At 43.0% G+C, this 71932-nt stretch overlaps 1 protein-coding gene across 4 annotated transcripts; it reads right to left on the bottom strand.

Annotated features, from left to right (window-relative positions):
* Nucleotides 1–205: 205 nt before the first annotated feature.
* On the bottom strand, nt 206–37762 carry GNE (glucosamine (UDP-N-acetyl)-2-epimerase/N-acetylmannosamine kinase). 4 transcript variants are annotated; one of them, XM_032097441.1, is made up of 12 exons: nt 37663–37762; nt 24475–24683; nt 20444–20895; nt 19302–19454; nt 18644–18856; nt 18316–18403; nt 9611–9821; nt 7105–7234; nt 5066–5287; nt 3961–4143; nt 3267–3383; nt 206–2564 (listed from the first exon to the last, which is right to left on the bottom strand). In XM_032097441.1, exons 1-12 carry the CDS (start codon nt 37711–37713, stop codon nt 2329–2331), a joined length of 2265 nt encoding a protein of 754 aa, XP_031953332.1. In that variant the 5' UTR covers nt 37714–37762; the 3' UTR covers nt 206–2328. The 4 variants fall into 4 exon arrangements, with proteins under 4 accessions (XP_031953332.1, XP_031953334.1, XP_031953336.1 ...); XM_032097443.1 differs by lacking the exon at nt 37663–37762 and adding an exon at nt 28680–28779 and having other exon boundaries at nt 2329–2564; XM_032097445.1 differs by lacking the exon at nt 37663–37762 and adding an exon at nt 28427–28556 and having other exon boundaries at nt 2329–2564.
* Nucleotides 37763–71932: the final 34170 nt, after the last annotated feature.

The following is a 71932-nucleotide window of genomic DNA, read 5'->3' on the forward strand; positions in this document are numbered from 1 at the left end:
TGGACTGCTCTAAAGGACATTGGGCCAGCATCAAGTAAGCACATTACTGCAGATACTCTGTGAACATCTGGTATTTGCTCCTTCTGGGGCTGGATACAATTGGGTGCTAATGTCCATAAAATCTCTGGTCCACATTTAAGTACCTGAAGTTCAAAGGACACTTCTGAACAGGGAAATAAGGAGAGACAAACAAAATGACTATTACGCTATTAAATATGATTTTTTATTCTTTCTGATTTTATAAACCACTTGTACATATGCAGCAGGTTCTTGGCCAGTTGACAGAAAAAAGCATTTTCAAAAGCATTTAAAGAATCATTTTCATAACATGACTAGACGTTAAAGGTGTAAAACTTTTCAAATGTGTTTCAGTCTGTCATGTTTTTTCTGTGCCTGCACCCTTCCTTCAGCTGCTAGGGAAAAACATTTGGAATCTGAGATACCAAAAATACAGAGCTTCAGAGGGTCTGGAAAGCAAAAGCCTGGTCCCACTTTTAGCCAGGCATGCCAGCCAGGCATTCGTTGTGATGCTAGAGGATGGAAAGATCAAATGACAGGCCTCGTCACTGTCGGAACCTTAATGCTCCTGATCTGAGCTACTATCACTGTAGAGAAATGCCAGTTTCTCCTTGACCTGCTTGCTCATAGAGCTAATGCTCTGGTATTGAAGGTAATGGCAATCATCCAGTAAACCAAGACATGTAGGAAAAGGAACTAAAACTCCTAGATTACATAAAGCCTAGTACAACTTGGCAAACAATTAAGAACCAGATTTGCCAAGTCTGAGAAACTATGGTATAGAGGCTGCATGATTTTTCCTGGAGACAGCAGGAAGGAGATTTGGTGTTGGTTCTGAAATCTGCTCTGAAGATGTGAGTTATCAGTTAACATTCCTTGTGGAAGAGAGGGTGAAGTAAAGGACAATCTGTATAGATTATATATGGATTTTACAGAATTACTGAGTGTACTAAGAGCTATTCAGAAGTTCATTGTATAGCAGAGGGCAGTGATTACAGAAGATTGTTTCATTTTGATTGGAGCAGAGTGGAAATAGCCCTTTTATTCCCCTGTACTAACACATTACTGGACTTCTGAGAATATCAGGGTTGAGTTAAATGTCAAAATAGGTCACTAAATTCAGGACAGGATAGTCTTGTGACTGTTCCTCCAGAGCTATCTTTCTGGATTAGCTGATAGATGGGTTGGTTTTTCAATTTTTCCAGCATCTTGAAAGTATGCTAAAAAAGCAGCTGGATAAAGACAGGACTATATATCAAGGACTCATTTAAGAAATACAAACCACAGCTTCCCTAGGCAAGCCTTCACTGGTATTTGACATACCTTCCCCTTCTAGGCCGCGGAATGCCCTGAAGGTGAGGGGATAAGGGTCAGATGAAAAGCTGATGGTGAAAGCAGGACAAGAACAGTGCACATGCAGCCACCCGAATGGCTGAGGGGGTGCACCGTGTCACCCTGCAGTGAAAGGTAGATTCTTTATGATCAGATGTGCCACATGGCTGAATTTCAGCTAACTGGCTACCAAAGAATAAGCAGTTCCCCCTCCCCTAGAGTAGTAGGTTAAGTCCCTTGAGAAATCCCCCAAGACTAAAATGCAAACATGTTACTATTGGCCATGGCCAGAAGACAAAGATGCTCATTGCTGTACTTATCATCTTGTTTGGACTTCTCTGCAGGTTGTAAGCTCACTAGACTGTAGATTTTTTCCTTCATATGCAAAAGCTTCTAAAATGGGACTCTGCCCTTTAGAGATAATATAATAAATAAACTTGGTTGCCTATACCAAGTCCTTCATGAAAAGGAATTTCTAGGTGTAGCCTTTTTTTATTGTAGAGGCCCTTGTTTCCACCCACTGGAATTACTACCTGCTACTGGTGATTACATCATATTTACTTTGTGGGTGGAATCCTGGAACTGAAAAGCTGGTAAACGTCTCATTTCACACAGGTGGGAAATGAGATATGGATCCCCAAGTGCTAGTTATAATTTTATACACCATACACATTATCCCCATTCATCAAGAGATGCTCATAAATAATTCAGTTACACTCAAAAAGTAAGGTATAGGTTTACCAACAGAGGTGCTTAAAAAACCAGAATTGCACATTACTTCCAATGAAGTCAGCTGAAATTTAGGAAAAATACAAAAAGATAATACCTCAATTAGGAAATGCTGAAGTAGTCACTAATTACTCAGAACACTACTCTGATTCCTTAGCTGCTCTCATCAAAGAAAAAGCTGGGGCAAAGTATTCCCTCCACCCATTAGGAATTTGAATAGTCCAATCCTCTAACTCTTCTATAATTCTTCTAGTATATTCTACGTGTAGTATAATCCAGTACCAGGCTAGCAGCTCCAAGGAGAGCAGGATCTGCTAGATTTGACACCACCACATCCACAGTTTTAACAGAGGACAGAGCCTGTCGATTTATCACATCTTTGACAGCATTAACATAGTGGTTAGCTAGAACTCCAGAAAGGATCACAAGAGAGGGGTTCACGGTGTGTAGAATGTTCACAACGCCAAGGCCTAATGCAGTCCCAGCTGAAAAGATGAAGTAAAAAGAAATTGAGTAGAATACTCAAAGCAGTTCTGGCATCAGTAGTTGAAACAGTTCTGTTAGCAGCAAATAACACTGGAAAGTCAGTGAAGTATTTTGTTCCAGAGTTTTATGTTTTCAGGTAATATGTGTCTGCTATTAACTTTTCTTTCAAAAGTTTAAAAAAAAAAAAAAAAGGCAATTTTTTTTGCACAATAATGCATTATTCATGTTATGGAAGTGAAAAGACAAAACAACGCATGAATCATGCTTGTAAGCAAAGAGAAAATAGGAAAGCATTACTCTACCATTTTAATGTTAACAACTGTGTATAAGGGAGGACTGTGCTTAAGCTAGTAAACCAGTAAAATATCCTGTGTAAAGTAACACATAAATTGCCTTTGCTACCTCAGACTAGCCATTCACTTGCATCCCCACATATGGGAATGTTGAGAATTTACTTCTTTTTTATAAATTCATCTTTGCAGAACCTTTTAATCTTCTTTTTTTTTACTGGAACAGACACTTTTAACACTTCTGATATTTTCTCCAACATTTATATTTAAAAATCTCATTACCATCAGTAATTTCTATATTGAGAGGTTCTCAACATGTTCAGGATGTTTGTAGTGTTACAGTGCACTACCATTTCTGCATCCCAAAAATATAATCATGGATGTGTTCCACACTCTGGGCTATGTTCTTACCTGTTCTGAGAATGCTCTCTGCTTTTGTATTGCCAAGTTTAGCTGCCTGAATAAGGTGTGCAGCACTAACAATCTCCTCCTCCTTCATTGACATTCCTTCTACTAAAAGCAGATCATCTGAAAAGGAAAGCCAAGAGTAAAACACGGTAATGTGGCAAGTCAGGGGTGAAAAAAAAAAAAGAAGCAATTAAAATCTTTTCATCTCTTTTACTTGTATGCTGAATCCTGAACAATATGTACAACCCTGAGTTTAGCCGAAGTAATTATATCCATATTATTCAGGAAACTAGTTGCAGAAGCAGGGAATCAAACAATTAGGGTGTGGTAATTCACTAGTCTTGTCGGACCCAAAAATAAATAAACTATAAATACTCTCAAACATTTAAGACTGAGAAGCTTTTGCTGAAAGACAATCACTGTGAAACCAAACGTCACAGGGTGCCTATCAGATTACTTTACATCATATTTAAAAAGAAGAGACAAGCTCTACTGTGTACTTCTGGTAATTCTGAGACCTGTGGTTCCAAATGCTCCTTGCCACTGAAAAAGATCTGTACTATGCAGGCTGCCTGTACATCCATTCTTGTTTCCTCCTAGAAGAAGGCGGCAGATCTATTTTTTCTTAATACCTTCTTTGAAAATTTCTTCTATATTGCAAAGTAACTGTGTTTTGAAAACCAGAGTAAATAGATACCATCATGCAGCTTCTTAGCTTCTCTCTGTAATGCTATTCCTGAGGCATATGCTTCTATACATCCTTGGCTGCCACACAGGCACTCTGGTCCATCTAAGGATACGACAATGTGTCCAAGCTCAGCAGCACAGAAAGAACTGCCATGGATCAATTCATGTTGATGAACGATTCCACCTCCAATTCCTGCAAAGACATTAAGACTTCTATGGTTTGAAAAAAAAACCAGACACCCCCTGCTCCCCAACAGTTTTTAAAGGCCCCGGTTACGCGAGACACTGACATTTGTTTATTCACAAGATAAAATAATTTGCATCAGTGATGATCTACACTAGAAACCAAGAATTACTAGTTGTTGAAGAACTCTTCTCTATTTGGCACACCTAATATGCAAGCTCATAGCTCCCTCCTATTCATGTATGGCTCAAAATGGCATACAATGCTTCTATTTTTTAAAAGCCTATGGATGGTACTGAACTATGACAGATCTTTTAAGCTTGTGAGTCATGCTCTTTATGCAAAAAACTATCCAAGTAGCCTTAAAATTTTGCACTTCAGAGAAATTCTAATGCTGTATTTAGACAGTTAAACCTGTGTGTTAAAGGGCCAGGACACTTAAATGTGCAAGCCTCTGCTGCCCCTTCCCAAACTGGGTGTAAATTCATCAGCTAGTTATTACTACCACCATCTAAAGGACTATATACTTTACAAATGAGAAAAGTTACGCCACATTTGCATTTCAGATTTAATAAACATACTTTCTTATATTCAGTTGTTTATCTTCTAGATACATATTCTGATCTGACTTGTATTTCTAAAGTTTAAAGAGAATTTAGATATAAAGCTAAAAAAATGCAAAATTATTCCAACTAAGGTTGCTCATATTTTCCTTTCTTGCTGGCATAGCTGTACCAGCAGAACTTCTTTCATCAAGAAGTTTAAACTATGGAAGTGGTTTTATTTGCCTGAATATTAAAAAGCACCCTAAACCAAACATATAGTGTAGCAAAAGTATTTTTGGTTTTCCAGGCATAGTGGTAATGTTTATAGCTGAGCCTCTAAGTGATGGTGCTGGATTTTGGGTTTCATTGAACTACAACATACTCACCTGTACCAGTAATCAGTGTTACAAAATTTTCTATTCCTTTTCCATGACCAAATTTCCTCTCTGCTAGAGCAGCACAGTTTCCATCATTGTCGACCCAGACTGGCAGGTGCAAAGCATCAGATATAGGGGTCCTGAGATCCACAGAGCTCCACTCCTGAATGAGTTTTGTAGAGTGAAGCACAATTCCTTCTCGAGGGTTTACCCGTCCACCTGTGGAAATACCTAAGTCCCAGAAATACAGGACAGAAAAATGAAAACTAAATCTGTGTAATAGACTTTAAGTAAAAATCCATTTTTCTTTTTCTAATGACAAGATTTCTTCCCGCCCCCCCAATACTAGGCTTTGAAGAAGAGCATGAAAGTAAAAATTTCTTAAGTATTTCTTAAGTATTACTGGCAGTGCAACTTTTGACATGTAGAGAACACAGAATCATGGAATAGTTTGGGTTTAAAGGGACCTCTGGAGATCATCTAGTCCAATCCCTCTGCCAAAGCAGGTTCACCTACAGCAAGTGGCACAGGATTCTGTCCATGTGGGCTTTGAGTATCTCCAGAGAAGGCGACTCCACAACCTCTCCAGGCAGTGTGTTTCAGTGCTCAGTCACCCTCAAAGTAAAGAAGATAATTCATAGAATGCCATGGCTCTAATCACAATGTGCTGAGTATCTTAAGACTAACCAGATGGTTAGTAACCAGAGAGTTAATGTTCCTACTTCAGGCAAGATTGCAGCAAATCACTTAATAGTTGTGTTTCTTGTTAGTGATGTGCAAAAGACGTAACAGCAAAAATACATGATTCAAACCCTGGAACACTATTAGTGTCTGGAAGCCTGCTGTAACTCTCAAGATTTAGAATGACTAAAAATAATCACTAGACCTAGAGTAGTGATTTTTACTTAAAAACACACTGTTTTGTGAAAGATCAAAACTGTATTCAGAGATTTGTCTATTGAACAGAGTAGGCCAGTAGCAGGCTCTATTAGGCAAACCAGTTTGCTTAGCTGGAGAGGCTTCCAGAGTTGGTGGAGTCTCTCAGGACCACTGAAGAGTAGGTCACGATTATGGAGGTATTTAGCTCTAGACAATAAAATGTGAACATTTTATTGTACAGAGCTAATGTAGTTGAGTCACATATAAAGATGGTTCCAGGGTTAATGTTGTAATGGAAAGCAGCCATAAAAGCTCTAAGACAAGCAGCTGAATTGAACATTAAATCTGTAAGATCTGATTTGAAGCACTTACATTTCTCTGTATGGCTTTGTGTCCTTAATGTTGTTTTTAAAGAATACAGCATGTTCAAGTTAGTTTTTCTTTGTACTGTGCAATTCAGAAAAGTTTTAATCTGGAACAAACTACTTTTCTTTAGGAACATTTCTCAGCTAAAATGAAGATTCTACGTCCTTGTTAAAATTCCAGGATACATTAATCAACATCTTAATAAATAACTAATACTTAAGGGCAAATCTCCCAGTCACCATTTAACTGAAGAAGTCCTGTCTGATATAAACACACAATTTAACACAGAATGGTACTGCAAGTGGACTGCAAGTCAGGAAAAAGGCTGCTTTTGTTTCTGTTAGCTACAAATTTAGTCCTAACATTCCAGCCTTTTTAGTCTGCCCTGGTGTATCTGAGAATTCTGCTGCACAGTTGATCATAGCCCTAAAAAAAGGCTTACAGACAGCAGAGAAAACATCACTCAGCTGCAGTTGTTTCAAGAGCTGTTTTGATAAACACTGAGCATCTGAGTCGCAATGCCAAGACAGCAGAGAGCTTCAAAATCCAGAGAACTACATAAACACAGTTTATATATCGTTTACTATAACTTAACAGGTTGTTTTAATGGTTGTTACAAACTTCAGTCTTTATGGTCAGCTTCTCATTTTCAGCCATTTTAAAAAGTTTGTTTGTTCAGAATGTGTAAGAACTTAAAGTACATGAGATCCATTTTAGAAAGGTGTTTTAAATTAATGAGTAGTGATTTGATTTCATGTTGAAAAACACAGATGTAAAAACAAAGTTAGTATTTGTTAACTTACCTACTCCCAAAATTCTGCAGTTTACATTTACTGCCTCTGATGCAGCCTCTACACACATCTTTAGAATTAATGCTAGTCTGTCTTCATAGGTTTTAGGGTTGAGCTGGGTGTACTTCTTAACTATTTCACCCTAGAAATGAAAAACAAAACATGCCCCAGAGAAATGAATGTTATGGTGAAATTTCTCTTCCATTTAAATTACATGTCAATTTGAAAATAGAGCGCTATAACTTGTCTATTTAAAAAAATACAGGTACTATGCTTTAGATCTTGGGCCTACAGGCAAGGTTTGTGACAACCCTTGGGGGACAAGTTTGCAAGATCAGGCATTACATTCTGCTTCTGTAATCAGTCTCCCATCTGAAATTAAATACACATTTTAAGGAACACATGGCTCATATGAGGAAGTATCACCAGAGCTATTGCAACTGTTGTTAGGCATAAACCATGATAGAGCAACGCCCTTAAGCTGAACACTAAAGTGTTAAAAAAAAGAAGAGAGTAACAGTTGCTAAAAAGGACAGAAAAACCACAGTGCTTTAAGAATAAAATCTTTCCAGTTTGACTGCATGAAGGGTTTGTGTGGTGTCACAGACAATGCCATTTCACTAAAAAAAGGAGAGTCAGATAGAGAGAAATGCTAGAAGTTTCAAGGCAAAATTTACTATACTTTCAGAAATATCTTTTCTTCTAAGCAATTACACTTCTGAGTCACTTGCAGTATCTCTGGAGTACCATCTACTGTGATACATAGTTTGGGTTGGAAGGGACCTCAAAGGAAGGAACACCTTCCACTGAACCAGACTGGTCAGAGCCCCATCTAAGCAGGCCTTGGAACACTTCCAAGGATGCGGCATCCTGAACTCCTCTGGACAACCTGTTCCAGTGCCTCCCCACCCTCACACTAAAGAGTTTCTTCCTAGTATCTAATCTAAACCCACCTTCTTTCAGGTTGAAGCCATTCCCCCTTGTCTTGTCGCTACATGCCCTTGTAAATTCTTTTTACAGAATTTTTTTACGGGGTGGGGAGGGGCTGTGAGGATTATTTTCAGCCATAGGACTCATGCAGTGGTAATGAAAATATTCATGATGCATGCTTGGGATCTATGGGTACTGAGGAATTGATCTTAATTCAGTGTTTATACTGCAGGATTAAGCCAGGACACTGCAGAAGGTATCCTGCCTAACAGTGTTACTCTCCCTGTTACATCCCCTGTACAAGGTATCTAAGTGAACTGCACTCAATTAATGCAACCGAGCGAAGAGGACTAACAAAGACAGTCCATAAGCAACAAGGCCGAGTCATTGTTGCCAAAGAACTTGGAAAATTCCAAACTGACAATGATTTTGAGTATTAGGTCCCAGCATCTCGGCATCACATGAGCAGTAAGAGTTTGTGGATTTTGGATGCTTAGTTTCTTTCTTTGCTTTTAGTTTGGAGGGGGGATCAGAGAAGTTGTTTTGGAAGAAGAGGCTGCAGCAAACATTATCAGAAGACGTAACAGCTTCTAAAAGGAGTTTTTGAAAATTCACTTCTTTGTGAAATCAAATCTCATGCCACTGGCTTTTAAATGCTTACATCTGTTGTGTAAATTTTGGTATTAAAGTCTGATTGTTTTCACTCTGATTTGCTAGCATTTCAACTTTCATAAATGCCACCTTGAGCTCTGTAGAGTGGGCAGAATTTTTTTAAATTCATTTTTTTCCAGGCTGTGTTGACACATAGGAAAAAATGTGATGTCAATTTTACTTCTAAAAATACTACACTTTTAAAAGCTGTCTTTAAGACCTTGAAGATCTGTCAGACATCTCCTTTTAAATGAATGTGAAAATTCTGGACTGTATCAGGTCACTTTACATAACCCTTCATGCTTCTGCACTGCTTTCTTACTTTGCTTTCTGGGTAACTATTATTGAACTGATCTGCAAATATGCAGTATAATGGTAGGAGTAATTGTCCAATACTGTTGAGAGTAAAAGCCAAAGACTTCTCATCATGAGTTTTGTTCACATCTTTGAAATGCTGCAGAATTCAGTAAATTGATTTGCTAGATGCTGGTTGCTGCTCATAATGGTCCTGTGTGTGTATTGCATGGCAGTGTAAGGCAGTGGGGAAGTAATAAGTCTACTCTTGGAGCCTTCCGTGTTTTGTTTGACATGTAAGATTTTGCAGGTTGAACTCAGTCACCTTTTAAGGAGAACCAACACATCTGAAAGTTGTTTTATTCTTCAAAGTCTGTAGTCAACCCACAGAGAAGCAGCAGCTACGACCTTGCGCCACCAGCAAATGGTCATTGCTAGTTTAACATCTGTCTTAGACGTGCAATCCAGTAAGCAAGTTATATCATGACTGTATGAGAGATGCATCAAATAAGGGGAAAAATCTTTATCCCTCAACAAAAGTCAATAAACTGCTTTTGTTTTGGAGCTCTTCTGCATCACAAGCCCATATCCACAAAGCCCAATGAAGTTTGCAGATTATCTAGAAGCACAACAGAATATTTACCTTCATACTGACAATTGCTACTCGGAGATTTGTTCCACCTAGATCCACAGCCAGAGCACTCTGTGTCTCTAGAATATGGTCAATATCTTGAGAGATATTATCTTTGACAGGAGGAAAACAGAATTTCTTTTGCAATGGTTCTTTGAGGTCAATAGATTTAAGGAACTTCAAAATCCTTGGAACAGCATTACCATCTCCATATATTTTTGAGCTATAATACAAAAAAGAATTAATGTAAAACAGTGTCATTACAATATTATGATCTGGCCACTGTGCCAATACTGCAGCTCACGCTATGAAAGTCTGTCATGAGATATGGTACATAGTGACGGTAGTTTAGAGAACACACACAGATCTTTCAAGTCTGGCATTAGCTCCATTTTGGAGTACAAAACTGGAATGTAGAAAACTGGAAACTAATGATGCCAAAACCCCTGTAAAATTAAGTTTAATGAAAGGACCCACACCATAAAGCAGAAATAAAAATATGGACAGTTTATGTATGTGCTTCAAATCCAAATAAGATGTACTTATCACACAGATGCCAACTACATAACAATAAACTGTATATTCATGTCCGTTTTCAACATGTCTGTTTCTAAAATATCATACATGGCATCAGATACTTGGTATTAAAGAATTCAGTTTTATTGCTCTATTTAGATTCTTAAGAAATACTGTTTTAATCCTTGTCCTTAGCTGAACAAATATTATCTCTCAAAGTTTTTAAGAACTTACGTGTTAGAGGAATGAGGGTCAATACTCGTTAGGGCTGAGGAATAAGGAAAAGCATCCTGCCAGAATTCTTCCCTGGAACCTTGCACTCCAGACTCTCTACATATCATGAGGTCAAATCAGCTATAAAGTATTGTTGACAGAAGCACAGAACACTTTGAGTTGGAAGTGACCTCCTGAGATCATCTCGGCCAACGCTCCTTCCAAGGCAGGGCCATGCTGAGCAGCTGACACAGGAACTCATTCAGGTGGGATTTTAATGTCTCCAGAGAGGGAGACTCCACAATCTACCTGGCCAGTCTGTGCCTCTGGTCCGCTACCAATGCCATGTTGAGGTGGCACTTGTGTTTTGGTTTATGGCTATTACTGCTTGTCCTGTTGCTGGGCACCACTGAGAAGAGTCTGGCACCATCCTCTGGGCACCTGCCTTGGAGATATTTGTATGTAGTGAAGAGATTCCCTCTCAAGTCGTGTCTTGTCTTGTCTAGACAGGGCTGGCTTCCACATTCTCTCCCTCCCCTCGCAAGACGCACCAGACCCCAAACCACAGAATCACAGAATGAACTAGTTTGGAAAAAACCTTTGAGATCATTGAGTCAAACCTGTGACCTAACATTACCTTATCAGCTAAACCATGGTGCTGAGTGCCTCATAAAGTCTGTTTTTTAAACACCTTCAGGGACAGTGAGTCAACCACCTCCCTGGGCACCCCATTCCAATGCTGAAACACTCTTTCTGTGAAGAATTGTTTTCTAATATCTAGCCTAAACTCCTCCTGGTGCAGCTTGAGACTGTGTCCTCTCATCCTGTCACTGGTCGCCTGGGAGGCCAACCCCCTCCTGGCTACAACCTCAGAGTTGTAGAGAGTGCTAAGGTCACCCCTGAGCCTCCTTTTCCCCAGGCTAAACAACCCCAGCTCCCTCAGCTGCTCTTCATAGGGCTTATGTTCCAGACCCTTCACCAGCCTCGTTGCCCTTCTCTGTGTGCACTCAAGCATCTCAGCATCTTTCCTAAGCTGGGGGGCTCAGAACTGGACATAGCACTCAAGGTGAGGACACAGCACTCACCAGTGCTGAGTACAGGGGAAGAATCACTCCCCTTGTCCTGCTGGCCACACTATTGCTGATACAGGCCAGGATGCCATTGGCCGCCTTGGCCACCTGGGCACACTGCTGGCTCATGTTCAGTCAGCTGCCAACCAGCACCCCAGGTCCCTTTGCCTGGCTGCTGTCCAGCCACTCTGTCCCCAGCCTGTAGCGCTGCAGGGGGTTGTTATGGCCGAAGTCTAGCACCTGGCACTCAGACTTGTGTATCATATTATTGGATTCAGCCCATCTATCCAGCCTGTCCACGTCCTTCTGCAGAGCCCTCCTGCCCTCCAACAGATTGACACTCGCTCCCAGCTTGGTGTCATCTGCAAATTTACTGATGGAGGACTCAATCCCCTCACCCAGATCATCAATAAAGATATTAAATAGGACAGGGCCCAACACTGATCCCTGGGGACAGCTGGTGACTGGCTGCCAACTGGATGCAGTACCATTCACCTCCACTCTCCGGGCCCAGCAACCCAGCCAGTTCTTAACCCAGGGATGGGTGCACCTGTCCAGGCCATGGACTGCCAGCTTTTCCAGGAGAATGCCATGTGAGATGGTGTCAAAGGCCTTGCTGAAGGTCAGGGAGACAATATCCACAGCCTTTCCCTCGTCCACCAGGTGGGTCACCTGGTCATAAAAGGTGACCACGTTGGTCAAGCCTGACCTGCCCCTCCTAAACCCATGCTGGCTGGGTCTGATCCCCCAGCCATGCTGAAGGCCATGCTGTGTGATGGCACTCAGCCTTGCTGGGCACCAAGGTCAGGCTGACAGGCCTGTAGTTTCCTGAGTGCTCCTTATGGCCCTTCTTACAGATGGGTGTCACACTGGCCAGCTTCCAGTCATCTGGGACCTCCCCAGTGAGCCAGGACCGCTGGTAAATGATGGAAAGCGGCTTCACAAGCTCATCTGTCATCTCCCTCATCACCCTAGGATAGATCCCAGCTGGTCCCATACACTTCTGAGCATCTAAGTGGCTCAGCAGGTCTCTAATTGCTTCTTCCTGAATTACAGGGGGGCTACTTTGCTCCCTGATCCCATCCACCAGCTCAGGCAAGTTGTCCTGAGGACTCTTACTGATGAAAATTGAAGCAAAGAAGGTGTTAAGTCCTGCTGCCTTTTCCTCATCTTTAGTTACTAAATTCCACCCCCCATCTAATAATGAAGGAGATCTGCTGGAGGTTATCCTTGCCCCTCCTTTTGCCATTATTGTATTTATAAAAATATTTTTTATTATTCTTCACAGAAGTGGCCAGATTAAGTTCTAACTGGGCTTTTGCCTCCCTATTTTTTTTTTCCTACATAACCTAGCCACATCCTTAAACATTTCCTGAGTTACCTGCCCCTCTTTCCAAAGGTGATACATCCTCTTATTCTCCCTTAGTTCCTTCAGAAGTTCTTTGCCCATCCAGGTCGTCTTCTCTGAAGGCTCATCTTTCAGCACATAGGGACAAGCTGCTCCTGTGCCTTCAAGATTACTTTCTTGAAGTTTGTCCATCCTTCCTGGACCCCTTTGTTTTTAAGGGCTGTTCCCAAACTCAGAACTAACTTTCCAACTCAGCTTCTTGAAAAGGCCGAAGTCTGCCCTCCGGAAGTTTTGTTGGCGCCCCTCCTTACTTCACCAATTATTGAGAATTCTATTATTTCATGATCACTGTATCCCAAATGGCTCCCAACCATCACATCTCCCACCAACCCTTCTCTGTTTGCAAACAGCAGGTCTAGCATAGTAGGCTTGCTCACCAGCTGAGACAAAAAGCTGTCCTCCATACACTCTAAGAACCTCTTAGACTGCCTCTCCACCTCTGTGTTGAGTTCCCAGCAGGTATCTGGCAGGTTAAAGTCTCCCACAAGAACAAGGGCTGGTGATCTTGAAACATTTTCCAGTTTATAGAATAGTTCATCCACCTCTTCATCCTGGTTAGGTGGTCTGTAACGGACTCCCACCAGGATGATGGCCTTGTTGGCTTTCCCCCTCATTCTTTCCCATAGGCACATGACCACATCGTCATTAATCTCAACTTCCGTGGCGTCGAGATCCTCCCTAATACACAGAGCCACCCCTCCACCTCTTCTCCCTCGCCTGTCTCTTCTGAAGAGCCTCTAGCCATCCACTGCAGCGCTCCAGTTATGTGAGTCATCCCACCATGTTTCTGTGACGGCAACAAGGTCATAGCTTTTTTGCTGTACCATGGCTTCCAGCTCCTCTTGTTTGTTGCCCATGCTGTGTGCATTAGTGTACATGCACTTCAGCAGGCCTGCTAATTTCACTCCTGACCCTGGCTTGCCTCCCTTGCTCTCACCTCTGGAGGGACTGGTTTCATCCCCTTCCCCTTTCAAACCTAGTTTAAAGCCCTCTCAATCGGCCCTGCCAACTCATGTGCTAGAATCCTTTTGCCCTTATTAGACTGATGGAGCTCATCTGACTCCAGCAGGCCAGGTGCCGTAAAAGCTGCCCTGTGATCAAAGAACCCAAAACTCTGGTGATGGCACCAGCCCTTAAGCCATTTATTGATGATGCAGCCTCCACTGGACCTTCTCCAGTAGCTCCTTGTCTTTCTTGTACTGTGGAGCCCAGACCTGGACACAGCACTCCAGATGTGGCCTCACTACAGCTGAGTATGGGGGACAATCACCTCCCTTGACCTGCTGGCCACACTCTTCCCGATGCCCCCCAGGATCCCACTGGCCCTCCTGGCTGCGAGGGCACTGCTGGCTCATGGACAGCATGTTGTCCACCAGGACCCCCAGGTCCTTCTCCGCAGCGCTGCTTTCCAGCAGGTCAGTCCCCAGCCTGTGCTGGTGCCTGGGGTTGTTCTCCCCAGGTGCAGGACCCTAAACTTGCCCCTGTTGGACCCCATTAGGTTTCCCTCTGCCCAATTCTCCAGCCTATCAAGGTCCCTCTGAGTGGCAGCAAAGCCTTCAGGTGTGTCAGCCACTCCCCCCAGTTTTGTATCAGCTGCAAACTGGCTTAGGGTTCTTTCTACCCCTTCACCCCAGTTGTTGATAAACAAGCTGAGTAAGACTGGACCCAGTATTGATCCCTGGGGAATGCCACCACTCCAGGCCTCCAACCGGCTCCCACTCTGCTGATCACAACCCTCTGAGCTCTGCCATTCAGCCAGTTCTTGATCCAGCTCACTGTCTGTTCAGCTAACCCACATTTCCTGAGCTACAAGATGTTAAGTCAAAAGCCTTGCTGAAGTCAAGGCAGACAACATCCACTGCTCTCCCTCCCCTTGTCGACCGATCCTGCCATGCCATCATAGAAGGCTATCAGATTGATCAAGCATGATTTCCCCTTGGTGAATCCATGCTGACTACTCCCAATGACCTTCTTTTTTTTCTACATGCTTGGTGATGACTTCCAGAATGATCTGTTCTGTCACCTTTCCAAGGATGGAGGTGAGGCTGACTGGCTGGTAGGTTCCCAGATCCTCCTTCCTGCTCTTTTTGAAGATGGTACTGAGTAACACTGGCTTTCCTCCAGTTATTAGGCATTTCTCCCACTCTGTGATTTTTCAAAGACAATGGAGACTGGCTTAGCAGCACCTGCCAGCTCCCTCAGCACACTTGGGTGCATCCCATCAGGCCTGTAGATTTATGGGTGTTTAGTCTGCCTCACTGATCTCTAACCCAACTCTCTACAAAGAAGTCTTCCATTCTCCAACCTTTTTCTCTTACCTCTGAGGTCTGGGATTCCTGAGGGCTTTTCTCAGCAGTAAAGACCAAGGAGAGAAGGCATTCAGTAATTCCACCTTCTCTGTATCTTCCATCACCAGGACACCTGTATGATTCAGCAGCAGCCCCACATGTATATGTTCCTGTTGCTGCTGCTGAACTTGTAGAAGCCCTTCTTGTCCTTGATATCCCTTGCCAGACTGCATTCCAAGTAGGCTTTGGCCTTCCTTCTCACATCCCTGCATACTCTGACAATGTTCCTAATAGTCCTCCCATGTGGCCTCTCCCTTTTTTCACATCTCATAAATTTCTTTCTTCTGTTTGAGTTTTAGTAGAATCTCATCCATTTCAGTCTCCTGCCCTCTTTGCCTGATTTCTGGATCATAGGGATGCACTGGTCTTGAGGTCAGAGGAATACTGACCAGCTCTTTGGACACCCTCATCTGGAGTCCTAACCCATCAGATTCCTTCATATAGCTCTTTGAAGAGGTCAAAGTTATCTCTTTGCAAGTTTAGCATTCTTGTCCTGCTTGCTGTTTTGCTTCCCCAATGCAAGATTCTGAGTTTCTAATGGTCACTGCAGCCAATGCTGTCCCCAACCTTCATGTCTTCAACCAGTGCCTCCTGGTTTAGTAGTACAAGGTCCAGAATGCACCTTTCCTCAATGGCTCCTCCACCACTGCATCAAAGTTATCTTCACTGAGCTGCAGTTCAGGAACTTCTTGAACTGTGTGTGCCAAGCTCTGCTGCTCCTCTTAACAATATCAGTCTCCCAGGAGAATCAGGGCCTGTAACTGTGAGGCTATTTCCAGTTGCCTACAGAAAACCTCATCAACTTCCTCCTCCTCATCAGGTGGCCTGTAGTAAACACCCAAGACAGTGTCACCCATATTAGCCTGTTCCTTAATTCTCAGCCATAAACTCTCAACTTGTTCATCTGTCCCTGAGTAGAGCTTGATACATTCCAGTTGCTCTCTGACACAAAGAGCAACGCCACCACCGTGCTTCTCTGACCTGTCCCCTCTAAAAAGTATATAGCCATCCATGACAACATTCCAGACATGTCTCCGTAATTCCAATGAGAGCATGGCTCTGCAACTTCACATTGATTTCTAGTTTATTAGATTATCTTGTTTATACCACTTGCTGTGTGCGTTTGTATACAGGCACTTCACAGAGGATCAAGGCTCAACCAGGTTGCTTGAAGGGGTGTGAGAGTCATAAACACCATAGTCATATAAACCCTTGATATATTTTGCCCTATGATCCTGGCCTGGAGTGACCTATGTTATTGTATTCTGTACCTATCTGCACCCAAAAATTGTTAGTGTCTTTTCAAGACCCTGCAGTTGGGGACCTTGTGTGGGTGGGGAGTGGGAAGCAGGGGTGATCACAGGCATTTTTAAAATTGCCCTGCCCAGGCAGTTTCCCGCCTTTTGCCACATGGGGTTTGCTTTGCTGACTGTTTAATCTTTGCTTTGGCAGAGGTTTTTTTTCCCTTCCCTTTTTGGGTTCTCTTTTCATTTTTTTTCCCCCTTGTCTCGGAGGGACTCTAGTTGGTGTTTTTGGGCAGTCTTGGGGCAAAGTCTACAGGTGCCTGCCTGTTGGCGCAGAGTGGGGCAGGCCCCGCCCCAGTTCAAGCTGCTCCAGGAGAGAAGACAGTGGGAGTAGAGCCTCTCCCTTTTGTGGCAGTCTTGGGTTTGCCATTCTAGAAACTGCATTTTGCCGTTAAACTGTTTCTAAGCGAACTTTCCAAGGTCTGCTGGCAGCAAAAAAGCCAGTGAGTTCCTGGGGTCAGACACCCTGTGTCAGTGCCAATGGCGTGGTCCTTCCCCAGCACCCCACCCCACAGCCATGGTGCAGAGCACACCAGCAGCCCTGGCAGAGCCTGCGAATGCAGAAGGAAGTGGCTGCGGCAACGCGGACCCCACATGAACCAGCATCTTTCCATCTGCCTCTAGAACTGCTCTGCAGGCTCCTGCCTTCCCTGTGGGGGATGTCACCATCCTGCCTCTTCCTTCCTGGGAACATGCGGTCACCTGGGAGGTGCCATCTTCGAAGGGAAGGGTGTGATGTCACCTTCCCTTTGACCTTCAGCCATATGGCCACCTCTGGCAGGTGCCACTTCGGGAATGGGTATTTCTGGCATTTCGGGTCTCTTTGTTCCCGTGGGGTTGTGAGATTTAGCAGTTTGGTATCTAGTAGTTATTTACTACCCGCCACCCCCCCCCCCCCCCCCCCGGCATTCTGTTTGTTAATAAACTGTTATTTTTTCACTTACATCTACTTGTATCTTGTTTCTTACTGGTGCAAAGGGATCGGATGGAATCAAGGGGGAGGTTACTCATTTCTAGAGTGCCCACCTCTTTAAATTGTCTCAAACCAAGACAGATCCTCAACTTGAGCTGCAGCCAAGGAACATCTGTCTCTGCACTGGTTGGTACTCCCCTGGAAGCAATGGCACTCATTGCCGTTTGGACCCCACTCCTCAAGTCCTCCAGTTTAAAGTGCATCACACCAAACTGGCTGCCGTGCTGCCAAAGATTCTCCTGCCCTTTTTAGCCAGGGGGATCCCATTCCCTCATAATAAAGGCTACAATCATAAAAACACAACCCACTGTTATAAAATCCAAAACCTTCTCAACAGCACCAGCCACAAACCCAGATACTGATCTGCACAATGTGTCTGCCTCTGGCTGTCCCAATTTCTCTCACTGGTAGGATACAGGAGGAGATGACTTGGGCAGTGATGTTTTTCACATGCCTCACCAGGGCTTTATAGTCTTCCTTGATCCTGTCCATTTTTCGGCTCTTGGTGTCATTTGTACCCACATGAAAAAGTGTCCTTCAGGCACAAGTCAGAGTAGGCAGACAGGATGTTCTCCCCCACGCTGCTCCTATAGAACAAGCTCTCTTAATCACACTGATCGAAGTTAACATGAATTTTGTCCTCTTTACCTTCTGTTGGATGTTAAATGACTACTTGTATTGAAACATTACTAGTAACATTTTGCTCCATAAATACTACTGCGTACCAGACACTGCATTATGGTTCTGAAATAAAAAATCATTTGCAACCTCAGATCAGTGCATTAAAAACACTCCAATCAAGTATGAGGAAACACCTTAGGACTAAATGCCTTTTACTCTACTGCTTTAACATGCCCTCCAATGAATTAAGATGAATATACTCACCATGGATATTGCTTCCCAAACTGCAGCTGGAGAGCGTGAAGAATCTTATCCTGTGTATCAGCATCACGAACATGAAGAACATTTTCACCTAGACAACCAAAATTAACAAAAGAGGACAGATCAGTTCCTCAAATTGCATTAGAGTATGAGCTGCTTTAGAAATGAAAAAAAAAAATTGTTTTTATTTCCTCTGTGAGGGAAAGATGTCCACTAGATTGACATTGCTCTTCACTAGTTACGTGCCTCCCCTTGCTCCCACTAAAGCAGTGGTGACACCTCTGATACACTGTCCTGCATTACAAAACACTAGAGAGTCAAGCAAATGTACCCGTTTCTCTTCCCGTCTGACGTGTCCCCAGGTTGATGACAGGTGTACCAAACGCTCCCACCTCTCTGACACCACAGCTGCTGTTACCAATCATACAACCAGCATGAGCAACTAGCTGAATGAACTGGTCAAATGGCACATGCTTTACTGCCCGAAAATTGGGATGATGTTCAATGCCCTTCTTCCTCATCACACGAACCATCTCTTTGCTTCCTACAGAAAAACAAAGTAAATAAATGATTTAACTTCTACTTTTAAAATCAAAGTCCAGACACACAAAGGATCTAGCAGCCAGCCGTTCACTGAATTGCCAGCTCTGAACAGGTTTTGTTTCTCTTTTTATCCTTACAGTGTAAATTGCATAGCTCGGTAGGTAAGCCAAAGTTTGATCCCAGAATTCACTGCAAAAGGCTCTTTGTAGTTTTAAGTTAAGAGGCACTAATATTGCTCCGACATGTCACGTGGTTTCTCTTCATTTTCCTTCCCACACTGAAAAGCTGAAATATCCTCCAGCAATGTGAACATGGAGCTGCAGCAGATGCACCCATGAGGCTGACACCATCCAGCTATTTCCATCTGGCTGGAGGACCTGGGATAAAAGCACTCTTTTAAAGACAATCTGTTATGTGTCACTCTGTCATGAAGGTATTCTACTCACCTGCATCCACATTAGGGAATAGAACAAGTGTTCTCTTGTTGAAGGAGATGAGTGCATCTAGTGTCAGCTCAAACATCTTTATGGAATGTTTAATATCTGTGGTTACAGGATGTTGCAGAGCAACTATGTAATCTCTGGTTTTGACATCTTCACCTGTCCAAATGGAGGGCAAGAAAAGTTTTTTCATTGGCGTAGAATAGCAAGAGGAAGGCAGGACATACTTTTGAAACTACAGATGTGAAAGCCTGAAAAGTCAAGGCACTGAATGGGATATATCTAACAGATAGGTATCAATGCTAGAATAAAAATCAAGGGAGTCACAGGGTAACCTAGCTTGTTATTTGCCTCTCTAAGTACATCTCATAACTTTAGAGACCACTACCTAAATGTCAACAAACTGTTAACTTTCAAGACTACTTCTAAAGTTTTCCAAGACCAGGATCGAGAGACTGTTCTCACACCACAGTAAATCTGGAAAAACTCCTGAAGCTGCTCAGATTTTCTGGCAGTTGTCCATTCTCAAGTAAAGACTTCATTTCTTCTGCTTTAAAATAGTCAGTCATACTTGTCTTATTACACTTGATAAACATTTGTCTGCAAGGCATACTGATTGAAAAAGATTCCAGCTTCCAGGTACACATGGTAGCCATACAGGTGACTGCTTTGTCAAAGATAAAAAGCAAACATAAAACACCACTGTTTACAGGAATTATTTGTAAGTCAATGAGTATGAAACACCAAAAGCCTTTGGTACATGTTGTCCTGTCGCAGTGCATTCCTCAAAAAAAGGTTCATAATACAAATTCTGTTTGATTTTTTTGTATTAGGCCTGAAGAGCTTTGATTCTATTTAAACACATCCTTTACACCAAAATAACTGTTCATATATGACTGTTCTGCTTTTAAATTGTTCAGCTCAGAGAAATTACCCATTTAAGGAGTTATTTTTTGACTTGGCAGAAGGACCAGAAGTGTTCCATAGAACAGATTTGTAGCTTTTCAGCTGTACCTAGCAGAATACAGAATGAAAGCAAACGTAGAAAGAAATAAATGCCAGGTACTATTAACAAATGTATTACTTTTTGATTGATAGCCTACTTACTGAGTTTGTCTAGTGTTGAAAGTCATGTGAGAAAAGCTTACCTAGCCACATGCGAATAATACTCATGTAGTCCTTGTTTTTGGCAGAGAGGAGCTTGTCATATGAGGGACAGCCTGCTAAAAGGATGCGGTCGTGGTCTTCACACATGGCTATCAAGTGCTGCTCTGCACTCCTTGTGCAGCACACGTGGTAATGGGCCAGTTTGGTTATGGCATGTCTGATGGAGTCATCAATGGTCCCACTGACTTCCCCACCTTCAATGTGAAGAATGCGAATGTTCATCAGGGCTGCCGACGTGGCCAGGGCCAAAGCATCAAATCTGTCCCCATGAACTATCATAATGTCAGGTTTCAGGCGGTTGAGGACATCAGGTAACTTGACTAATGCAAGGCCCACCGACTCCACCATAGCTGCCTCATCCTCCCCTCTCACGATGGTGTGTAGTCTTGTATGAATATCAAAGTCATCTTGTTCAATCATACGATAGGTATTACTGAAGGTCAGAGAAAAAGGGTTAGAGCAAATGCAACTTGATTTTACAGCAATATCCCTTCACAAAATAAATGTGAATTACAACAGCTGTACTGCAGTTTAAAAAAAGACCTGTTTTTCACATCTTCTTCACTGAGGAAAGTGGCTTTTAAGATTTTAACAGAATATTCTCATGCATGTGAAGATCCTACCTAATATTCCAAACATCCAGTTTCTCTAGACACCTTTAAGGAGGAACTGTGCTGAACATGATCTGGAAATCCTCAGAAATCAAACTCTTTGTTTATATGTCTGCAGAGCCTTTCGGAGAATAAATGTGGCATGATTTCCTGTCAGAAAGGGTACGTTTATTGACTTTTCTGTGGACAACTGTGTAAATACAAAAGATGTGATGCAAAGATGAGGCCTGTATGTTTAAAGAAAACATCCTGCAGCTAGCACGTATTATTTCAGATTCTGTATTTTTTTAAGGCAAATCATTTTTATTTTACTGTGTGAAGTGGCTCACATTTATACAGCATAAACTTCATAACATTTCCAACTCCATTTACAAATGTCCTTCACAGACCTACCATTTTCCCAATTATGTACATTTATCTCAGAGAACTTTCTTCTCTTTCCTTCTATATTCTTTGCCTTTTGAAAGGTGAAAATCTAGGGGACAAACAAGACTGCATTTCTGGTAGTTTTGTTTCTTTTACGATTGTCATAGGTTAGCAAGCATCGTCCCGGAAGGGACGTCCTTGCTAAGAGGTGCTTACAGTTTCCTCTGGGAACTGATAGAACCTATCAGCTGGCCAGTTTGAATATGGACAATTCTCTAAGCCACTTAAAGTTGTGATCACCTCTGTGATCCACATTTAAGAATAGGCAAACTCCCCCTCCAAGCTCTCTCTCGTTTCCGCTGCTGGGGCAGGCGGCTGCAGGCCCCGTGCGGGGGCCAGCGGGCCCGGCCCAGGCCCTGCTTGGGCCAGGCCGGGCCGGGCCACGGCCATCCTGGGTCGATGGACCTGTTCCAGTCGTGGAACCCCCCCCCACTGCCTCGCCGTGGGCAGCCGGAGCGGCTCGGCTCTCCCCCCTTTCCACTGCGATAAGAAAAATTCAACATTCCAGCTGCAAAGCTGCAAGGCCGAGGTGAGAGTAACCCTTTTATTGCTGTGAAGAGCTGAAAACCTGAGGGAAGAGAGAGAGGAGATGCTTAAAGCTGAAATTCTGTTGTGAAGCTATGATATATCAGAGTATCCTGTTGTAATTTCATGAAGATCTGGGGGGTGGAGTGTTCAACTCGTAAGCAAAAGCACCTGCGTTGAGATAGGCAGATGCTGACGCAGCTGTAATTTCATGAGAAGTTTGGACAGGGAGAGATGAACCAGATGAGGACTTTTGCTCCAAACAGGAAAGGAGAAAACCTCAGTTCCTAGAGATGCTCCCAGAGATAGTCCTAACGATGAAGATGATGAAGACCCCTTGCTCCCAGGGAAGGAGAAGGGCCTCTGTTTTTTTTCTGAACGGCTCAACCTTAAAATTGTACCCCAAAAAACTTCAAGAGTGGACCCTCGAAAGCAGTTGCGGGAAAAGCTGCAAGTCGGGGGAAAGGACTCACACGCAGGCAGAGAGACTCCTCTTCCTAAATGGACTGAACAATATTTGGAAGTGGGCGGCTGTCTCGTTGTGATAATGTTTTCATAGCATGAGCAAGAAGAGACTTCTCTTTCTAAATGGACTGAACAAGGTTATTATGGAAGTGGTAAACAGACTGAACATCTTAAGGGTTGTCTTTTCACATTGTCAGTGGGAGAAGGGAGGAAGGTGGGGGGAGGAGGAGAGTTCTGAAGGTGGTATTTTTTTTTTTTTTTTCTTCTTTTAGGTCTGTTAATAAACTTCTTTATATTCTTTCAAGTTTGGTGCCTGCTTTGCATTTCTCCTAATTCTTATCTCACAGCAGATAAACAGTAATGAGTATTTTGGACCAAACCACTACAACGATCCTCCAAGTATTTCAGTAACAGGCATGTCACAGGATCACTGTCATTTGACTTCTGTTACTGTTGATTACCCCACTCACATAAGTAGAAAATGTATGTTCTGAGGACCCACTCATTTTCCAGGATGACCCAGATTAAGGGGTGCAGGGCTGGGCCCTGAAAAAAACCCAAGGAGTACCTGGGTTTTAGAATACTTACCACAAAGCAACTAACAGCAAAAACATTTGCCAGATCAAAATCTCTACCGTTTGCTTTGTGCATTACAAATAATTTGCAATATAGAGACTAGCGTTAAACACCTTGGAACTGGAAAAGTAGTATTTTGTATCACTCTGCACAAGTCTTGCAGACAGCAGAAGGTTATGTAATATAGAGAAATCAGGGCCATGTCTCTTCTCTTTAGCAAATGAAATGGGATTATTTCTCCAATTAGACAGGGTGCAATTCAACATACTAACCTGTCAAGAAGTTCAAACTTTTTCTTGTCTGGTTTTATTTTGAATCAGGTTAGTTTTGTGATGTTGAATTCACCTTGCCATATTACTGGATGGAAACAATGTCCAGTACAAAGCAAGGACCAGAGCGCTTTAATGTGCAGAAAGAGAACAGTCACCAGTGGAACATCCTGTCTTAGTAGTTTGAGATAATGTAACTTCCTCCCATCCTAGCTTATAAAATGCCAAAATTTCTCATTGGAAAGTCCAGAAAGTGTCTTTACTTGAAGATATGCTTATCCGTTTCTAAAAGTTCAACAATGCTGATATGCTGCAGACCTAAGCTGAAGTCTGATTTTGTTTTCCAAAATGGGTGTTTTCGTATCTATTTCACTTACGGGGTCCAATATGGTAAATGCAGCCTGATGAAAATCAACCACAACCCCAGAAAGACTACCCATGCTGTTCCTTCTACCTTCTCCCCAGCAACCAGGAGAATATCAGCCTGGAATGTGGGAAGTCCTGCCACGGGAAGGGGTTTGGACCAAGACATCTCATCCTCCTGGGCAGGTGATCTGACTGCTTATTTATTGAGAGTTATGGAGGGGGACTCTATTCTCTCCCGCCTAACCATATACCACAGATAACCATATATCTATCATTTTGTTGTGCATTTTGTCAGAAACACACAACCACACTCCTGCCTCCACAATGCCGGAAGTAAGAACTAACAGTATTCTCCCGGGATATGGAATATGTAAGTACTTTCTCCAGTAACTCTGTAAAGCAGAAGAGTTGCAATTTAAAATGACAGAGGAGGATTTTTTCTCTGTGAAAATTAAAAAACTGTAGCACATTTTCATTTGAAAATCACCGGGTTCTTAGGGAAAAATGAAGGACATGAGTTTCTCACTTCATACAGTCTGTGATCCTGTTTAAGGTCTCAATTACAGCATTTACATGGACCTTTCTAGAATTCCAAGACTGATTGAAAAAATGCCAGAAATACGCAATCTCAGAAGGAGCTGCAAAATAAAATTCTGGAAAAAAATGTAAAATTTTGTTGTGTACACTTATGATGCCAAGACTTTTTTTATCTAACATTCGTGTTATCATTGCTAACACCTAAGAAACATATTGGTAGAAAAAAATTCACTTTACCCATAATCATCAATCAGGTGGGAACCAAGCACTACGATATCAAGCTCAAAAAACTGTGGTTCTGCCTTAATGCCAAACATAATGGGAGCTAATTTCGAATAATCAGCACGGTTGCAAGTAGCAACACAAACACGAAGTTTGTGGTTGTTTCCATTCTTCTCCATGACTTCCTTTTGTTTCTGTTTTGAAAGATTCTTGAAGTACACCTCCTGACATAACAGAGAAAAAAAAAGTGCGTCATTAATAATAATAATTTACTTACACACTTCATGAGCAGTATACACAAGTGCAGCCCAAACTGTGGACACACAGTAACTACTCCACTGATAGCAGACACCTGGTACCTAACAGAATGAGTAAGTTCTGTTTCCAAAATTTAGAATAGAAATGTATTTTTTTCCTAGTTAAAACTCAATTTTAATACCTCTATTTCTATAAATAGGATATAAAAATTCTGTAAAAACAATATTAAGTATTATGAAATTCAACTGTAATTTAACAGTAAAATGAATTTTCCCTGTTTAGATGGAAACTTCTGTATAAGCAGAAAAATTATTCTGCCTCAGTAAATAAAAGAAAAGCTCATATTCCAAAATGACAGAATGGAACAAATTGCTGAGATGCATCCACCGACAGACTCTGTAAACAAAAGGAAAAAGTTTTTGACTAAGTCAGTTTACATATCTCCATTAAGCACATTTTGGTGAGGTAAAGTGAGTTAAACATTTACTTCTAAAGCCTTACATAACCTTTTGTAGGCCAAAATACATTAAGGAAATCAATAATACAGTATTAGGTTCAAATAAACCTATTAAAAAAGGATACAGCAATAACTCCCCCCAAAAACCCCAGATTTCCTCTCCTGCCAAACAGAAATTACTACGGTGTTAGCAAGAGTTTAAGTACCATCCTTTTGGTACAAAATCTAATGTTATGTCAGATTTTCACTCCTCTGTGCAGACCTAACTTTTTCTGGATTAATGCACATTGGTTGGTTATCTCTGACTTGAAGCAGTATCAATCTCTCTACTGATTTGCCAGGTAGAATAGCATGACAGTATATACATGATAATATTAATAGGAGCAATTCCACGCTCCTTTTAGATTGCATTGAGATTTTTTCAGTAAAGTTCTAAAAGAGAGACTACTGTGACATCACACTCGCATGAAACTTACAAAATCCAGCAACTTTTCAAGATTTCCCTATTTTTAAGACATTAGTTTAGGTTTCACCACACATGACGAAACAATACTTTGGTGTAATAGCAATGTGAGGGTGATCAGGAATCTATCCCGAGTTGTCAAAGGAAAAGTGGTATCTCTAGCCCACTTGCAACCCATTATGGCTCTGCAAAACTATGACTGGCAGTGACATTAGCCAGACTCAGATTTAGCAGACTCACTACTTTTCCTCATTTCTAAAACCACCTCTTTATGGAGATGGTTCTGAGCAGGACATCCTGTCATTATGTATGTAAAACCAGCCACTGATTCAAATAAAATTGTGTTCAAGATGTGAATGTCACTTCTGAGACACCTGTAAGCTTGTCTTCGAAACTGCATGAACAATATTAGTGTAACTAGAAGCAAACCTCTCACAAGACTCTTCAAGTCAGCCACTGCTGCATACATATTCTATATTATATAAACCAAGAAGCCAGAGTAAAGAACTACAAAATAAGGAAGTGACAAAGCAAACTTTTCTGAAGTCTGTTAACTCCAAGTTACCTGTATGAGCTAGGATCACCACGAGCCCTCTGACAAAGCAGCTTCCTTTCATTTATGCAAAACAGGCTTTTAAGAAGCAGAATAGTTTTCTGTCCTCCTTCTCTTCAAGCATTGTCTAAAATTCTAAAAACCTTCCATCCAGACACAGAAGATACCATCTCCTAAAATAGTAGATCTGTAAGTTGTGAAAAAATAAAATCTCATGTTTCACCATACCTACAGATCCAACAGAACTGAATCACTAGACCACACATCTTTCCAGCCATGCAGACCACATTTAATTACAGTTGGTATTTGGCTGTAATAATGATCTCTCGAAATAATTTTAGAGGTAGACGTGGAGACACTCCAAATCTGTCTGAATTGACTAGAATTAAAGGCAATTCCTGTTATTTGTCAATTTAAACTTCTGTTAACATTATGTTTTAGTAAGCTCAAAGCAGAATTATTTCCAGTACTGCCTTAAAACTCTGTAACACAATAGTTTAAAAAGCTGCCAAGTGAGCCATGCACTGGTCTTGGTACAGACGGGTTTTCTATTGCTGTCAATTTTAAACACCTGCTTATCTGAAGAACCAAAATATTTACCCTAGCAAAAGGTAGGTAACAATGCAATGTAAGTGTCAACTGCATGTGGAAATTTACCACTAATTAAAGTGTTTTATTGTTTGCCAGGATAACATGGATGTTTTCTAAAGAAACGTGATGTATTGCTACATCACAGTTTAACAAAAGGCATTTTTATATCCTGAGAATAATTTTTTCTGAGCCTAAATGCAAAAATAATTCTGTATTCTCAGACAGTATTCACTGTCAACAAGTAATGGCCAAGTCCCTTCAGCCATTAACAGGAAATTCCTTCAAGCAGAGCTGTGATGCCCTAGCTACAAAATTTTGTTACCACTGTGATTTTAGAATTTATTATCAGCTTTTGTAGGCAAATCATCTCTTTTCAGAACTGTTCACCAAAACTATTTGAAATAATTAATCACTAACAGTCGCCTCTTAGATTCTAGTGTTTGATGACATACTGAGTTTCACCTACACAGAACTCTATAGCTGGGGGATCCTCCTGCTCCAAGGTATACCTTTTCTGCCTTGCAGGGACTAGCAATTTTTAGCAGAAAGGACAAGAAACAAAACAGTCTTCCATTAAGGACTGCTTGAAATAATTAATCCCCACGTGTTTTGGTCTACTGCTCTTCTACATCCCATCCTAAAGCTTTTAGATTATTACAGATTCAAGGACTTTTTAAGACTGGGAAATTCTGGGCCAGACTTTACAGCAGCCTAGCAGCTACAATTTGTTAGCAGTCCTCAGAACATGAGACACCCCTCGATCACTGTTTCACAAACAAATGACACCAGCTGTATATTCTACATTCACACCTCTGAAACACCGTGTTATAAAAGCAAAGAGCCTGGAATACTCCAGGCTACACCAGTGTCTACACTCTGCGTATGCCCATGTGTTGAGGGCAATGTCATCTTCCCACTTGCTTGGCTGTGTGGCATACAGGATAGTCTGTCCTGAACTCTTCCCATACCACGTACATGTATGTGTATTCCTGCCACCCTTCCCCACCCATGGAGCAGAGCCACTGTTCGCCTGTGTGCACACACACCCAGGGCCTCTTCCTGCAGCCCAGTGCAGATGACCAAACACCAAACCAAGTCTTTTAGACACCCTCGAATGCCGCTGTGAGAGTGGAAAAGCATCCATCTCCCTGCAGACGTGTTAGGGCAAAAAACGCTCCCACCATTCCCCCCACAAAATGCAGCTGATGTCTTCACCAGGCACCTTCCTTGTGTGAGGGATCACGCCCTGTGCTTCTCCAGAATATTGATACACCAAGAATCACAGAATATGCCGAGTCGGAAAGGACCCACAAGGATCATTGAGTTCAACTCTTATCCTTGCACAGGACACCCCAAGAATCCATGTGCCAGCGAGCATTGTCCAAACGCTTCCTGAACTCCGTCAGGCTGGTGCTGTGACCACTTCCCTGGGGAGCCCGTTCCAGCCCCCCTCTGCGAGAAGAGCCTTTTCCTAATATCCAGCATAAACCTCTCCTGGCACTTCAGGCCATTCACTTCTTACATAAGTGGAGGGTCTGCCCTGGTTTTCCCCCCCCCCCCCCCCTTCCGCACACCCACACCCCGGGAAAAGCCGCGCCTGCGCCCCGCCGCTCTCTCTCTTCTTCCGGACAGTGTCCGTGCGCACCTTTCCCCTGCGGAGGCTGTGGATCCCGGCATTTCCCGGGGACCCGCGCCCGCATCTCCGGGACTGTGGGTCCCCGCGTTTCGCGGGGGCGCGCCCCGGCCCGCGCCCTGCGCCGCCCTCAGGCGCAGTCGCGCCCCCGCCGCGATCCCGCCCCCGCGGAGCTCCCGCCGCTCCCGCCCCGCCGCCTCCCGCGCATCTGCGGAGCGCCTGGCCCGGCCCGGGCCCAGGTTCTGCGCGGCCGCCCCGCAGTCACCTTGCCCTGCGCCAGGACCGCGGCGGCGGCGCCGGACCGCTCGCATCCGTCGGAGCAAGCCCCGCCTCGCAGGAAGTGAGCACCGCGGAGGGGCTGCCCGAGCCGCGCCCCGCAGCCGCCCCGCCGGGGACCGGGCAGGCGGCCCGAGCAGCCCCCGGCTGGGCGCCGGGCAGTCCGCCCGGTGTCTGTAGGGCCGCATGCAGGTCTGCCTTCACAGAATCACAGAACCAATTAAGTTGGAAAAGACCTCTGAGGTCATCGAGTCCAACCTATGACCCAACACCACCTTGTCAACCAGATCATGACAGTGAGTGCCACATACAGTCTTTCCTTAAACACCTCCAGGGACGGTGGCTCCACCACCTCCCTGGGCAGCCCATTCCGGTGTCTAATCACCTTCTGTGAAGAAATTAATCCTAAAGAGGAACCATATCGTTGAGGTGGAACAGACTCTGCCTGTCGGTTTATATATGGAATACTCCATATATACACATCTGAGCAATCTCGTTAAAACTGCTGGATGATCTCACGGCTTCAGTGCCGACTGCCATCACGTTAAGAGCTTTTAACGTAGAGCTGTCAGAGAACTACGGGCTGTGGGGTTGCTGTAGGAGATACACAGTGAGGACAGACAGCCTACAGGGGTCATGGAACAAAAAGGCAGTTGCCCAGTTGTGCAGGCTGTGAGGAACTGCAGCTCACCAGTCAGGGCACCTGCCAGTAGATCATTAAGAGTGCCTGGGTATGATGCAGAATTCTATAATTTTGGTGTTAATTCAGCCCAGGGTGTTGCCAAATGACAACTTCACTGGCATGTGGTGCAATGAAAAAAGCAGTTCAACCGGCTACCAGGTGTTGCTGTCATCTGTGTGTTCCAGTTGACTGTAAAAGGGATGTGGTCTGTTTTCTCAGGCTGGAGGTGTTTCGAGGTCAAGCCACACATTAGTGAGGTGACTGTGACTTGGATCCTAGTTCAATATCTGAGGCACCATCTGTAACAACAGCAACCTGTGCACATTATATTCTGCTATAGAAACAACTTTCCAGTAACATTCAGAAACCTTTCAGTAGGTGGTGTCATACAGTCCTAGTAAAAGGACAATTTTTCACCCATTTTTATCCTTCTGATCTCACATTTGTGTGGCTGAGTCTAGTGTGGTAGGGCCATACATCTTAACAAGCCTGTGCCAACATTCAGCTATTTTGTACCTGAACTTTGCCACAGTTTTTCAGTCCAGATTGTATCTTTGTTCATCCATGTAATACCTGAGAGGTCTCAAATCTCTTCTACTTTTGCCCTTTAATTCTTAGAAAAATTAGCCATAAGAGTGACTCCTGTGTCTGACATACCTAGAAAAAAGTAGGTGCAAGGAATGAGATAGTTGCATTTCTGGCCTTTACCAGGGAGAAAAAGGTTGACTTTTCTAGCAGTTACAAATATTTGTTTAAAAAGGCTTTGAATACTGAAGTCTTCGACTTAAAAAAAATGTCCTCACTGGGATTATTAAAAACCCTTTAAGACTTGCCCTTGGGGATTTAAAGTGATGATTTGCCTGTTTCCCAAGAGAGCTAGAAAGAATCTTATCCTATTGTGATGTTCAGAAAGTCCTCAGACAGCTGTGGTTCAATGAGTCATAGCTCCTCAAAGACTCGGAGTTTTAAGAATATTGCAGCACACCCACTTCTGAAATTACCAGGGAGCTTTGCTTACAATACTGACCAGATGTACTAATAGCAACTGGAAGGCACCTTACATTCAATTCATGTCCCATTTAAATTGTTTTCATTGTTTTCTGCATCACTAGATTTCCTTTATGCACATTGGCCATTGCTTAAAAACCCATGTACATTCTGGAAATGTCATTATAAATAAATCTGAATTGTCTCCTCTAAATGCTTTCAGGTTATGATAAGCTTACTAGCATATCTATAGTGGGTTTCACTGAAACAAAATGCTTTAGAAGAGCCTGAATCATATGTGAGCATAAGTGTATGGAAGTGTGAACATATGGACAGATTCTGGTTTATACTGATACTGACACAGATAGAAGCAACTACATTGAGAGTTAATTATTCTTACAACAGCATCAGTGCATCTCTTCATGTGATTTTTCTGGAAATGTTCTAATGGTGTTTCAGCATGTTGCAGTAGAAGGTGCAGAATAAACAAGAAAGTTTATTCTCCTTTTGGTTATTCTCCCCCACAGACCTCACATATTTCATAAACAAGATGAAATTTTTCTTGTTACTGAGTGAGCCCTGCCTCAAGGCTTTCCAGCAGAGAGATAAATGCTATGCAGAGAGATGATATGGGAGCAGAAGCCTCAGCCCATAATCTGCCTGCTCCAGTCAGTTTTATGCTTTGCTGCTCAAAATCTCCAATGACACTTGAAGAGGGCCTCCTGTCTTTGACAAAGCCTGTGGCTCTGATGGGGTTCATTAGAGGTGTAGGGTCTCAGTATCCAGATAATTCATTAGCCCTTCCCTCATCAAAAACCTTTGCAGGAATGGTAAAGGCCCTGCAGAGACTAAATAGACATTAGTGCCAAAGTGTTGGGAAATGTTGGAGATGAGGAGCTTTCTTCTTCTGGGAAAGATCATGTTGCTTAAGATCTGAACAGAAGAACCAAGATCAATGGGTTTGGTTTCCAGCTGGTTTGGATTCATAAGAAACCCATCCTGAAAGAGGTGAAAGGTGCTGAACATGGATTGTCTGTGCATGACTATGCCCAGGAGATGGATATTGTGGATGGACAGAGTCAGTAGCACTCTGATCTTCTGCACTAAGCTAAGCACTGTGTTGCTTCTTCCCTTCTGAAAGCAGAGGATTATGACTTTTCAACATCTACATGATGTGAAACTTTTATTATTTCTACTTAACTTTTCATTTATATCTGTTTTATTTATGTCAAAGACAGCTGCTGAGTGTAAGAAGGTGAAAGCTTCCACTAAGATTTTCAAGAGCAGCTGTCTGTGACCGCCTCATTTTTTCACTTCACATTCTGTACTGTCCAGCCTGAAACACCTGAAAGAAACTTGAATTTTAAAGATAAGGGCCATAGTGCTTTCAGAAAAACAGGTCCTTCTTACACAGCCAAACTAATAACCTCTGAAGATTCTGGCACAGTAGTGTTCAGCTACTGTGAGTGCACTCCATTGAAAATATCCCTTATAGGAAGAGACTAAGTACCATGTACTACCATGATATAAGGACAATATAAACAGTTACACGCAGTAGGGAAAGCATAACAAGTTTTACCTTCCTGCATTTTCCCATTTGTTCTTCCCAGCTGAAACTGCCAGGTGAGCTGTGCAGTTAATAGCAATTGTAGGCAACCACATCACAGCTCATATCTGATGTTCCATAGAAAGGGAAGAGATCAGGGATAAGACACTGCCATAGATGCTATGAAGAGGGAAATCTTCTCATTACAACACAGATCTCTTACATCTTTGCTCAGTGTCTTATGCTAACACAAAATGGGGATCTACATGTGGATAAAATTGTAAGACACAGAATTCCCAGCTAAGGCAGAAGAAATCAACAACTGTATGAAAATTTGTTCTTTGTCTCTGGAAAGATACTGTCCAAAGAAATCAATGAAGCTGGTGAAGGGAAGTATCTTATGAGGAGCAACTGAGGGACCTTATCGCTCTCTACATCTACCTGAAGGGAGGTTGTAGCAAGGTGGGGATCAGTCTCTTCTCCCAAGTAACAAGTGATAGGACAAGAGGAAATGGCCTCAAGGTGTGCCAGTGGAGGTTTATTCTTGGATATTTGGAAATATTTATTCACTGAAAGGGTTATCTAGCATTGTAAGCAGCTGCCCAAGGAAGTGCTGGAGTCACATCCCTAGAATTATTTAAAAGGCATGTAGATGTGGCACTTAAGGACGTGATTTAATGTTGGACTTGGCAGTGTGGTATTAATGGTTGGACTCGATGACCTTAAGGTTCTTTTCCAATCTAAATAATTCCATGAGTCGGTGTTAAAATTAGGGGCTTCAAAAACCGAAACAAGCAGAGTTGTGAATCTCATTGACATAATTAGGAATTAGTAAAAAATATCCCATTTTTTTTTCAGAGTTGCCAATGTTCTATAACAGATTAACAGTCCCTTTTTTCCTTATTGGAAAGATGGCATATTCTGGTGTCTGGTGTGTTACAAAATAATTGCATTTCCACATATCCTATAAAATGTGATAAAGTTTATTGTAACTAGCTAGAATTGTATAATGTGATAGATGCATGACAGAAAAAGCTACCTCTGTTTTACAAAATTCCTTGATCGGGTGTGTGTGTATGGGGTAAGATAATATCCATCTGAAACCCATGCTAAGCACTGGAAAGAGTGCTGGAAACCTCAATAGTTTGGGTTTTTTTCCCAGCTCATTCAATGTCTTGAGCCTTTATCTTAATTTCAGCTAAAAAAACCACCAAGCCACAAAACTTTTCTTTCCCATTCTCTCTCTAAAAATAGTGGAACTGGCCCACTTTCTGCTGTCATCATGTGACTAACTCTGCTTGTGTGATCAGTTTAATTCTTCAGGAGGGTCTGTTTTCTTCACTTGTACTAAATGCTGTTAAAATTATGGTTTGTCTGTTTCTTCTGAAGCTCCACTCCTTGTTCAGTCCTGCTGGAGTAACTATGATTGCTGCTGCTGATTGTTGACACACATCAGACATCCACTGGGAAATCTGACACAGTTCAGCATACCCAAGCTGGCTTCAAACCAGTTGGTCTTGAACAATGATGGCAGCCTAGACTGGGGTGATTCTTGTGGTGTAATTCTTCCTCTTACTGTGATGTGCATCTACATCTCTTGATCAGTAGACAATGTGGTTTGCTTAAAACAACTTGGAGTATATTCAAAATGGAATGAGTAGAGTGGCTGTATATACGCAGAGTATTTGGACATGAGCCACTACAGAATCAACTCGATTGGAAGCTGTCATCACTAGGTAAGGCAGTGGGTAACTTAGCCAAATACCAGATCCCAGTTTCCACCTCAGGTACAGGTGGGAGAATTATTTGCTATGAATACCTGGTTGAGGAAACCATGCAGAAGAAGCAGCCAGGTTAGCAACAGCCAAAGATGCAAATGTCTCTCATTTGTGAAAGTCTGGAAAGAAAGTCCTCTGTTACGCTTTCCCAGTTCTGATGTTAAGACTGCCTCATTTTTTCACTTCAAATTGACATGAAAGCTGAAAAGAAAGTTAAAAGTCTGGCAGGAAGGAGGAATCAAACTCTGGGCACTTCTCACTATTTATAAATACCTCCTGTGTTGCAAACAGGTCAAGAGGTTCCTCTCTGCTCTTCTTGTCCAACTGGTTTTTTTTTTTAATCTCTCCTAATCCTTCTGAGGCTCTATGGCATCTTACTTGAATGCAACTGTGGTTTTAAATGTGACCATCAGATGACAACTATTTAAAATATTGTGTGTTTTCTTATAATGGCTAGTTTCTAATTTTAAGGAGTACTAATTCTACTACATAATTTAAAAAAATCCATTAAGAAGTGATCTAATATCAGAACTAAAGAATTATAATAGTAAACATGTATTTCCACCCTATATTCAATTTTAAAATAGTTTCTTTCACGTGTAGTTTGCGGATTTTGGCTATTAACTGCACTATGAAAAAAAATGTGATGAAAGAAGAAAATGAGATTGTAAAATTACAGTTAGAGTACAAAGCATATAGTCAGTTTACACTTACCAAGACAGATGAGGAAATTTTGTGAGACAGAGAATATAAAATGCACAAAGAAGTGTAGCAGTAGCTACCTTTCACTAAGTCTAAATTCTCCTGTCTTGGAAGCTTTTAACACACTGGGTATTATTGAGTTATTCAAATGTTTCCTTTAATCATATGACTCTCAGAGGAATCTTAAATCTTAACCTATTACGTGGCTACTATAATTCCTTGAAACAATTTCAGATTTTCCATTTGAAGAAGCTTGTAGAGATGCAACAGAAGGCTTAAGTGCCAGTTGAAATCAGAGTGGTATTAGGCATTCCACAAAAGTACATCTTTGTTTTTAATTCTGGGTCAAGAATAAAATCTCATTTTTTAGAGTATCTATAGCCCTTATTTTCATTACCAGAAATGTCCAGAAAAAGTTTGGTTTTTCCAAACAACAAATAAAAGTCAAGGAAAAGTAAAAACAAGCACACAATTTTAAAAGAAGTACTGTCTCTAAAGTCTTCAACCAACAAACCTTCTGAAAATGTGCTTTGCCTGGACAGTAAATCATGATCTTGATGATGAATAGCAAATCTTTGGAATTCATCATGATATTTAGGAAAAAAACCTGAAAAACCCCACATGCTAAATTGCCATTTACTTCTTTCCTTCTGGCTTTTTGATACTTATCTGGAAAATAGTCACATTAAGAGCATCTGAGTCAGTTGTTATTCTAGAACAGTGTAATTTTCTCAGCTGTATTTGCTATCCATGTTCTTTTATTAAAGCTTTGATTTAGTACTGGATGTTTTAATGTTTTAATGAAAAAATAGTTCAGAATTACAGAAACATATAAGGAACTGCTAAAATATTCCCTGATTTTTGCAGGAAGAGCAACTCTTCAGCAGACATTCTAACAAACACCCATGTCCACAGGCTGTGCCGAGTCCCTCCGGGAAAGACCATACACTATTAAGAGAATAGCAGCCTATTTTCCCAAGACCTTCTGTGTGCCAGGGTGTAGGAGGTTGCTCAGATTCATGTGGACACAGACCACTTTCTGACTGGCCTGGCTGCTGAGCAGTATTTATAAGAAACTCAGCCTGAGTGTCCCTGACAATGAGACTCCAGGGTGTGAGAGGCTCTCCCCTCCTACTTTTCCTGTGCTTTTTGAAACCCTCCTGTGTGTGTCTCTGAAAGGCAGTCATGAGTTATGCATTGTGTAGCATGCTCTCATGCCTGTATTTTCTCATACAAAGATGGAATGACCCACCTCAATCTTTTGATTAGAATTAAAATTTGATTAAAATTGTAAGTAAAAGCATACAATTTGAACAAGATTTTGAAAAGGCCATTCCTGTATTTTCAAAGCTAAGTACTTAGTGGAAAAATCACTATGATTGGCTTCTACCACATGAAATCATGCTTGTTTACAGAAAATACTATGATGGTCCTTGACTCTGCTCTAGTGTCAATTTTACATAGCCCATAAAAATCTGCCTTCCCCAGGCAGTACAGTATTGATGGGAATCATGACCCCAAGGGTGGGCCACCAATCTCCTTACCAGCTGAAATTCTCCAGGCTGCAGGTAGACTTGTTAAGTGTAATATGCTTAAAGAACAATGCAGCAGAGGTGAGAAATCTTCTGGTAGAAGAGTGCTCCCAAGTCAGACAGTCCACATAGTTCCTGTGTACTGATATTCACATTTAAAGTCTTGGGGGATATGCAAAAATTGTATAATTTCCATCAGCACCCTTGATTCCCTTAATATGAATTGGGAGCTTTGTTAATTTTCACTTTTGTCCCTGAGTTGGTTTATTCTTCAGTATCTGATGTGCTGACATGGTGGTTTCAGATTTGGACTCAGAGCACCACAGGAAAACACTGCTCCAAGAGGGCAAAAAATGTCAATTAATTTCTTACTTAAAAATAAGTACAACTGATATATTTTCAGTCCTTTTTGGAAATCCATTTCTTTAAAGCCTAAATCTGAGTCCTAGATGGATGCCTTCACTGGTGAATATCCAAGGTGATATTTCTCAACACCTCCAGATCTCAGGGAGACCTGGTGCCAAATCTGAAGTCAAAGCTGGCTGGAACACAAGAGGAAAGGGAGGATATGTAAAGAAAAGCTTCAGAGAAAGAACTGACACGGTAGAACATTCAGATTGAAATGGAATAGGCCTTTTTGCATAATAGGCACACACCTTTTGTTTTGTATTTTGGCAGACATCACCTCTGATACCTTTTCCACACCCGTCAAGCATGCAGAGAGCTATAGCTCCTGGTAGTTAAAACCAGCTGGCAGTCAGCCACAAAACCTGCTCTACAGGTGGCAAAGTGAATGGCCTGGGGCAACGGCATTATTAGGACTACTTCCCGCAGTGGCACTGCTGGCCAAATGGCAAGGAATCTGGACCTCTCCCATGGGTTTTAGCCCCCTTGCCAGTGCCATCTTCCCAACCTTTCTGCACTTGCTGTCCTCCCTGCTGTACGGCTCCCCTCTGCCTTCCCCTCAATATTGTGCTGACTTCACATGTTAGCCGAATGTCTTCTGAGAAAACCTACCTAAAAAATTTCCTCACAGAGCTCAAGTCCCCTTGTTATCCTGCCTGCATTCATGCTTCTTCTCCGAAACCCTGTCCACATCCTGCTTGAAAGTGAATCCTTGGAGCGAGCACGCCTTTCTTCCTAATGTGCTTGTATAGCACCTGGCATGTTGAGGCCATCCGTCACTGCCACAGGTATATCAACAAAATAAAACTGAAAATTATTCTAGACGCGGGCCGAGACCACGCTCCAGGGTGAGTGAACCTAATGTGTGTGAATCTAATTTCTCGTCTCCCAAATAATAGAAAGGTAGCCACAGTTACAAGGAACAGTGTGCTAGCTTTGGGAAGGTCACCGGCTCCCCTAGCTTGCTATGCACTGGGTAATGAAAAGAGAATCCGGAGAGAAAGGGCACAAATGGGCAACCATTCAGCACAGGTCTCACGAGAACTTATAAACGCCCAGCTTATCAAGCCGGCACGGCCCCAAATCCCGTGTGCCCGATAGAGACACGGAGATACAGAGGCGGGTCCCGCCATGGCCCTGGCGACGGCGCCTGCCGTGACATCCTCGCCGAGCGGGCAGGGAAGCTCCCTCCCGGGTGCATCCCCCCACGCCGGGAGCCGGCTCGGCGCAGGGCTCGGCGGAGCGCTGCCTCCCCGGCCGCCCGCCCGGGGGCTCAGCCGCGGCTCGGCCCCGCAGCGCCCCCGGCCCGCCCGCGGCCCCCGCGCCCAGCCCTGACTTACGTGGGGGCCGCGGGCCAGCGGCTCCCGGCGCGGCGGCGCGTTCGTCCCCATGGCGGCCGCCGCTCCCCGCCGCTTTCCCGGGCGGGCTCTGCCGCTGCCAAACCGAGACGCACCCGGCGCCGGGGCCACGCCGCGGGAGAGGCACCCGGGGCCGGGGCCACGCCGGGACCGCCCCGCAAGCGCCGCCCTCCGCCCGCCGCCGGGAGGGGTCCGCGCGCCGCCGAAGGGTCGAGGGATGACGGGCTCTGCTGAGACTTCCTCGTGTTCCGGAGTGATCCAGGCATGCTGGGGACCAAGGCTTTGGCACGCCGTGCGCTAAGGCCGTCCCGCTATCCCTACAGGGCAGCATGGGAAGCGGGGTCCTACTCCGAATATTCCCCGGTATCGCCTCCTAGTGCTCCCCTGTGCCTCGGAGAGCCATTCTCCGGCTGGCTACCCTCAGAGCTCGCACAGTGGTGAGGAAATGCAGCCAGCCTTACTGCTGCCAAGCATCTTTGTGGATATTACCCGCTACTATTCATGACATCTTGTGTGTTTAACATCACCAAGACTACCCAGATCTGGTCAAGAACAAAAGGAATCCGCATTTTTTCTGTCTCAAGGCAAAGAACCTGTTAAGTGAGTCTTCCAAACACAGGTCTGAAAGACATCAACAGCCAGAACTCCACAAGTCTAATTCCAGTTTCTTCTTGTCTCAAGACAGTGTTTGAAGGCTGTGACTTGCTGTGTCTTGTTCGTAGCTGTACCTCTGACCCCTTGGGAAGTCCTGGGGCCTGCATGTGTGTGCCCTGTCCCAAGGGAGCCCTGAAATTATCCTTCTCATGCAGAGCCCCAAGATGCTCTAGACACCTGTGCAAATGCAACTTTCTGGGTCATCTTGGGGTACTTGCAGTTCTTTCATAAATGTCTTTTGATTTTTAACATGTGTGCCTTAGTGTTTGCAGAGAAAATACTTGTCTCCAACCATTCTCTCCTTTCCTGCTTGTTTTTCCTGGAGGACAGATGTTCAAAGTAACACATAAATTTATAGCACTTTGCTCCAGTAAGCAGGTCAGCACACAGCACCTGTAAATTTTACTGACTGGCTTTTTCTCTCTGACCAGATTTACACCTGTACACAAACAATTCAACAGTAGTGGCCATGACTATTGCTGTGATACTCTTTTAATTCGGATCAATGTGCTGTACTGGTATCTTTTTTGATTCCTCCCTTATAGTCATGGCAGTTTATACCTGGCAGTTTCTAATTTTTTTTGCATTCTATTACCACGATGTTTTTCTAGCTGCTCATCTTATCCAGTTAAAGTATCTATAAGGCAAGTTACTAAATAAAACATCAGAACAAAAGGAAGGACAGCAACAAAAGACTCCCAAAAGGTGGGCACTTCTACAACTGGAGAAGAAAAAGACATTTTCTTAGTTTGCTGAGAACTGTATATTGCATTTTTTCCCCATTTTACACACATAGCTTGCAGATCTGTGCGGTTATCTTTTCAGTTTATAGTCACTGTGAGTTCTTTGCTGTTCTCTTCTTCCTTTGTCTCAGAAGCATATGTAAGCCTTTCTGTCTCTAGTCTAATCTGAAACCCAGCAGTGTTACACTCTGTTCTACTGAAGTCTCATCCTGCACATATGTATTTTCAGTTCTTGTTGCTTCTCAGCATTGAAACATTCAATTAACAGATTTTCTTCTCCCAGGGCTGCATTACACGTGTATATGTGTAGGCACACACATAAATATATATGTGTGTATATAGGTTTTAAATATGTTTGCCAGTTGTGGGAGAAAACAAGCTGTATTGAAGTTTCCCTTTGTGAGATACTTGGTTTCCAAAATTTCTCTGTTGTTGACAAAAAGAGGACCTTAAATTTAGAAACTGAGGCTCTCTTTTTTTTTCCTCTGGGACAACACTACTAGAAAGAAAAGCCCAAATTCCCTTGGGCTTCTCGAAACACAATTCCTTTCTTACTGTACTTTTCTACTTTCGCAAACATTTGTCATCCTGCTTCTCCAAATGTCACTGATCATTTGTTTGGCATGGGACCTTTACTTCCTACTTTACCAATGATTAATACCCTTACAGATGGGCCTTTGTTTTGGATTGATACTAGTGCAAGTTCATTTATTTAACTCAATTTTTTCCTTTAGTACTGTATTCTGTAGCACTGTGGAAAATTCGCATCTGCCAGGAGTTGTGTCCATTGTGCTACAGCCCTCTGTCTTTTACTTTTCCTAAAACTTAGAAAAAGAAGGAACCCAAGAGTCTGAGACATTACTGAGTCTGCTCTGAAAACTACCCAACTCCTTCAGACAAATGAGCACACCTGAGTGCTTGTAGGGACAGTCAAGTGTTCTTGTCCTGGTCCCTTGTGTGCCATATGAGTTGTACTGGTGTTTTACCCAGTGTGCAGGAAAACATGGCTACAGGCTTCAGAGGTGCAGCAAAGTATCCCCAAGGCATTTGAAGCTCTCAGTATTATGTGCCTTTGTCCTAGCCTCCCTAGCTGAAGGGTCATTGTTATTCTCAGGCAGGATCTGCAGACATACCTGTGTGGGTGCAGTAATACATAAGTGTAAGACTTTATGCAAGAGGGATGGCAGGGGATGCATAAAGTGAACCTTTAACAAGATTTTCCCTCACTATCCCTTGATTTAGAACAGCAACAGGTAATTTCTGTGGTATGTCCCTGTCCTGGTTTTAGGTGGGATAAGTTATTTTTCGTAGGTGGTATAGTGTTGTATTCTGGGTTTCTGATATTCTCAGTATGAGAATAATGTTGATAACAGACTTACATTTTCAGTTGTTATTAAGTTTATAGTATTGTTATACTAAGTCAAAGAATTTTCAGCTTCTCATGCCCTGCCAGCAAGAAGGCTGGAAGGACACAAGAAGCTGGGAGAGGACACAGCCAGGACAGCTGATCCCAACTGGCCAAAGGGATATTCCATACCATATGATGTCATGCTTAGTATATGAACTGGGAAGGAAAGCTGTCTGGGGCCTGCTGCTCGGGAAGTGGCAGGATCAGTGAACAGGCAGTGAGCAATTGCTTTCTGCATCACTTTTTTGTATGTTCTATTACTATTGTTGTTGTTGTTATTATTAATCGTCACAATATTTTCTTTCTGTCCCCATTAAACTGTCTTTATGTAAAGCCAGAAGTATGAGTCTTCTGATACTCTGCCCCTTTCTGATGAGAGGGTGGACTGAATGAGCAGCTGTGTGGTGGTTCATTGCCAGCTGGGGTTAAACCACGACAGTCCACCACTCCTTCTCTGCACACAAGACAAACAGAGAGGGTTGTGTTCCCTTTAATCTTCAGTAGAATTGTGAGCCACCTGAGGTTATACAAGCTACTTGGACCTAACTGAGTGCCTGCCTTCTCACAAAAAACCAGACCTTCAGGTGCCACATTTACCCTTGTCTTCTGGCGTCTCCTTTAGGGAACAAGTCTTGGTAAAGTGTTGTTGCCCAATGTCAACTCAGTCTACGGTCTAAAAAATTATTGCATTTTAAGTAACATACTGGTCAATTTTTATCAATTTGGCAGAAGTTTCAATTTCTTCCCCTCTTCCCCTTCTTTGATGAGACCAGTGACTTGCAAATAGCAATAACCCCATTGAACAGGGTGTTCTGAGGAAGAGGCAACTGCACAGGGAACTCAAATTGAGCTGCTTGCATTGCCTGCTGCTGGCCAGCTTGGGCAGCTGACACATAGCTGACAGCAGCTTGGCTGCTTGATAATGAAAGGGGAATAAAAAAGGCTTTGCCTTCGTACGTTTACATGTGATACTAAAATGAATATAGTGATATATAAGATATGCACTGATGACTTCACACAGCTGTGTCTGTTCTCCACACTTCTTCATTGACCTTTCCTATTGAAAGGGAGGTAGCATCACCCTTTTCCTGCTAGTGTTGCCTGGGCTTTCAACAACTTCTCACAGGTTCGCTTGCTCTCCTTTTGGCAGTTTATACAGTCTGGAGGCTTCTGCCCTGCCCAAGTGATGAGGTATTAGGCGTGGAGGAAGCTGAAGTGTGGGCATAGATGATTTACAGAAGGTTTTTTTCTGCTCCTTTGTGGGCATTCAGAGCAGTGAGCTGGTGTTGCAGGAAGTTCAGAGTAAATGTTAAGTCCTCTGATCCCTTCTAGGAAGTACTTACTTCTCTCTGCTTTGGGGCAAGGAGGGATAGAAGGAACTTTTCAAGGAATCTCTGATTAAACAATTAACCTTGCTTTACTGGATTTTCTTGCTCTACCCTCCTTTATTTGCCTCCAGGCTGTTCCTGAAAAAAAGCATGTGAAGAACGTCCACTAAGAAAAGAGCAGACTACTGTTATGTAGTTCATGCAGGCTCAACTAAAAAATGTCACCACAAACACTGGAAGAATTCAGTACAACAATTAGCACAGTAAAGTTGCTGAAGGAGAAAGGAAGGTCTGAACTTCCAGAATGACAGAAATAGAGGTGGTTTCTACCAGCCACTGCCGTGAGGGACTGTGGATGACTCAGACGAGCTGGGGCCTTCCTCTGGCCCTTTTCATCCACTGTGTAAGTGCCTGACCAGGCTGTCTGACAGAAGTGGAAAGTAGGTCCTGGATCCACAACAGCAGAGAACCCTGGGTCAAGAGGGAGGTGAATGGGAAAGCTCTGTGTAGAAAATCTCCAGGTCTGCAGACTTAGTAAGACCCAGTATTTTTCACAGATTCAAACAGATGATGATTCAAACATCTTACTGATATTTAAAAAAACGCCAGTACTTCATCTAAAAGTCCAAGTGTGTTGATGTGGTAAAGGCCCTAGAGTTTCTATAGGTAGTAGTGTACAGTATGGTGAATGGTTAGTATATTTAGGTAAACACAACTCATTTAAGATAAAACTGGTAGCCTCTGCAATACAATAGCATCTTTCTGCTAGCAGGAGCAACATCACTTTTGTTACATGTTCACAGCCTGTTCCAACACTCAATAAATTTGAATCTTACTCCTGAGATAGTTTTTGGCTAAGTCTTCTGCTGTATCCCTATAATGTGGCTGTATGCAACAAGGTTCTCAGAGTAAAGGTTTAGTACACGAGCTATGTGGTGTTAGAGGAAAACGTTTACCCCTGCTTTTATAATTTCAAAAGATTCAAGCTCTGGAGGATCCTGCACAAGTGGAGTGCAATGAAGTATTTGTATGGTGATCATCTTCTGACTATTCAGGCAGAAATGAACTGCAATCCCTGCTACATTCTATAGAAGCAGAAGTCTGGAAGTACTGGGTTTATATAACTAGGTATGTATGGAAGCAGGCTGAAGGTAGGGTTCATTGGAGATGGCATGGGATGTTCACCTAGAAAACACAAAAAGCCCATCTGGTGTCCCGTATTAAAGAAGGTCACATTTTGCTTACAGTTTTTTACCTGTGAAGATTTCAGATCCCTCAGTGACTTAGATTGATACTTGTTTTGGTGCTCCAGAAGGGAAATAAGAGCAACAAATGTTTTGAGGAAGGTGAATTATTAGCTCCAGGAAAGCCATGTGGATCTTAGAATTTTCTAAGGAGGCCTGTAACCATTATGCTGAAGTCATGAGATCTAATTAAGGAAACAGATCCATGTGATTGTTAGGCCAGCTCACATCTGACTTTTGACAGAAAAGAGCACTTGGTTGTTTTGGACAGAACATCCCTGTTAGAGGATGGTCCTTAGACAGCCTCTGCCCTTAACCAAACTTTGGGAAAATACCTTTAACTGCCTTCTACCTCAAAGCTGTGATGATGTATAGAAGGGAGACCAGTCAAGATTCAGCACTTTCCAAAAAACCTTGATTCTTCACAGAGCCAGCTGTTTATGAAGGATGCACCACTGTCAGGTATCTGAGCATGAGAGAGCTCTGGCTGGTGCTCTCAGAGCTGCCTGTTATGTCTTCCCTGACAGAGCAGTGAAAGGCATTGAGTGCTTCTGTCCCCTGCCTCAGATGAGATGTGTCATCCTATGTCTAGGCTTGAAAGTTGCCCTGGGAAGATTTAGCCAGCAGTTCTGGTATAAACCTGACAGCTGCGCACTCTCTGTCTTTGATCAGAGCAGGGGAAGTGTGAGATTTTCTCCACAGCTTAAATTATCTGAGCAGGAGAGGACAGCTATGGATCAAAATATGCAGGTTTTTTTGGTTAATAGCAGGTAGACAAGATAAAAAACATGCTCCCTTCAGAAAACAACAGTGATCCATGTCCATACATGGGTGTCTTCTCTAAAGAATGGTCATCACAGTTAGCAATAAGGTTTGTCCTAGCCCTATCTGGAAAGTGTCATACTGTGTAAACACAGGCATAGACAAGAGACAACCCTTCCTATTCTCTCATTCTTGCTGTTTAATTGAGTTATTGATCCTAGTGGGTTTGTTCAGTTCCCAACACTTGGGAACAATCAAAACTATCTCACTTGAGTGCCAAATAACAAACCAAGGAGCTCAGAATTTGACACAGGGGACTGAAGATGTCATTCATGCATTGCCAACACTTAGAAGACAGCTCTGTGCCTTGCCTGTCTTGGTCTGTGTCAGTAAACAATGGCTTCCTCATGGCTTGCAAGGAGTGGTTTGGCCACAATATGACTGCTTGCTTGTCAAGCACAGAAGAAATTAATTTGTTTAAATGTCCATGAGCCTAGAGGGAAGTCTGAAGGAAGGAGAATTTAGTATCTTCTTGTTGGAAGAGATTCAGATAAGGGAATACTTAACTAAATTAATACCTAGGGCCATGGGCCCTGATGGTATGTACCCATGAGTGCTGAGGGAGCTGGCAGATATAATTGTGAGATCACTCTCAATTATCTTTGACTGATTGTAGTGACTGGGTGAGGTTCCTGAGACCTGAAAGAAAAAAGAATGACACTCCTCTCTTGCTTGTCTTCAGGAAGGACAAGAAAGAGTATCCAGGCAGCTATAGGTCAGTCACCCCCATCCTGACTCATTAGTAGGAGGGATGGAGTGCACCCTCAGCAAACTTGCTGAGTGGTCTTGTTGACACTCCTAAAAGGATGGGATGCAATCCAGAGGAACCTGGACGAGCTCGAGAAGTGGGTCCATAGGAATCTCATGAGGTTTAACAAGACCAAGTGCAAGGTGCTGCCCCTGGGTCAGGACAACCCCCAATATCAGCACATCTGGGGATGAACAGATGGAGAGCAGCCCTGTGAGAAGGCCCTGGGGGTGCTGGGGGATGAGAGGCTGGACATGACCCAGCCATGGGCACTCACAGCCCAGAGAGCCAAACGTGCCCTGGGCTGCATCCAAAGCAGCGTGGGCAGCAGGGGAGGGAGGGGATTCTGCCCCTCTGCTCTGCTCTGGTGAGACCCCACCTGGAACACTGCATCCAGCTCTGGGGTCCCAGCACAGGAAGGACAGGGACCTGTTGGACCAAGTCCAGAGGAGGCTGCCAGTATGATTAGGAGGAGGGAACACCTCTCCTATGAGGAAAGGCTGAAAGAACTGAGATTGTTCAGTCTGGAGAACAGAAGGCTTCAGGATGACCCAATTGTGACCTTACAGTCCCTGAAAGGAACCTACAAGAAAGATAGAAAGGAACTTTTTATAAGGGCATGTGGTGACAGGACAAGAGCGAATGGCTTCAAATTGTAAGAGAGTTGGTTTAGATTACATGTTAGGAACAAATGCTTTACTGTGAGAGTGGTGAGGCACAGGAACAGGTTGCCCAAAGAAGGTCCTGATGCCCAATCCCTGGCCATGTTCCAGGCCATGCTGGATGGGGCTCTGAGCAACCGGTCTAGCGGAAGGTGTCCCTGCCCGTGGCAAGGAGGTTGGAGCTAGGTGATACTTAGTGTCCCTTTTAATCCTTTCCATGGTTCTCTGTCTCCTGATATGATGGTGAAACAACTTTCTGGAAACTATTCATTCCTGGAAAGAAGGTGATTTGGATTAGTCAGCATGGATATACAAAGAGGAAGTCCTGCTTAATGAAGTCCATAACCTTCAGTGACGAAATTACTCATTTGGTAGAGGAGGGGATAGCAGTAGATATTGTCTACCTCGACTTCAGTAAAGCTTTGGATACTCCCATAAAATTAATAGATAAACTGCTGACATATGGACTTGATAAGCAGACAGTGTGGTGGATTGAAAACTGGCTGAATGGCTGGGCCCAGAGAGTAGTGCTCAGTGGCATGAAGTGTGAGGCCAGTAACTAGTAGTGAAGCTCAGGGGTCAATACTTGGTCCAACACTCTTTAAACACCTTAATTAATGATCTGGTTGATGGAGCAGAGTGAACCCACCGTGAGTTCACTGATGACCCCAAACTGGGAGGAATGGCCACCAGAAGGTCGTTCTGCTTTTTAGTGGGACTTTGACATCACACAGTTCAGCCAAGGGAAGTGTAAAGTCCTGCATCTGGGGAGAAACAGCCAGATGCACTGGTATATGTTGGAAGTCAATTGGCACAGAACAGCTTTGTGGGAAGGGACCTAAAGTCCTGGTGAGCAGCGAGTTGAACAAGAACCATCAACATGCCCTTGTGGCAGTGTAGTTGAACTGCTTCCTGAGCGACATTAGGAGGAGTGTTGCCAGCAGGCTGAGAGAGTGATACTTCTCCTCTATTCAGTACTGCTAAGGTCACACCTGGAGTGCTGTGGTAAGCTCTGGGCTCCCCAGTACAGCAGAGATACAGAGCTGCTGGGAGAGTCCAATGAACGGCACCAAAGATGATTAAGGGCCTTCTTTCATATGAAGACAGTCCAAGAGAGCTGGTATATTTTCTCAGAGAAGGCTCAGGGGGAAATCTCAGCAATGTGTACCGAAATCTGAAGGGACGACAAAAAGAAGATGGAGCCAGACTCTTTTTGGTGATGCCTGAAGACAGACAAGGAGCACAAACTGAAATGCTTGAATCTTCCTCTGAACATCAGGTAACACTTTTTTACTGTGAGAGGGATCAAGGTGGTGAAGTCTCCTGCCTTGGAGATCTTCAGATGTCATCTGGGCATGGTCCTGGCAACCAGCATGGAGTGGCCTTGTTTCAGCATATGACCTCCAGAGATTGCTTCCAACCTCAGCCGTTCTAAGATTCTATGATAGACATTTTAAAATATTGAAGGTGTAAAGGTTCCTACACATCATGTACTGACAGCTGAAAGCCGTGAGGGTTACTTGAAGGTCTCTAAAATGACATCAGATGCCTATGTTTAAATACCTGAGTTACTCCTTAGTGTCTTGGCAGTAACTTCTACACAGAGCAAACATGTTCCATTCACTGTTGTATCTGTGGAAGGCAGGAGCAGGATGTGGGTCCTGCTGAAGAGGAAGAGGATATTTGTCTTAAAGGTGTTGGCTTGTTTGGTGCATGAAATGATGCATCACAGAAAATCGTGTATTTTTTTTCTCTCAAGAATGAACTTTTTACAGTCATGTTGGGGTTTTTTTTGTTTTGTTTTGTTTTGTTGTTGTTGTTGGTTTGTTTGTTTTTTGGTCAGGTTTTGATTCTATTGTTTTGCAGTTTGTATCTTTGTCAGACCAGATATATGCTTAGATTTGTGGTGGCAAGGGACACTTTAAAACATATGACTTCAAGAACCAAGGTAGGAACAGTCTGGGACCCTGAGTACCCTTACAGATCTGAACCTTGCTGCTTGATACTTCAGAGGTGGAGGTTACAGTCTTGGTGGCCCTGAGCCAAGTGCTTGGGACTTCATGATTTTAGGGAGATCTGCATCAGGAGACTTTGACAGAAGAGTTGAAATCAGGGTTGGCCACTCCTGTCTTTCAGCTGAGAATCTAAGCTTAGTGTCCAGTTGGTATTTGGGGTAACAGGAAAAAAACCCTTTACTAATGAGAGAAAATTTTCAGGATTGTACTACTGCTGCCTACAGGCATGCTAGCTTTCCATCCCAGATCACCTGCAATTTCATCCTGCCTGTTTCTGACTGTAAGATTAATTATAACAGAAAGCTACTGCAGATACTATTTTACTGGGTTCTTCTCTGTGGTGAAATATAGATCTCTGCTTGATTTGCCTTTTTTTGGTGCAAACTATGATTGACAGGACAGCCTTGCTTGCATGACCATTTTTTACTGTCTGGAAACCAGAAGGCCGAATTCTGACATGAGAGTTTAAGTGAGGATCTGAAATATGTGCTGGATTTACAACTCCAACAGGTCTTTGAAAACCCAGGGGTAGGAAAACAAGGTGTAAATTATGCAGATTTCCTATCTGTAAAGGATAGAGTAGAAATATTTGTGGGCATCACACAGAAGGGAACATATAGAGCCAAATTCAAAGAAGTATTTATTAAGCAGGTTTTCCTTGGAAGGCAAAAAGACAGACCGCTCTTCTTGCAAGTCTCATTCTTGCAAAATGCAAGGGGAGCAACACAGACTGTACTGTGTGAGAGCAGCCCTGAAGGTGAGTTCATACTATGAGAGGAACTGGAGACAGAGCGGGACTTTCTGTTCTTGGCAAATGTATTTGTAATGAGCTGTGTGGCTGGCAGTCCTCTGTAAAGAAAAGATGAAGCCTGCTTGCATACTGAGGCTAGTTTTTTTTAGTTCACCTGATGAATAAGTGAGATCCCTACTTACTTCAGCACTTTGCTCATCCAAATTGTAAGATGCTCTACCAGCAAAGTGCTTTGGCTTCAATGCAGTTCTGCGGCTGAATGTGCCATACACTTGTTTCCTTTTACTCGAAGAGCAAAAGAGAGACAGGAAGGCCCTGGAGGACATTCTGGCTTATATTCTGTTCTTGAGAAAGATTGGGTTTCTACTCCAAGTGAGGACCCTAGCAGGTTCCTTTATTTAGCTGAGGCTAGCAGCCTACTATAGAGGGAGAGTTTAGGAAGTAAAGATGCAGTGTACAAGTTATATCTCTTTCACAAATTCTACAGTGACATTCGCTGCTGTACAGACCCTCTGCATAGAGTCCTAAAGTAAATTCCCCTCTAAGCAGAATCTTTTCCCAGTGCTTCAGATTGTCCATCTTCATAAATGTCATGCACACTTCTAGAAAGCACAAGAAAGCATGTGTAGAGTGCACAAGTTGAAAAAATTTCTAGCATTAAACCTATTGAAGAGTTTAGTGCTTCATATGTTTTGCAATTATCCATACATTGGTTGCTGGTATCTGAAATGTTTTTAAAAATGTTCTGTTCTAAATGTCCTTTATCAATTACTCCCAAACAGTCAAACTGAAATACTTCATAAATAAGGAAAATAAATCACCTCTGAGAGAATAGACTGCAATATTACAGACTGAAAAAGATTTTGTTTGAGCAAGTATGATAAAGTAAGTCAGAGGTGCTGAAAATTGTAGAAGGCCTAGCTGGATTCTTCTCAGCCTAGTTTGGAAGCCACTTTTGGCAGGCAGGTCTTGCTGGATTTTGATTGAGGAAGGCCAACTTTTTAAAGGTGCTTCGGCGCTTAAAATGTGTGAAAAACACCACTGGGAATTTTGAATATGCATTGTAAGGGGATAAGATTCACAACTCCCTTTCCCTCCAGTATTTAGCCAACTGGGATCTGACTCAACCAAGACCTTTCTCCATGCATAGGGACCACAGTGTGTTTGAGAAGATGACAGTGTGATGTCCAGTATTTTCCTGAAACAGACATCTCTGATGCTGGTAAGAAACTAAGAGTACAGTCATTCTCGACTTCATCCCTGGCTGAAGGCAGGGAAAGTATTAGCAAACCTGCAGGATGCCTGGCCAGACTTTGGGACTTGGCACCACCTGTGTGGGCTGTTGCCTCTTCTTTTGTGCGAGAGGACTTTCAGGGGTGCCACATGATGGCACAGCAGGCGGCAGAGTGTGGTGAACAGAACGTCTTCTGGTTCCTTGTTCCTTTTAGGTCACACAGTTGTTTCAACAAAGAGGTACAGTTTGCACTCCAAACCACAACTCTACCCTCTGGAGCATGTAGTCCCACGGGAGTAGTCTGCTTAGCAAACTGCTGCAGTGTGTTCTGCAGCCAGTCTGATGGCTTGGAATAAAAATGTGTGTTTGTGCTTTTACTTCTGGTGTATGACTGGCTTTTCTTAGGTCTCTGTTTAAGCCACAGAACTCAAGAGCACGCAGTTCTCTCAGTGAAGGAGCAGCAAGGAATAAGCAGTGTGGCAAAAGTCTGCAGTCAGGGAAGGAAAGCTGCAATACATATGTGAGAATGGCATACCTTGAACCTAAATAACCCAAGATCACCAGTATTTAGCTAAAATCTGCAGCATATACCAGTCTTTCCCTCCTTGAAAATACAGATGAGAGCAAGTCAAAAATAGGTTACAAAGCATGCTTCAAACATTCCAGAGGGAGCAGATCAAATTAAGAAAATCTAAAATACATGGCATCAAAGTCTTCCATTGTCTTTTTAGTGAAGAAGACAATAAAAATAAAGTATCTGGGACTCTCTCCTCTTTATCCACTTTCCACTGCTCTCCTTCAGTTCATGTGTGCTTTGCTCTTCTTTGGAAAATAAATTTCCTGAGACTGTGAGGGCCCTATGACCTAAGCAGACAATCAAGGAAAACCTGTGCTGTATCTCGGGAGTCTGCATGCCTACACTTGCAAGAGCAAGGGAGTCCTTCAGTGCTTTCTTAATCAGCTGAGCTTAGGCACAGTGAGGAAGGCCACGAACACTTTACCATGGTCTTTTGCAGAAAAGATTGCTCTGAGAAATGCTGTGTGATAGCTTAAGGTGGGGATTTCCCTGTCAGTATGAAGTATTCTATAACTCTTCAAAACAACTGATTTAGCAGACTACAACTGGTGCAAATCAGCAAGGGAGGTACTCATGTGGGTTATGTGGGGTGTCTCTGCAAAGCTTCATGGTGTGTTTTATTCAGGTCTTGCCAAGTAAACTGTGCTAGGATGTAAGAAGTCAAAGTAAGGCTAAGTGTGTAAGGACTGAGGAGTGCTACAGACAAGTGTCCTGAATTCATCTACAGCAGCAGTGAAGGGACCAGAAAGAAATGACATTAAGTAGAGAAAGCCAAGACCCCTTTAAATTTGGTACCTCTTTCTTGACATGGCTGAACACAGCACAGTGCAAGCCAGTGGGGTCTTCCTGGAAGAGTTCACCACAGCTATAGGGTCTCCCTGTTATGGGGACAGCATTTGAAACCAACAAGGTAAGCATGGCCCCCCAAGAAGATCAAAGGACAGGTTATGGACAGAAAGCCAAGTATCAAGGGAAGCTGTAGGCAGCTTCACCTGAATCAAGCTGAGTCCTTCACATTTGAGAAATTTGGGTTGGGTTAGGTGAGGGCTTGCTTCCAAGGAGAGTTGCCAGGGAGCATGGTATTGTCAGTGCTAGGAGTCCAAACGCCAGTCCCATGGTACTTGATATCTGAATTTGGACTTTAAGAAAGCGCCAAAATGAATTTGTAGCTCTTGGGAGTGGGACTTGGGGAATCTTCTCTGAAGGTGAGGGGAAAGGTAAGACCTAAAAGGACTCAAAATAATTAAAAAAACCTAAAGTAGATCTGACAGGGGCTGGCATTTCTGTGATCCTATTCTGTTCGCATCCCTGGGTGACTAATCCTCATTTCCTGTCCATATGTTCCAGTCCTGACTGAAGCAAATGCTAACCTTCAAGAAAAAATTGGAATCCATGTGCCAGACCTTTGGATCTCTAGCATATACCCTTCTGAGACGGAAGAGACATCATGCACTCCAGGTGCACAGCGGCTCTGTTCATTGGCAGAATGATGAGACTCACAGCCCAGTATGCTGAGAGGAGCAGCTTGTTATGGGGCTTGCATACAGACAGTGGACTAACTCAAACACTTTACCACTGCTCCTTTCTTCTGCCAACTCCAGCTGCAAGCACCGCACAACAGGAAAGCTTCAGAGACACCGGTTCAAGGCTTGGAGGGCACTTCAGTGTGAAACAATGTGTGCTTGGAACTTACGGGCTGGGTATTCTTTCTTCAGCACCTTTCTTCTTTTTCCAGGACAGTTAATGAGCAAAGCAGTGATGGAACTGTATACATAGGTGATAAATTCAGCTCTCATAAGTAACTTAGATTTGCAAAGGGGAACTGCCACTTTACCTTCTAGCAAAGCAGAGTGCTTCATACAAAAATCTGCATCTGAGCCTGTGGTGACATATGCTGTCTTTGCATATGCTAAAAGCTGCAATACATCAAGGCGATAAATGGTTTCCTCCTGCAAAAAATTTATTTTTCTTGATGTTTTTCAGATGTTTCTTTACCTCTTTATTTTTTGTATTGATTAGGTGATCCCTCCTGTAAGTGTAGAGCTACATTTGTTTTCCAGTCTGGGTTTTACTAGTCTCATATTTCTGAAGATGATGATGATGGTGTCCTGTGGCGCAGGGTACTGACAGGTAATTCAGGGCACAGCTCCTACCTCAGACAGCAATCATACTCAGCATTAGTGCTACGGTCATGGGCATAGGCCAGATGTGCGCTGAGGAGAAGAGAATGAAATAACATATGGACATTGGCAGGAGGCCATGGGGACAATAATCTGTTGTACAGAAAGAGTGTGAAAGAGTTCCAAAATGCTATGTTTTGCACATTTGCTCCTGCCTCTGAGCAGTGTTCAGCTACTGGGGCTACTGTGACTGCAGGAATCTTTCCACTCTCCTATCCACCATCTTAGAGCAGTCAGTTATTGAACTCCTTGAGCTAAAAATAAACACAGTGCAATAGTTCTGAGAACACCATCTGTTTTAAACAAGGTGACTAAAAGGTGTTTTCCAAGTCAATGGCAGTCACGCATGAAAATTTTCTACGCAAGACAGCCTTATCTGATCTTTACAGGTCATTATTTCTGTGCAAATGTTTGTTTAAAATTTTAACTGTAATTTCTGGATCTGAACCTGTCTCTTTGTCATCTCCTTCCTGGCTGTACAGAGAGATAAGGTGTCAGGCCTGTGTTATGCAGACAGCAGAACTGCAGCTGCCACCGTGGCTGTGCCAGCCTGCAGCTGGCATTCTCTCTCACATCCTGCACCTGTGCTGGGCTTAGGAGGACAGGAGCTCCTCTCTCATGCCAAGCAGAGTAGAGATAAGGGTCATATGCATCAGCAGGCTGGCTGTGCCTGGGGAATGTCCAGGCTGGCATGTCCTGACTAAATTCAGAAATGTTGAATGTTTCTTGTTTGCCACATTGGCTGCATCACATCTTGGTGGGGCATTCAGACCTGGCTGAGGCTACATCATTAAAGCTCCAGGGCATGCATCTTCTTTTTCTGTCTATTTCTTCTATTCCTATATGGTTTGTTTGCCATTTCATGAGATTTTTTTATTCAAACTGTCTTCTTTTCAGACTTGTACTCTCACTGTAGTCACTACAGGTCCTTTGAGGTCCCCCTAGCATTTCTGGGAATTAGCAGGTTGGAGTCCTGCTTCCAGAGCATGAAATTTATTTTTAGCTTGCAGACTTGTATACAACCCACCACAGTTGACCTGGAATTGGTGAACTTTACTAGAAATGGAGTATTACATACTGAAATGACTACTCATCCTTGAAAATCAACAGAGATTTTTATTTTGATATACCAGCCAAGCTTAAAAATGTTTTCATTATATGTTGACTGACATCTCATGGACCAAATAATTTCTGTCTTGCTGATCAGCCAATGCCCTTAAGAATTTTCTTCAGGGAAAAAGTTTCAATCAAAAGCACAGCACATCTCTCATTTTTTGTTAGTTAAATATGCAGCTGAACTAAAGCAATGAATCCCGGAAATGGATTTTTTTTTTTTTTAACTTTTTTTTTTTTTTTGGAACATCTTGGGAAGAAAACAAAAATTTCTTTCTTGCAGACCATATAGATTTGTATTTGAACAAACTATTGTTTTTCCTTTCTCAGGAAGAAAAAAAAAGTCAGTTGGATATTTTTGTTTCTTTCTACTTTTCTGTTGGGGCTTAAGGAAAACATTCACAAGGTCCTTCCGGGAACAGCTGCTAAAATCCTGCCTGATATGGCAAATCTGTCTTGTTGAACTATATTCTAAGTCTCTGTAAATTCAGGGATGGTGATGCGATATAAAAAGCTCTCTCTCAACAATGAGAAGGCTCACGTGTAATTAACCAAACCAAACCTTTGCATTATTTCATATGATTTGCTGCTCAGGAGACTAAGCTACCAAGTGTGACAGTGGGAGGTCAGAGAAAATTCCAGCGGTTGAGACTGTTTGGTTGGACTGCTTGGATACCTTATTACAGGGCAAGGATACCCCCGTGGGACTTTCTTTCCTCCTCTTGTAGTCAAATCCTGGCTAAACACTGTTACAATTTCACATCTAGCAACCAGGAATTGTTGAGCGGAAACAGATGTGCGAAACACTGTGTCTTTTATTTTTGTTTGTTTTGCTGGTGAACCAGGTTGATTTGGCTCTTTGTGATTGCTCCAGAGGGGGAATGGTCCGGTGGATTGAAGGAATGAGTAGCATGACAAAGGAGGTAGTGCCAAAGGAAACAAAGAAACTTGATTGTTATTGCCGGACCTGGAAAAATGTGAGGCAAGCACACTGGTATTCCTTTGAGAAGTGGTCGATGCTCCTGCAGTGGAAATTCTGCAGTTGCACAGCCTTGCTACAGTCTCAGAAGCCAGTCCTGCAAATGCTGGCTAAGCAGCACACCTTTGTAACCTGAAGCACTATGTCAGTAACAATATTCTCCCAAGTTCCCATTTCTTCAAGTCTAATACAAAGCCTGTCTTAAGAGAGGGTTTTGTACCTTCTGATAGGCTGGGGTATTTTAACTCAGGAATTTCAGTGTAGTTTTTGTTCCTTCAGTGTTAAGATTGGTTTGCATGTCAGATGCTCCAAGAACATTCACTACCAGTATTAACCCCAAGGGCATGTGCCACAAAACAGTGTATTGCTCGGTTTGTGTATGGGTCTGTTGTAGTCTGTTGTTCAGAAGAGGGAAGACTTTTCACTCTGAAAAGAGCATTTAAACTGTGCTTTATTCTCATGTTCTGTTCAAAGGGAATTACAAAATTTGGTCTAGAAGCCTTTCTCTATAAACTGAGAGTCAGCTTACAAAGTTTCCTGGTGGAAGTTAACCTTCAGTTCCTACTAAAGAAATTGGGCAAAACTGTCTGTCTCTGACCTCCAAGAGGTCAGAAAACATCATTTATTTTGCAAAGTAATTTTAAATTCTTTGCTTTTTAAAGTATTTTCGGTTCCTTAACATTGAAAAGATACTGACATTTACTTGGAATCACAATGTATTTTGCCTTCTTACTGTCTTTTTTTTGTCTTTGAGTCTTTTGTGTGCCTCTATTTTTCAAGATTTTCTCTGCAACCCTGAAGACCAGAATCTTGATTTTTTTATTAATAAGGAGTAAGTCAGATAATGTGGCTGGACTAGCTGGAACTTAAGGCAAAAACACAGTACTTGCCAGTATAGTTAGTTGAATCCTCTGTCTTCAAACTGTAACAACTGTGTGTTTGAGGCTCCACATCAGTCTCCTGGAATGGCCTGAGTTATCTGCTCAGTAGGCAATGTGCCTCAGAGGTTGGTTGTATAATCACAAATCAAGTGACTTTGCACAAAGCACTCCTTTTTATATATGGGGCAGACATTCCTGCTTGATTGTGGTAAAAACCAACCAAACCTAGACACATTCCCAGCATCCACTGAATAGAAAGCTGAACTGACCTTGTTACTAGTCTGTAGGGGAATTGGAGAATAGTGTCAACTTTCTCTCATTTATTTTCTTGCCAGCTGAGATAGGAATCCACTCCTCTAAGCTGAGTCTCATTCCTGTAATTCCTCTGTTATCATCCCCTGGGTACTATGTTGTTGCAGACATAGCAAGGATGGGAGGCAGAGACTTGTGGTGTTATAGAAGAAGGATTAGGCTCTTTGACCTTTTACTTCAGTCTTCCATTCCTACTACATTCTTCAGTGACAACCTCATTCATGTATCAGTCTAGAAGGAGTGGGAATGGGCCTTTCCCAGGAAGATAAGTGGGATTCCCTCCAAAATGTTCTGCAATATGTGTGTGAGAAATTTACAGACAAGTCCAGGGAATCATATATGAGATTTATTAATGTCTCCAATGCTACAGTATAGTTTTTGGAAAGCTTTTAACAGAAGTATGTAATTGTTCTACTGGATGCTATAACTATGAATAACCAAGCCTTCTGAAAATGTTTCAGTTTAAAAGAGGAAAAAAAAAAGAGAGGAATAGCAGGAAGGACATAAAGCCATAGAGATTAATGCATTTACCCCAAAATTCAGTGATCATATCGGGAGCATGTCCTGCATTCCTAGACTTCAGTTATTGCCCTCTCTGTTGAACGACACTTCCCTATGGTTCTGTGTTGAGTTTGGGTCTGAAGCCACTATAATTACATGCCCCTTAAGAAATATATTGTGTTGCTAAATCAAATTGGTATGTTTGGTGGCCTAGGTTTCCAGCAAAATGCCACTGTGTTGACTAGGCAGGAAATGAGATGCCTTTCTTTGTGGCCTTTTTTTCTACCGATAGGCAATAGAGCAGAACTTCATAGAACATTTCCACTGAAGTAGTACCCTCTGGGAAATAAAATTTTAAATGCGGTAAAATGATCCACTAAATTACAATAGTTTCAATAATGTTTAGTTGAAAAAACCCAAATATAAATAAAAATTGACCCCAAAAGCTGTGCCTTTCCATGCGACTCAGTTTTATTTAACAAAATTCAGTTGAAGAAATAAGAGTAAGTAGATAAGTGTTGTAGAAAAGTGCTTAGAATCTATAGAAACTAAAAACATAGATTAGGTTCCTAAAAGATGTTTTCTACCTCAATTTGAGATAAATATATGAATATGAAATATGGAATGTCAAGCATTTCCCATAGTTTTCTTTCTGTTGTAGCTCTGAGTTAGTATAGCAGTGTACCTTGATAATCCATCTGCTTCCCTGGAAATGAAGCTCCAGTGGAACACTTCATCATACAGCACTTAGAATAACAGCAAGGTTGCAACAGCTGGCTCACGTTGCAAGACTTAATGCAGAATTAATTTTTAAGCCCTGAAAGGCTTTCCTTTGAGTAAGGAAAGAAGCATACTAACAAGGCTTGATTCTCCTTTCTTCCCTGTTTTCTATGCTGTGTCCAGAGCATCAAATATTTCCTTTTTTGCCAAAATCCATTCACAGTATTGTGCAGTAGCAAACAGCATGACATTTCCAACTAGCTACTCATGTAGAAAATGAGGCCGTCATTGGTAATCTTATTCTGCTGAAAGCAAGCAGGCTAGACAGTGATGGCAATGATGCAAACATAATGGGTCTGTCATGATGGTGGAGCCTGGGTAGTACTTCTCAAGTGACACTGGAGTAATCTTTTGAGGGTGATCCTGACAACCATGAGTCCTGGATGGTCACACCTGATCCTAGCAGAGCTTTTTCTCATGTTTGACACCTGTATGTTGAAGCTAGAGCTTGCAGGCATCTTCAAGGGATTACAAAAGTCCAAAGGTAGGATATAAAATTACGCTCAGTAGAGATAATATCGCAGCATGGGCAGCAGAATTCCTGCTGTACAAGAGGATTGACTGGGAGCCTGCTGTTGGTGTTCTTTGGTGAATAGCAGGAAATGGTAGCAGTTAGCCCACACCTTCTAATGCATACATAGTTTTCAGATACACAAGCTGAGTTGGTTGTCTATGGGCCAAAAAGTATTTATTTTCCTCTTTTTATTTCCAAGAAAAGCACCATATTTCTCATATGTCTAATCAAGGCAGACGTTGCAAGGGAAAATGTTTGGTTATCTGGAACAGGCCCAGAGAAAAGCTAACCTTTGTAGGCAGGGCACAGCTTTTATCCAGATGGACCAGTGAGAAAACCAGACAAGGCTCATTTCACCTTTTGATGGACAGTTGTCTTGTTATGTGACAAAATCAACCTGCTTAATAGGTACCACCTTAAGTCTTTCAAGGAGTCCTGAGAGATCCAAATCCCTAAATTTTCATTGGATTTTATCCTATACCTCTTTTTGCATGGAGTAGTGGGATTCTTTCAAAACACCTGCGCCCCTTTGTAGGCTAAACTTTTTTATAAATTGGTTTCTGCCATGAAATACTGACATTTAAAAGAGAAAATATAGTAAAAGTTAGGCAATGATTTTATTTTTCTTTGTCTTATTTTCAGTGATACTTTGTTCCTTCTTCTTTGCTTCCCATAGTTTATTTCTTGTACCCAGTCAGCAGACAATTCTGTTTGCTATCATAGATTTGCTTGAGAAATGTGATTGAAACTTGGGGGTGTTTTTTTTTTTAGGCCAGAGATGGCATGCAATTGTGCTCAATGTTGCAGAAAATGCCTCAAGTAATTTGTGCATGCCTTAACAGAGATAAAAGCATGAGGTGTGTGCAGAGAGTATGGCAGTATCACATGCACTGAGCTGTCACTGTAACTAAACTGGCTCAACTGGTCTACGGCAGCCTAGTGTAAATATTAGGCATTATCGATGCCATCAACGCTTCCTAATCTAAGAGAGTGACCATAGGGAAGCAGCCCTGTGGAAACCTGCATGCTATCTCAATGTTCCAACACAAGGAGAAAGGAAAAAAACACTGATGCTTCCAGCGACAGAGTTTGTTACTGTGCCAGTCTCTGAATCCAGTGTCAGCCTTTTTTAACCCTGCAGGTACCACTAGGGATGGTGGTTACTGCCCACACAGCCATGCAAATGTTCCTCTATGGGTGAAAGGCTTTGGGGGTGTGGTGGTGAGACGGGATCTAAGCCTACTTCAGTTTAGCAAACATGGGGAAATTGCCTAAGTGCCTGAATGCTGCTCTGGTTTTCTGATGTTTGGGTGTGGTTTAGAGGGAGTGGTGCTCATTTGGGCCACATTATCATCATGGGGACATGGTAAACAAACCCCTGCCAAGGGAACAGGTGGGGGATAGAAAGAGCTTGTTCAGTGCAAAAGACCACAAAAGTTGAGGGGATTCGTAAGTTCGCTGTGGTTTTGACCTGAGAAATGCTAGACCTCTGGGGAGCTGCAGTCATCAAAGCTCTGTGTTGTAAAGTAGAGGAAGAGGGAGCATTTTCAGAGATTTCTTTGCTCCTTGTTTTAGTAAGGTCGTTTAAATGTGCATAAACTGAATTTAAAATAATTTTAAGGGGTGATTCTAGCAAAATGGGACAGTTTGATTGCAAATTTGCTTTTACCCTTTTCAGTTTGTTGCTATGAGTCAAGACATTTTTTGATTTTGATAAAGTCAAAACTTTGTTTTGGGAAACAAGTTTTTATTTGTCTGGGAAAGCTGACTTCCCGCCCAGCTGGCAACTTATATTTCCTGCCACCTCAGCCTTTTGAAAAATCTTGAGGAGTACTCAAAAAAGACATTCAGCCCACCTAATTCCAATGTCTCAGAAATTTTCTCTACAGCGCCAGCTGTGACAAATCCCGTCTGTTTTATTTTTTTATTTAATTTTTTTTAGGAAGCAGAGTCGTTCTCCAAACTGGACCTGAGCTTTTCTTTAAAATTCACATTATTTGTGAAACCAGTTGCAGACAGATGAATGTTGTTGTTTTAGGGGACTGTGTTGTGTCCTAGTTCTGCACTTGGGAAAGGTGGTTCTGTTCCCTTTGAGAGTTAGCTATTCTTTGAGAACATTAAACAACACCAGGATTAAGGAGCTGGGGTGGGCAGCCACAGGAAATGTCTGTAGATGAGCTTTTAAATTGTAGAGAAGGGACTTCTGGGTGGGACAGAGCAGCTTATGGGACACTGGGAGAGGTGTAAGGCACTTTAGACAGAGAAGGACAAGTAAGACTCACTCACTTCCTGTGAGTTAGAATCCTCCCTTGGCACACTGAGTCTGGGGATGTCTCATTTAGCTTGCAGCCAGAAGGAACAAGCAAGTAATCCTCATTTCTGCGGTCAAGAGGCGCAGGCAGGTTCAACTTTCACTGAATCTGGGGAAGTGTAATGAAACAATGTGCCAAGACATTGTTTCGGTACAGGAGTACCGACAAAGTCGGTACAGGAGCCAGACAGCTCAGGCTAGTGCAGAACCCTCCTCTTCCTTGGGTTTCCTGCTGTTGTAGAAGAGGTGGAGGAAAGACAGAGTCTGGACAGCAGACCTTCATCCACCCATCATCCTGAAGATCTCCTGGCCTGAACATTACTTGGACCACGGCCTTTAACAAACCACGTAATGGCTAGACTGGGCTTCAAGGCAGTTCTGGTCACCACCCTTTTCTGACAGCCACACTCCCTGATGGAGTCAGAAAACTGGAACAAAAGTGGCATCCACCCTAGACAGGCACACCTTCTGACCCACAGCCCAGGCAGTTTCTGGGAAAGGCAGAACTTTGCCAGTACACAGAGTCCTGGCTTGGGAGGTGTGTAGGGGTGGGGGTAGTGAAGCAAGAAGAAGCAGAGAGATTATGGTTTAAGACCTGGCTGATGTGAATGCTTTTAGTTAGCACTCCCATTCTTTATCTTGTGTTGTGGTTGAGGATAGGTGTTCTTTGTGTCTCCTTTGGAAATTGAGTTACTTTCCCTCCCATGTCCCTTCTGTTTCTAAGGAAACAGGAAGTACTTGTCAAGGCTCTAGGTTTTAGCAAGTTACTTCAGTTATAAAAGATAAACATCTACTGCCAGAGGCTGTAGGTAAATAAAACTCAGGAAATGCTGGAGTGAAAGGCTGAGCTGATCTAAACTTGTGAAACTGAAGCTAGGCTGGCTCCTGTTAGGTGACAATTTGGGTTTATCTGTTCCATCAAGGATTTTAGTCTTATATTTTGGGTTCTTCTGCCTCCTTATGCACTGTTATTTAGTACAGTAGTCGCCTCTGATCTCCCAGGGACTTTGGTCTCCAAAATAAGGTTTACAGATGTGGGATGAAACTGTTGTCAGGAAAAGAGAATCCACTCTACGTGCCAGTGTCAGTCACCTATAGCTTCTCACATAACAGAATCCAGAAGCAGCACTCAGGCTTGTGTTCATTCACCAAAGAGGCAAATTCTACCCTCTCACTCTAACTGAATGCCATTTTGAGATCTGCTTGGTACAAATAAAAATTTTAATTGCATGGATGCTGTCCTGCATACTATTATACTTCATTTGTCAGAGTGTCACTCTGAGTGATGAGCATCTCTAGACTGTTGCAACCTGCTCATTCCCAAGAATATGGCAGGGTTCTGGCAACCCTTGTTATCATACTTGACATAAGGAGGGTATGTTTTGCAGTTAAAGAAGGATATATAGAAAGGAGATGGTAGGTCATAGGCAAGGAATGGTGGATTCACAGTGCCACATGCATCTTGTGAGGCCTTCAGCAAGAGTCACTTGAAATGGCAGGACTCTGGGCAGCAGGCTGGACCTTTTGCTCTGTGGCCTAGACAGGCTGGTACAGCAGGTAGATCCGGGCTTGAGGAGACACAGGCTGTGTCCCTGTGGGGAAGAGGCCAGCCTAAGCAACAGCATGGCTGCAGCCTGTCTGGGTGAGAGACAGCACAGCCTGTGCTGTGATAGGAGGTGCAAGGACACTGCACTGTGCTGACAGCAAGGCTACAGTCTCCTAAACTGTGTGTCTGTCTTTCCAGCTTATCTGCTGATGACCTGCTTGAAACCCCCATTCTCCACAGTAAGGTTAACATTTACCCCACCTTGAAATCCAGTACACTCTGGGAGCCCTCCAGCCCACTCCTACTTCATAAGGAGCTCTCTTTCCTTGGAAGGCCGTATTCCTTTCCAATTCACCTTTACTTCTCATCAAGCTGTCATAGTCCTTTTAAAAAAGGTATCTGCTTTCGGCAGGTGCAGAAGTCCGTGAACTGCCTTTTTCTTTTTCTCTCTGTCGGTACAACATGAGTACAGCTGAATTTCCAGACTGGAATTACCGATCCTGGTTACTGTGCAGACTCTCATCTCTGGCGGCGTAGCAGTGACACCCGGTGGCCGTTAAATAAATTCGGAAAATACTTCCTGCGTGAATTCCATCTTCATCCGCGTGCCTTCCCGCCCTTGATGCATTTGCAGGTACATTAAATACTGGGTGCGGTAAAATGACACTCACAAGCTCTGCAGACAAACTCCTTCAGGTCCTTCTTACCTCTCTCAACTATTGAAGACAAACTGTGAGCAACAAATTCCTTTGGTCACCTGGGAACTGTGGAATCAAGTGCTGGCTGTAGGCTTTATGAGAATAAAATGTCTCTGGGAGATAAAAGGTCAGATCTGAGCAACAGAGTGTGTGCAAAGGAAGTGACTCTCCTAAATTATGTACACAGTTCATAACCCCCAGCAAGAAGCGAAAGATTGAAATGGTGGCAGTTGGTAGTAATGTGCTACAGAGCTGCCCAGGACATTTTGGCAAACCTTGAGGAAGACAGGAGTTACACTGTACTCTACACAGGCCAGCTTATCCTTGCATTAGCAGGCAAGTATTTAACCACAAATAGTCTGATCATCAGTAGGTTTTATCCCTTTCCCTTTTCAGTTTGAGAAAAATGTTATGTCTGAGCAGGAGAATATTTTTCTACAAAACTGCAGCCAAAGCTGGCGGGTTCTGTGCAGCTTCCCTAGCCTACAGCTGTTCACAGAAGTGTTGAGGCTGTCACACATCACTTGCGATGATCAACTCCAACCTCTCTGCCTAAGCAGGGTCATTTGAAACAGGTTTTCCAGGACTGTGTCCAGGGAGATTTTGAAGAGCTTCAGGAGGTAAGATTCCAAACTTCTCTGGACAACCTGTCCCAGTGGTTGAGCCACCTCATAAGAAAAATTATGCTCTTGTGTGCAGTAGAATGTAATGTGCTTTAAATTGTGTGCATTGTCTTTTGTCTTATCAGCATCACTGAACAGAGTTTTGCTCTTTCTTCTCCAGTCCCCTCATGAGGTATTTATTCATAAACCTTCTCTTCTCCAGGCTGAACAGTCCTAGTTTGTTCAGACTTCCCTCACGTGACACATGATCCACAACCCACTTCCTTAATCACCCTGTTGGCCTGTTTTTGGACTCTTTCCAGTATGTCCATGTTTGTCTTGTACTGTGTAGCCCAGAGGAGGATATACTACTCCAGCTGTGGCATCACCAGTGCTGAGTAGGGATGGAAGAATCACCTCTGTCCACACACTCAGGTGCCCAGGGTTACTCTATGTCAGATGCAGAACTTCACGTTTCCCTCTGTCGAGCTTCATGAGGTTCTTGCTGGCCCATTTCTCCAGTCTGTCTATGCCCTTCTGTATGACAGCGTAGCCATCTGGTGTATTATCTACTTCTCACACTTTTGTCTGTTCTGCAAACTTCATGCAGGGTCAGTCTACCTAATTGTCTAGAGCATTAATGAAGATATTAAACAGTATAGGCCCAGCAATTTTACCCTCCCAGGAGATACATGACTGGTGATCAGAATCCAGATGGACTTTGTCCGCAACCCTCTGGGCCAGCTCTTTGACCAGATTTTAATCTACTTCAGTACCCACTTATTTAACCTGGTTGGATTTTTCCTAGTTTCTCTTTTAGGGTATTATGTGAGACTGTGTCAAAAGCCAACCTAAGCCAAGATAAACAATGTTCACTGTGCTCCCCTCATCCACCAAGCTATTTGACTTGTTGGAGAAGGCTATCAAATTACTTAAACATGACTTCCATTCTGTAAGTCCACTCTGACTACTCCTGATCACCTCTTTGTCCTTCATGTGTCTAGAGATGGTTTCCATCACCTTCCAGGAACTGGTCTGGCCTGTCCTTCTCTGACTCATTCTTCTTGCCCTTCTTGAAGACAGGATTGACTTTTTTCTTTGCCAGTCCTCAGAAACTCTCCCATCTGCCCTCCAAGGACAACCAAGAGTGGTCTCTCAATGATATCTTCACCTTCCCTCCGCACTTTTGAGTGCAAGCTGTCAAGCCCCACAGATTTCTACATATCCAATTTGTCTGTTTCCTAAAGTCTTCCCTGCTCAAATTTTCTTTCTGGTCTCAGAAATCTAGGATTCCTGAATGCTGGTCTTACCAGTAAAGGCTGAGGCAAGAGAGGCTTTGTGTACCTTGGCCTTTTCCTTTTGTGTCATGGTCTCTGCTCCATCTAGTGACAAGCCCACATTTATTTGTCTTGGTTTCATTTATATACTTGCATAAACATTTCTTGTTGCCCCTCACATCCTTGATCAAATTTGACTCCAGATAGCCTTTGGCTTTTCTATTCCCACCCCTGCATGATCATGTGGCATGTGTATCTTCTTCTTTGGTCCCAATTCCTCCTATTCCTAATCATCCTCACAGAGGAGCTTAATCAATGCTTGAGAGGAAGCTGAAAGGAATACTTTTAACACTGATGAAGCTGGTGGTATACTGAGACCTCAGCTGTTGAAACATACTATCTAAAAATATTTTGTTGCTGATCCCCAAGTTGTTTCCTGCCTCAGGCTTAAATAGTCTTTAGGGTTGGGATGACATTTTCTTATGATTTTATATTACAAGGAACAATAAATAGTTGATCACTTATTGGTGTAAAGAAGCAACAGGCAAACTTCCTCCTTTGTTCTTGTTTTCACTTGAATCTTAAGCAAAACAGTATTTATTCATCTGTGTTTCTACATAGAGCCACAGAGTTGTCAGACAGATCTTAAGTGCAGTTAATGTCCTGGTGGACAACAAACTGTCCATGAACCAGCAGCGTGCCTGTGTGGTCGAGAAGGCCAGCTGTGTCCTGGGATGCTGTAGTGGTTTGGTCCAAAATACTCATTACTGTTTACCTTCTGTGAGATAAGAATTAGGAGAAATGCAAAGCAGGCACAAAACTTGAAAGAGTATAAAGAAGTTTATTAACAGACCTAAAAGAAGAAAAAAAAAAAAAATCATACCGCACCTTCAGAACACTTCTCCTCCCCCCCGCCCTTCCTCCCTTCTCCCGCTGACAATGTAAAAAGACAACCCTTGAGATGTTCAGTCTGTTTACCACTTCCATAATAACCTTGTTCAGTCCATTTAGGAAGAGAAGTCTCTCTTGCCCATGCTATGAAAACGTTATCACAACGAGACAGCCACCCGGGTTGGTTCTCTGCTCGCATGTGAGTCCCTTCCCCCGACTTGCAGCTTTTCCCACAACTGCTTTTGAGGGTCCATTCTTGAAGGTTTTTTGGGGTACAACTTTAAGGTTGAGCCGTTCAGAAACAAAAGTTTCTGAAATGCTCTGAGAGCATTTCATCTCTAAGAACAGAGGCCCTTCTCCTTCCCTGGGAGCAAAGGGTCTTCCTCATCTTCATCTCTAGGACTATCTCTGGGAGCATCTCTAGGAACTGAGGTTTTCTCCTTTCCCATTTGGAGCAAAAGTCCTCATCTGGTCCATCTCTCCCTGTTCAAACTTCTCATGAAATTACAGCTGCGTCAGCATCTGCCTAGCTCAGCGCAGGCGCTTTTGCTCACAAGTACAAGTTGAACGCTCCACCCCCCATAGGGGGTGGAGAATGTCATGGGTTAGCAAGCATAGTCCCAGAAGGCATGTCCTTGCTAAGGGGTGCTTACAGCTTCCTCTGTGACCTGACAGAACCTATCAGCTGGCCAGTTTGAATATGGACAATTCTTGGAGCCATTTAAAATTGTGACCGCCTCTGTGATACACACTTAAGAATAGACAACCCCCCCCCCCCCAACTCTCTCTCATTTCTGTACTGGGACAGGTGGCTGCGGGCCCCGTGTGGGGGCCAACGTTCAACTTGTGAGCAAAAGCACCTGCGCTGAGATAGGCAGATGCTGACGCAGCTGTAATTTCATGAGAAGTTTGAACAGGGAGAGATGGACCAGACGAGGACTTTTGCTCCAAATGGGAAAGGAGAAAACCTCAGTTCCTAGAGATGCTCCCAAAGATAGTCCTAGAGATGAAGATGAGGAAGACCCTTTGCTCCCAGGGAAGGAGAAGGGCCTCTGTTCTTAGAGATGAAATGCTCTCAGAGCATTTCAGAAACTTTTGTTTCTGAACGGCTCAACCTTAAAGTTGTACCCCAAAAAAACTTCAAGAGTGGACCCTCAAAAGCAGTTGTGGGAAAAGCTGCAAGTCGGGGGAAGGGACTCACATGCGAGCAGAGAACCAACTCGGGTGGCTGTCTCGTTGTGATAATGTTTTCATAGCATGGGCAAGAGAGACTTCTCTTCCTAAATGGACTGAACAAGGTTATTATGGAAGTGGTAAACAGACTGAACATCTCAAGGGTTGTCTTTTTACATTGTCAGCGGGAGAAGGGAGGAAGGGCGAGGGGGAGGAGAAGTGTTCTGAAGGTGCGGTATGATTTTTTTTTTTTTTTCTTCTTTTAGGTCTGTTAATAAACTTCTTTATACTCTTTCAAGTTTTGTGCCTGCTTTGCATTTCTTCTAATTCTTATCTCACAGAAGGTAAACAGTAATGAGTATTTTGGACCAAACCACTACACTAAATTGGTGTTTCTGCCCGGTTACAAACCAAACCCACTACAGATGCATTGGGAAGAACATTGCCAGCAGGTTGATGGAGGTGATCCTGCCCTTCTTCTAGGCCTTGGTGAGGCACATCTGGAGTGCTATGCCCAGTTCTGGGCTCCTCAGCATAAGACAGACATGAAGCTCCTGGAGTGGGTGCAGCTGAGGGCAACAAAGATGATTAATGGACTGGAGCATTTCTCTTATGATGGAAAGGCTGAGGGAGCTGGGCCTGTTCAGCCCCCAGAAGAGACGACTGAGAGACGATCACATCAATATATACAAGTATCTGAAGGGAGGATGCCAAGAGGATGGAGCCAGGCTCTTCTGAGATGTGCTTAGCAATAGGACAAGAGACAACAGGCAGAAACTGATGCACAGGAAGTTCCCCTTGAACATGAGGAAGAAGATCCTTTCTGTGCAGGTCACTATGTGCTGGACTAGGCTTCCCAGAGAAGTTGTGGAGTCTCCCTCACTGGAGATATTCAAGAACTGTCTGAACACAATCCTGTGCAATGTGCTCTAGGATGACCCTGCTTGAACCTTGAGCAGGGAGGTTGGACCAGATGGTCCATTGTGGTCCCTTCCATCCTTACCCCTCCTGTGTGGACACCAGAAGGAGGAACAGAAAGGGTTGAGATGCTGGGTTATGCTTTTGGTCAAAGGCCTTCCTGGGAGCAATTCTCAAACTGTTCTCCCAAGATCCTTTAACCTCCAGGGCAACTTCCTTTGGAATTCTTCCAAGCAGGTCCCTGAACTGTTCAAAATATGTTCTTTGGATGTCCAGGACTGTGATTCTGCTCTTTGTCTTGTTCATTCCTCTCAGGACCTTGTATGCTGCAGCTAAGAATGCCCTCTAACTCCTAACCTGTATCTTGTTTACCCTTGTTTGGAAGTTGCAGGTTGAACAGGGCACTTTTCCACATCAGTTCATTGGCCAATTTCATCAGAAGTTGCCTTCAGCACATTCTGTATATATTGTGGTTTCTTAGCACCAGCTGTATTGCTGTTTCAGCACACATCAAGGAGGTTAAAGTCATCCATTGGTATCAAGAACTTTTGATGGTGAAGCTTTCTCCAGCTGCCTAAATAGGGTTTTATCTGTCTCCTTTCCCTGATCAGGTGGTAGCAGACAGCTACTACAGTATTACACTTGCTGATTTCACAGAATCATAAAATATTCTCAGCTGGAAGGGACCCACAAGAACCATCAAGTCCAACTCTTAAGTGAAAGGCCCATATAGGGATCAAACCCACAACCTTGGCATCATTAGCACCATGCTAAGTTCACAGACTTTTAGTTCCCCTTGCTTGTTCCTCATGCTTCATGCATGAAGTGTACAAGCATTTGCGATAGGCTGCAAGTCATACTGCTTTTACAGTGGAAATTCCAGAGATCTCCCCCTGTCATGCTGTCCCCCCCATTTGTCAGCCCCTTGTGCCCCCTCTTCCCTTCAGGTGAACCCTCCCAGACAGTGAGAAGTTCAAAGCACTCCTCACTAGATTGGCAAGTCTGCTTACAAAGACGACTCTTGCCTCAAAGGTCTGTAGTCACTCCTGACATGCTTCAGGTTAGTTGCCCTGGCAGATTAAAATATTTCTCACATACATGGTTTTTGCAGCCTAAAATAGTTCACAAAATATCGCAAGATTATATTTTGAGGAAAAAAACCAGACCTCAACTAAATTCCTCAATATCTCTGTTTACTGTAGAAAAAAGAAAAAGAAGAAAAATCTTGGGCCTAAAAAGCCATCTCTGTTACTAGGCTAGATGGGCAGAACATGACTTTAACTGTAATTATCTATAAGCTGCTCAAAGCAATTTGCAAACAGAAGACGAAAATAAAGTTCATCAACTGTAATATTTACTCTGAATTATTGGCTATGCTCCATAGAGGGAGCTGATATTCCTTCTAATGCTCTTTAATATCTGCCTGTTATTTCTCGCTGCTAGAGCTGTATCTTCCAGATATGAGTGAATAATGATTTACAGTGTAAAATCTATATAATAAACTCATTCCTCCCTCCCTCCCCCCCAAGTTCATGAATTGTCTGTGAAGTGATAATGAAAACCTCATTATTTTGGCACGTGCTTCTGAATTTTCTGTACCTAACCTTGATTCACTGTAGATATTCACAGCCCTCTTTGATCAGCCCTGAAGACCCTATAGGAATGTTTGAGTTTTTTCTCAGGTGTCTGAAGTAGTGAACAGAATTTATGAGAATTTCGGATGATATGCATGCTTGATCTCTGAAAAGAAAGAGATCTAAAAATAGATCATTACATAAAAAAGTAAAAATTAATCTCCATAAATGGAGTTTGAAGGCTGATCAGGAGTATTTATGGAAAAAGAGGTTGAACTTTAATAGGTTTACACAAAATGTGCTGTGGAAGAACACTGAAATATAGAGAAATAATTAGAATAACAAATAAACTCTCACAGGCATTTATGAAGGAATGTGAGCAAATTCCAGAGATGGTATTACTTGATAAAAAGGGAATGCCAAAGAATTTGCTGTGGTGTATTAATTTTCTGTCTCACTCCCACTCTGCATCTCTCTGTCTGCCTTTCTCTTCCTTCACAACCTGTCTTGCCTTGTCTTTCTCTCTTCACTTTTTTACTCTTTCTAACCTGTGCTTTTATATTCCTCTGTCAGCCTATCCCAGACTCTTTGGCCCCTCATCTTTTCATTCTCTTTCTCCTCTCATCATCTCCCCTTGCCCCTCTCTGTCTCTCCCTTTCCTGTCTCTGTTGTGTTCTCTGTCTCTTGAAATGACTATCCTAAAGTGAAGAAGGACTTGTCCGAAAACCTTCCCTCTCCTGCAGTATTGTGGTCTAAAGATATTTTTTTCTCCTCATGTATTCTGCCTTTCTAAGTGGAGTGTAATGGATCCACAAGTCATAGGTATTTTAAACCTACAGGAAAATCAGAAACACCTATTTCAGTCAAACTATCTGCATTAAAGAGAAAATTCTCAGCGGGGAAGGGATACTCAGGAGCAAAATGCTACAGCTGAATTAAATTGTTTCAAAATTTATGAAGTCCAAGAAAGGGTTTATCAAAACAGTTGTTGTATGATCCTTTGCTCTCACTTTCCATGTGAAGGTAGAGTTTGAATAAGCTAAACACTGCAGATTGTGATCTTGGTGCTGATCTAAGTCATTGCTTAGAGGACATTCACTGCCTTTGTGATAGTCTTGTTCAGATTTGTTCTTCCTCATACAGCTTTGGGCTTGGCATTGTCTGAAATTGGCACCTGAATTTCAGGTGGAATCAATTCAGTGGAACTGAATTGATGTTTTAAAATCTACCTGTTATAGACACTCTAATTCTGTCTTTCTTCCCTGTCTTTCTCGTACAGACTTTTCTTGTATTAGATAAACCCATGAGATGTTGGCTGCGGTTTCACAAACACATTGAGCTGGTATAGACTGGGACTCTAAGCTGAAGAGATTGTCCAAGGCACTAACCCAGACCACTCTCCTGATTCTAGTTCTCCACGTGTTTGAAAGCATGCTTTTTGCTGATACAACAGAAGAATCAGTTTTTATTATGGTAGTGAAAAGTAAGAAGTAAATGGGCAGTTTCTTTTAAGCCCAAATTTTGACACATGACCTCATAATCAGATTTAATTCCAGACCCATATTTTCACTGTGATGAAGACCTCGAAACAAGCTTACGTACTCTCCCTGCAGTGTCTTGTGACAGTTAGTTTGTCAGTTCTTAGGTGCTGCGATCATGGTGAAAGATGACATAAGGCTCATTTCCCTTCTGTAGAATTAGAAAAGGATTCAGTATTATGTTTACCCATGATAGCTGGATTGGTTTGGATGATCTATGAAGTCCCCTTATGAGTCTTGTTTCTGTAGCCTTGAAAGGTACACCTACAGATATCTGGCCTCATATGAGCTTACAGGTTTGTAGAACTAGTCTGTTGACAAGAAAGGTGTGCTGGTTTGGCCAAATTTAGAAATATATCCTCTGAGGGAAGGCAGGTTACAAACTACCCCTCCCCCACCAGGTTCGGGAAAAAAGGAATTTTCCTCGAAGGAAAGTGAAAGAGATAAAAACTATTTATTTAACAAATACACAGGAAAAGGATAATAATGCTAAATAATAAAATCTCTTGCTGTGGAGAAAAAACCTGGGAAAGTGTTAGAGTCCTCCCTTTGGTCTCCTCGGAGCTGGGGCTTGGCCCAGGGCCAGGCCGTCTGTGCTCAGTGGAAGGCCCTCCCAATGTGTTCTGATATTGAAGCAGTTCAGCAGAAAAGGGAGAAAATCCGGAATTCCAGGGAAGGAAAAAAAGTTCAACTCTCAGTCTCTCTCCGAAGAAAAAGAAGCTGAAAAACTGGCTGAAAGCTGACTGGAAAGCAGCAAGCCGGGTGCTTCCTCGCTCTCCTGCTGCAGTTGAAAAAATAAATTGCTATCTCTGTGTGACCTTGAACAAGCTGCAAACTGCTTTGAAGAAGTTTTGCTCAAGTTTTCCTCCCCCCTCTCAGACTCAGTTTAAAGGCATAGAAAGGCACAAAATTAATTTCTGGGCATAGGGCAGCGATATGGGATACACATCATAAAGTAACCCCAAGACATTCCACCCCTTATCCCATATTGTTGCCTCAATGCCAAGCTAAGATATTCTAATTCTACACACACACATTAATACATACTCATATATATATATACACACACAGCTATGTACAAACAGTGACAGTGACCCTCAGCAAGCAGTGGTACACAGGCATTCCACATTACAGATGGTTTTCACCCAACAATCAGACCTCCTTGCAGTAGACAACATATTGTTCCATCTTTCTGCATTACCCACCATGTGCAACCAGGTCCCTGAGCAAAGACAACCCCACGGATGGGTTTGTCTTTACTCGAGGCAGAATTTATCCACACAGTCTTTCCTATCAGACCTCTGACATGCACTACTGGGACCTTACCTCCATCTGTTGTATGCAGGGATTCAGATTGGGCTGGACCAGCTCTATTGGTGGAACCTCGGGTGTTAACTAACCAGGTGGCCTTTGCTAGATTCTGCTCCCAATTTTTGAAAGTTCCCCCACCTAGTGCCTTCAAAGTGGTTTTCAACGATCCATTGCACCGTTCCACTTTGCCTGCAGCTGGTGCATGGTAAGGGATGTGGTACACCCACTCAATGCCATGTTCTCTAGCCCAGGTGTTAATAAGGCTACTCTTAAAATGAGTCCCATTGTCAGATTCAATTCTCTCAGGGGTGCCATGCCTCCAAAGGACTTGCTTTTCCAGGCCCAGGATGGTGTTCCGGGCAGTAGCATGAGGCACAGGGTAGGTCTCCAGCCATCCTGTGGTGGCTTCTACCATTGTGAGCACATAGCGCTTGCCTTGGCGGGTTTGAGGCAGTGTGATGTAATCAATCTGCCAGGCCTCCCCATACCTGTATTTGGACCACCGCCCACCGTACCACAGAGGCTTCACCCGCTTGGCCTGCTTGATCGCAGCGCATGTCTCACAATCATGGATAACCTGGGAGATACTGTCCATGGTCAGATCCACCCCTCGGTCTCGTGCCCACTTATAGGTGGCATCTCTGCCTTGATGACCTGAGGCATCATGGGCCCATCGAGCTAGGAACAACTCTCCCTTGTGTTTCCAGTCCAAGTCTACCTGTGACACTTCTATCTTTGCAGCCTGATCTACCTGCTTGTTGTTTTGGTGTTCTTCATTAGCCCTACTCTTGGGGACATGGGCATCTACATGGTGGACTTTCACAACCAGCTTTCCTACTCGGGCACCGATGTTTTTCCACTCTTCAGCAGCCCAGATTGGTTTTTCCCTATGCTGCCAATTAGCTTTTTCCCACTTTTCCAGCCATCCCCACAGAGCATTGGCTACCATCCATGAATCAGTGTAGAG

This window comes from Corvus moneduloides, chromosome Z (genome assembly GCF_009650955.1).
Source record: "Corvus moneduloides isolate bCorMon1 chromosome Z, bCorMon1.pri, whole genome shotgun sequence".
In the NCBI taxonomy this organism is placed as follows: domain Eukaryota; kingdom Metazoa; phylum Chordata; class Aves; order Passeriformes; family Corvidae; genus Corvus; species Corvus moneduloides.

Excerpts from the sequence above, each read along its gene's own strand:
- GNE (XM_032097441.1), bottom strand. The coding sequence starts at position 37,713 with ATGGGGACGAACGCGCCGCCGCGCCGGGAGCCGCTGGCCCGCGGCCCC. Across the intron at positions 24,684-37,662 it reads CGCTGGCCCGCGGCCCCCAC|GAGGTGTACTTCAAGAATCT; the intron begins GTAAGTCAGGGC and ends CTGTTATGTCAG. Across the intron at positions 5,288-7,104 it reads CTGCAGAATTTTGGGAGTAG|GTATTTCCACAGGTGGACGG; the intron begins GTAAGTTAACAA and ends TCTGGGACTTAG.